This window comes from Macrotis lagotis, chromosome 7 (genome assembly GCF_037893015.1).
Source record: "Macrotis lagotis isolate mMagLag1 chromosome 7, bilby.v1.9.chrom.fasta, whole genome shotgun sequence".
Classification (NCBI taxonomy): Eukaryota; Metazoa; Chordata; class Mammalia; order Peramelemorphia; family Peramelidae; genus Macrotis; species Macrotis lagotis.
In genome coordinates this window covers 201,684,509-201,756,597 of record NC_133664.1, presented here as the reverse complement: position 1 = coordinate 201,756,597, position 72,089 = coordinate 201,684,509, and the positions used below count along the sequence as shown (strand labels likewise).

The 72,089-nt window shown below is 38.0% G+C and overlaps 1 protein-coding gene across 2 annotated transcripts; it reads left to right on the top strand.

The window, feature by feature from the left end:
* The first annotated feature begins 46,647 nt into the window (after positions 1 to 46,647).
* Positions 46,648 to 68,113, top strand: LOC141493332 (complement C1r subcomponent-like protein). Of its 2 annotated transcripts, XM_074194529.1 has the most exons (5): positions 46,648 to 46,792; positions 54,772 to 54,840; positions 55,616 to 55,771; positions 55,891 to 55,965; positions 63,155 to 68,113. In XM_074194529.1, the coding sequence occupies exons 2-5, from the start codon at positions 54,783 to 54,785 to the stop codon at positions 63,922 to 63,924; spliced, it is 1,059 nt and encodes a 352-aa protein (XP_074050630.1). In that variant the 5' UTR covers positions 46,648 to 46,792; positions 54,772 to 54,782; the 3' UTR covers positions 63,925 to 68,113. The 2 variants fall into 2 exon arrangements, with proteins under 2 accessions (XP_074050630.1, XP_074050631.1); XM_074194530.1 differs by lacking the exon at positions 55,891 to 55,965 and having other exon boundaries at positions 46,652 to 46,792; positions 63,155 to 68,111.
* The last annotated feature ends 3,976 nt before the right edge of the window (positions 68,114 to 72,089 follow it).

Sequence of the window (72,089 nt, the reverse complement as noted above, 5' to 3'; positions counted from 1 at the left end):
CCACAAAGAACACATATAGCAAATAAACTCATTTATCCAAACTGATAGCAAGCATAAACCAGAAAAGGTTTTCAAATCAGAAATACATACCAGACAATGAATAGAGTGAATAATTTTTTCATAAGGAACAAAATATCTCAGCTTTACCAAGAGTACCAAATCTCATCTAAGAGGAAATTCTCAGTCTCTAGTATAGTAAGCTTAGGATTAGGAGGCATAAGTGAAGTGAGGACTACTCTACATATCATTTTCTTCCTAGAATCTTTCTCTTTCTTCAGGGACCTAAAAAAGAAAATTCTCAAAGTTGGAAGCAGAAGACCAGAATTTCTCTTATAACAAACTTTCAGCAACTTTGACTCTCACTCAGATGTGGGACATGGAATAATCAATGACCACCAATCATAATAGTCTTGAAAGAATAGACTTTGAGACAAGGGTTATATATTTATTTTATAATGATGTTATGTTGTTTCTCCTCATGGAATATAAACTCCTTGAGAGCAGTGCTGTTTTATTTTCCTTTTTGTATCCAACCACATTGCCCAGCAGATAATAAATGCTTATTGACTAATTGGTTGAGTCACTAAAGTATCATGACTTGAAATGTTGTATCTTCAATATGTATATATTGTCAAAAACAGGTCCTCTATTAATAATCTATATGTTTCTCTATATCAGTCCCCTATTGCCTTTGTACCACCTCATTGGCATGTTCCAACAAGATTTTAAAGGTTTCTTTTTTTGTGGGCAGAGATTCACCCCTGAAAAGGACAGTAACTTTCCATATTGAGTCTCATGTAGCAAAGTAGTCTGACTAATAGTCTGCTATCTTATAATAACTATTACCAGAGCAGATCATTGGTTCCTGGGGAAAGATTCCTAAAGTCTCATACCTCTGTGTCATTCTTGACTTTTTATTCTTTTGGGGGGGGAGTGAATCATTTATTTATCTTTTGCATACAGAAAATTGGGAAGGCAACAGGAATGAAGTTAAATAAAGCCAGCTTAATACACTTTTTCCCTCTCAGGTCTGATTGGAGGCAAGCTGGTTGAGACAGGATGAAATCCCAAAATTTTATACATAAATCTTCTGACAGTAATCCACCATAGCATTTTATTAAGCACTATTTTCTCTAAATAATATCCCCAAGCTAAGCAGGTTGAAGGCTACATTTGGAAGTAACACTGTCTGAATTTTTGTTCCATTAAGAGCACAAAGATAGATGGACAACCATGCAGTGAGGCAGCAAGATGAGCACTGTTTGGCTGTGGCTAACACTAGGGGTTGTGAATCAATTCACAAAGAGAGAACGTTGACTTTTCATTCTTATTCATAACCAATCTCTTGTCAAATATTTGTTACTACCTTTCAGCATTTCTCATATATTTCCCCTTCTGCCTACTTACATAACTACTCATCCAGCAGAGACTCTCATCACCTGTGCCTAAACTATTGCTTTACCCTTCTGGTTTATCTCTCTGTCTCAATTATCTCCCCTTCCCAGTTCCTTCTCCCCTCAACTGCCATAGTTATTTCCCTGAGGCACTGGTCTAATCATCTCTCTGCTACTCAATAAACTCCAATGGATTCCTATTTCTTCCTGGATCAGCAACAACAACAATAAACAATTTTTAAGCACTATTTGCCAGATATGATGCTAAACACAGAGAATGAAAAGAAAGGCAAAAACATAGTGCCTGCCCTCAAGGAACTCACCTCCAAATGACTGTGAACATAGAATTTAGGAAGTCATGGCAGTCTAAGGAAGATGGAAAGATCTCTTGTGGAAGGTGGCATGTGAACTGAGATCTGAAGGAAGCCAGGGAAGTCTGGAGGCAGAGGTGAAATGGAAGAGCAATATCAGCAAAAAGACTAGTGTTTCTGGATGGTAGAGTACTATTATATACTTTCATGATCCCTGAATCCCTTTCCATTTTGTTGTTGTTTTTTAATCATGTCAGATTCTTTCCAGCCTATTTGGGGTTTTCTTGGTAAAGATCCTGGAGTAGTTTGCTATTTTCTTCTCCAGTTCATTTTTACAGATGAGTAAACTGAGGCAAATAGGGTTAAATGACTTATCCAGGGTCACACAGTCAGTAAATACTCTAAAACTGGATTTGAACCTAGGAAGAAGAGTCCTGGCTTGAAACTCTAAGCACTATGGCATCCCCCAGTTGCCCCATACTAACATCCAACTGACCCTTGCAAACACTCCAATTCCTAACTTGGTCTTTTCACAGACCAGTGACTCACTCAGATCCAATTCCTTCAGTCTCTGTTCAAATGTCCTCTCCTCCTTTAGGAGGCTTTTCTAGTTCCCCTCCACTGAAATGTCTTCCCTCTGAGATTCCTTCCCATCTATTCTGACATATCTTCTATAGTGGTTTGCATGTTATCTCTTTCATTAGACTATGGGATCCTTGAAGGAGAGAACCATGTTTTTACCTTTTTATCACCAATACCTACCAGAGAGCCTGGAACACAATAAGTGCTTGTTGATTGGCTGTTGAAGATGGTGCTACTTCTGAATCATTAACTGCAAGGAAAGTGTTATTCCTCCTAAAAGCACATCATCTTCAGTCATTTCTCTTACCAAGAATTCTTTAAACCATTTCATCTGCTTGTCAGGGTTGTTTAGTAATTCATGTCTCAAAGAGTCCTATTAACAGTTATCTCTTTGGGGATGCTAGCATGTATCACTGTTTCAAGTAGCTTACATAATACAGCTATGATATTATATATTCATGCATTTATTTCTTAACTCATATATTACATTCTTCCAAAGGGACCATACAAAATCTTCATCATTCAATAGTCTTTGAAGGGGATCAAATACTGTCAAAAAATTTTTAAAAATCAAAAGTTTTTCTTTTTCTTTTTTTTTTGCAAGGCAGTGGGGTTAAGTAACTTGCCAAGATCACACAACTAAGTAAGTATTAAGTGTCTGAGACCACATTTGAACTGACTCCAGGTTGGTACTCTATCCACTATGCCACCTAGCTGCCCCCAAAACAGGTTTTCAATAATTGCATAGCTACAGTGATTTAATCTTCAAATTCAAGTATGCAATATACAGTAGCAGTATAACCACACACACACACACACACACACACTTTAACATACAACAGCATACTGGCTATCAGAACTAATTAGTAGGGGAGGGAATAGTGAATAAGGATTTTTTAAATATCTACTAAGGGCTTAGTCACTGTGCTAAGCACTTTTACAAATATTATCTCATTATTTCTCATAACAACTTTAGAAGATGATAGTTTTTATGATCCCCACTTTACAGTTAAGGAAACTGAGGCAGACAAAGGTGAAGCAATACAGCTAGTCAGTTTCTGAAGCTGGATTTGAACTCAGTTCTTCCTGACTCAAAGACCAGTACTTTATTCACTACTCTGCCTATGTTCAGTGTACAACATAGCATCTATTCAAAACTTTTGGTTCAAGGACATTTGGATGTATTTTCTTACAGACCAGTCAGTCACATGAGAGAATGTGATGATGATAATGCTTGTCCTTCATTCTTGAAGAAGACCATGACATGGAATACTATTGTTCTATTAGAAACCAGGAGGGACAGGAATTCAGGGAAGCCTGCAGGGATTTGCATAAGCTGATGCTGAGTGAGATGAGCAGAACCAGAAAAACACTGTACACCCTAACAGTAACATGGGGGTGATTATCAATCTTGATGGACTCACTCGTTCCATCAGTGCAACAATCAGGGACAATTTTGGGCTGTCTGCAATGGAGAATACTGTCTGTATCCAGATAACAAGTCATGGAGTTTGAACAAAATTCAAGGACTATTCCCTTTAATTTAGGAAAAAAAACAGATAGCTTATTGTCTCATCTTGTTATCTCTTATACTTTTTGTTTCTTCCTTAAGGATATGATTTCTCTCTCATCACACTCAATTTGGATCAATGTACAACATGGAAACAAAACAAAGACTGACAGATTGCTTTCTGTGGGGGGGAAGTAAGATTGGGGGGAAAATTGTACAACTCAAATAAAATCTTTAATAAAAGGTTAAAAAAAGAAGAAGACCATGACATCAGGGAGGTGATGCCATTACAAGGTTATGAATTGGATTTGAGTGAGGGTGTGCGTGTTAAGTCACCAACCTCACTTTTTCCAATTATTGTGCTAATTGATGGGGATAAAAAATAAGGCAAAAGATAGGACCTACTCTTAAGGAGCTCACAATCAGATGGGGAGACAGCATGAATACAATTTTGTAAAACAAAATTACAAATAGGATAATGAAGATAATCAATAACGACACTAGCATGAAGGGAGATCAGGAAAGACTTCTCAGAAAAGGTGGGATTTTAGAAAGCAAAGGTAAAAATGAAATGGGAAGAGAATTCCAGTCATGGAGGACAATCAGTGAAAATAGTCAAAGTATCTTGTTTGAGGAATAGCAAGGAGGCCAGTGTCACTGGAGGGAAGGAATATAAAGTATAAGATGATCAGAAAGGTAGAAAGAGCAGGACAGAAAGATCTTTTGAATGCCAAACAAAGGGTTTTATATTTTATTCTAGAGTTGATAGGAAGCCACTAGAATTTATTGAATGAAAAGAAGTGATATGATTAACTTTTTGCTTTAGGAAGATTAACTTGATAGCTAAATGGAGCATAGCCTGGAATGGAGAGTAACTTGAGGCTTTCACATGGGTGATGGCAGTGTCAGAGAAGAAATGGGGACCTATATGACAGATGTCATCATAGAAGAAATGACAAGACTTGACCCCTATCTGAATATGGTGGGGTGAGAGTGATAAATCAGGATGATACCAAAGTTTCAAGTCTGGTTGTCTAGGAGGACATGGTATTCTGAACCTTCATAGGTGAGAGAAATGATTATTAATAACCAATTAATATGGGTTTCATTTCCTTCCTTTTTCCTCATTCTATTGTATGAAGAGTCAAAGGGGGCAGTAGGTGGCACAATGGATACAGCACTGGCCTTGGAGTCAGGAGGAGAGGAGATTAAATCCAGCCTCAGACATTTGACACAGTACATACACAGTCATGTTACATTGGACAGTCACTTAATCCTGATTGCCTCGCATCCAGGACCACCTTCAGTCATCCTGATTTCATATCTGAATCAGCTCTGAGGAAAAAGTGAGGTTGGTGACTTAACACGCACCCCCTCACTCAAATCCAGTTCATAAGCCTGACATGGCATCACTTCCCCTGATGTCATGGTCTTCTTCAAGAATGAAGGACAAACATCATCATCAGAAATCAGAAAAAAGAAATATGACCCTCTAGGTTATTCAGGCAGCCTCTAAAGGACATGGCTGATGATGAGATTGGGTTAACATTCTCCTCAATCTTGGACAGAACCTCACCTAACTAAGAAAGCTTAATCAAATCTAGGTAATGAGTCTGGGTAGAGGTGGATTCCTTTGCCTAGATTAGGCAGTGTGGTCTGTAACTCATCTGTAATCAGACCAGTCTCTTTGCTCAAGAGTTATATAATCATCATAGGGGCGATTAGGTGGAGCAGTGGATAGAACACCAGCCCCGGAGTCAGGAGTACCTGGCTTCAAATCCAGTCTCAGACATTTAATAATTATGTAGCTGTGTGGCCTTGGGCAAACCACTTAACCCCATTTCCTTGCAAAAACTAAATAAATAAATAAATAAGTTACATAATCAGAGTCTTGTCCCAGCCCCTCATTAAAATAAACCCACATCTTCTTATAATATTCATTCTCTCATTAGTTGCTAACCAATCAGAGTTTAGTTCTACCTGTTCCACCAATATTTAAGAATTCAAGTGTCTCCAGGTTTGTCTTTGGTTTCTGAGAGGGCTGCTGACTTCAATTTGTTGATTATTTGTTAACTATAATCAATAAATTGATTATTGATCACCTAGAAACTGTGTCTCAGACTTTTCATATGTAACACAGGGAAGTTAGGAAGAGGGGAGGATTTGGGGAAAAAGGTAATGAGTTTAGTTTTAGACATGTTGAATTTAAGATGTCTAAAGACCACCTAGTTGAAATGTCTAGTTGGGGACCTGAGAATGGAGGTCAGGAGACAAGTTAGGGCTAAGAGTCATCTGCATAAAGATAATCATTGAAACCATAGTTTAATGAGATCATCAAATAAAATAGAATGGTATGACACCAATGAAGAGCCAACCAAGAAGACAAAGAAAGAGCAGTTAAAAAGGTAAGAGGAGAATCTGGAGAAGACTTTCATGAAAACCTAGAAAGAAGAAAAGTATCAGGGAGAAGAAGGCTATTAAGAGCATCAAAGGCTGCAAAGAATTGTCAATAGTCAATAAGCATTTATTAAGTGCCTATTATATACCAGACACTATGATAAGACCTAGGGAATACAAATACAAATAAAAAGAAAGCCAAAGGAAGCTAGTTGTGCAGTAGATAGAGCACTGATCCTGGAGTCAGGAGAACCTGAGTTCAAATCTGATCTCAAGACATCTGATACTTAGGATGTGACCCTGGGAAAGTCACTTAATCTTGTTTGCCTGCCAAGAGGAAAAAGAAAAGAAAAGAAAGAAACCCAATCTATCCTCAAGTAGTTTGCATTCTAATATGAAAAACAATTCACAAAAAGAAACTGAGACAGGGAATGAGGGTAAAGAAAGTATACAATGTGGAGGCATAATGGGTAATCCTAAAAAACCCCAAAAGCAAAACAGCTAGTGGGAAATAGGGAAATGACTTTGCTGGAGCCCCTCCTTAAATAGAGATTTTGAAGCTCATAGCTCTGTTCTCCTGTCAGAGACAAGGATTGGAAAAGAGCCATTGGATTTAACACTAACAGTTGCATTAATAGTTTTGGAGAGAGCAGCTTCAGTTAGGGCTCCACAAAGTCTATCATGATCACAACTCAAAGGTGTGCAGAGACACTCATATAGGCACAGTAGGGCACACTTGGCCCACCATCTATCTTTGGCTATGTAACTAACCTGTGTTACTGACAGTAAGGAGATAAATATAACTGATAAAAATCGGGGACACAGAGGTGGAAAAATCAGTGGACAGAGATTTCAGAGGAAGACTTAGAAGATCATGACCTACATACAACAAATCTGTTCTATAGAAAACCCTCAGCATGCCAAGGTCAGCATTGGAGGTAGGGAAGGGGGAATAAACATTTATTAAACACCACCTATTTTCAGATACTGTGCTAAGTGCTTTGACAAATATTATTTTCACAACAACCCTGTTAGGTAGGTAATATTTTTAATCAACATTTCAACACTTTATAGTGGAGGAAACTGAGGCAGACAATGCTAAAGTGACTTGTCCAGGACTACACAGCTCAGAAGTATCTGAGGTGGGATCTGACCTCCGGTCTTCCTGACTCCAAGCCCAGTGCTCCAATAAATGAAAAACAGCTGCCTCTGTCTCTTGAGGATTTAGGACTCACTTGTGGCTGCCAAAAATAATGTAAAATGGGATTTTTGGCATCAAATGGGATTTGTTCAATTTCTGGCTCTACTACCTTTATGACCTTGGGTAAATCATGAGTTGTTTTCTGAGATTCCTTCTAACACTGATTCTACCATGATATGCTACATACATTGCTACCATATATGTTGCCACCAGGATAGTGTGAGTCTTCTACAATAATAGTTTATTTTCCAAAGATATGCAGTACCTGAAGCACCTGGGACCTCAGTTATGACAGCAATATGATCAACAGTCTATTGCTTACAATCAGGGATGGGGAGCCTCCAGCCAATGAACAATATTTTCTGGCATTACCAAGAGGTGGGACTCAAAATTCAATAAATCAGGGTGTTTTGGGGGGTGAATTAAATGTCTGATCAACGATAGCCAGCAAGTGATATTATAAATAGCCACATTTCTTTTTTTATTCCCATTTTTTATTCTCATTTATTTTTTTATTGTCATTTTGTACAAATGTTTTTTTATACATTAATAGAATATTCTTGTTTAAGAGTAAACAAAATACCCCCTCCCCCTCATGGATATAGACTTGCTTGAGTAATAAAGTAAAGGGGAGAGAAAAAAAATTAAATTAAAAAAATAATAGTAATAATTGTAGGTATGGCCAGGTGGCGCAATGGATGAAGCACCAGCCCTGAAGCCATGAGCACCTGAGCCCACATCCAGCCCCCTAGACCCAACAATCACCCAGCCATGTGACATGCAAGCCACCCGATCCCCACTGCCCTGGAAAAATCAAAAAGAAGGAGAAAAAAGACCCCAAATAAAATAAAATAGTAATAATAGTAGGGGTGGCTGGGTAGCAGACAGAGCACTGGCCCTTGAGCCAGGAGCACCCGGGTCCAAATCTGGCCTCAGACACCCAACAATCACCCTACTATGCAGCCTCAGGCAGGCCACCCAGCCCCATTTGCCCTGCACTCCCCCAAAAATAATAATAATAAAAAATGTGCTTCAGTCTTTGTTCCACACCAACAACTCTGTCATGGGTGGATTGTATTCTTTACGATAAGTCCATCACAAAAGTTACTTCCATATTTTTCCAACATTGCCATTGCTGATTGCAACGCCCTCCTTTCTTATTTCTCTACTACCATGTACTATATTTTCTCTCTCCTTTCACTCTGACTCTGCTGTAGGGTAGCTGAGTGGCGCAGCAGACAGATCCCTGGTCCTGGGACCAAGAAGCCCTGGGCCCCCACACCATCCCTTAGGCCCAGAATCCACCTGTCCCTATGGTCCTGGACAGGCCTTCCAATCCCAGCCCCTTACAAGAAGTAAAAAAGAAAATGTGTTATATCTGACCACTCTCCCTCCATGGTCCATCCTCTCCTCCTTTATTCACATCCCCACCCCTTCCCCCTGCTCCCCCCTCCTTCTTACTCCAGATGCCTATACCCCATTGAGTATATATGCTGTTTCCTCTCCTAGCCACCTCTGATGAGAGCAAAGGTTCCCTCATTCCTCCTTGCCTCTCCCCTTCCATATCATTACAATAGCTCATTGTAATAAAAAAATCTTATATGAAATATCTTGGCATATTCCCCCCTCTCCTTCTTCCTTCTCCCATTACATTTCCCTTTTTTTCTATTGACTCCATTTTTACACCATATTTTATCTTCGAATTCAGCTTTCTCCTGTGCTTCAACTATAAAAGCTCCCTCTACCTGCTCTGTTAACTGAGAAGGCTCATATGAGTATTGTCAGTGTCATTTTTCTATTCAGGAATACATGCAGTTCATCATCATTAAATCCTTCATATTTTCCCCCTCTCCTCCAATCTCCATGCTTCACCTGAGTCCTGTATCTGAGGATCAAACCTTCTGTTCAGCTCTGGCCATTCCAAAAGGAACATTTGAAATTCCCCTGGTTCATTGAAAGTCCATCTTTTTCCCTGGAAGAGGACATTCAGCCTTGCTGGGTAGTTCATGCTTGGCTTCATTCTAAGCTCTTTTGCCTTCTGCTATATCACATTTCAGGCCCTACAAGCTTCCAATGTAGTTGCTGCTAAGTCCTGTGTGATCCTGACTGCAGCTTCACGATATTTGAACTGTGTCCTTCTGGCTGCTTGTAATATTTTCTCTTTGACTTGGGAGTTCTGGAACTTGGCTATAATATTCCTAGGGGTTGGTTTTTGGGGATCTCTTTCTCGGGGGGATCAGTGGATTCCCTCCATTTCTATTTTGCCCTCTGCTTCTAGAATATCAGGGCAATTTTCCTGTAGTAATTCTTTGAAAATGATGTCAAGGCTCTTTTCCTGATCATGACTTTCAGGTATTCCAATAATTTTCAAATTATCTTTCCTAAGTCTGTTTTCCATATCAGTTGTTTTTCAATGAGATATTTCACATTTTCTTCTAATTTTTCATTTTTTTGTTTTGAAGTATTGATTCCTGATTTCTGTTAAATTCATCAATCTCCCTGAATTCTATTCTTTGTCTGAAGGATTTGCTCTCCTCAGAGAGTTTTCTTATCTCTTTTTCCATCTGGCCAATTTTGCTTTTTAAAGCATTCTTCTCCTCAATAACTTTTTGAACTGTTTTATCCATTTGACCTAAGCTGGTTTTTAGCATGCTATTTTCTTCAGCATTTTTTTGGATTTCCTTGACTAGGCTGCTGACTTCATTTTCATGTTTTTCCTGCATCTCTCTCCTTTCTTTTCCCAGTTTTTCTTTCAACTCCCTCATTTGATTTTCAAAGTCTTTTTTTGAGATCTGTCATAGCCTGAGCCCAATTTCTGTTTTTCTTGGAGTCTTTAGATGCAGGAGCTTGTGCTTCCTCATCTTCAGACTGAGTATTTTGATCCTTCTTGGGCTCATATGCAAAATATTTCTCAATGGTCTTCCTCTCGTTTCTCTGCTTGCTCATTTTCCCAGCCTGGGCCTGGTTTGGGGGTGCTTCCTGAGTTTTTGGGACACTCCCACAAGGGTCTCAGTGTGTGAGGTTCTGTCCTCCCTCTTGGCCTGTGAATGAGCATAAGCGCCCCCCTCTGCCACAGGGCTGAGGTGGGGGGGCCTAGACTGCCATCAGGATCTGAATGTGGTCAGAACCCCAGAGTCCTGTTCCAGAGGCAGAGGACAAAGCTCTGCAGTATGTCTTCACTCCCCTCCCTCAGCTCAATGGGCTCATGTCCTAGGGGCTCCTGCTTACGGCTCCACCTGCTTCTGTTTCTGGATCAGGGTTGTGCTGGCCAAGATGCTTGCTGTGTGCCCTGAGGGCCGGGCTCCACGTGCTCATTCTGGCAGAGGTTCCCCGCTGTTCCTCCACTTTGTGCCTGGTGCTCCCCAGGGTGCAGCTCAGGAGACTCCCCCACTGCTGTGAGCCACGGCTCCCAACGCCCTGGGGCTGCCTCTGGGAGGCTGAAGTTCTTTCTCTCTTTAGGGCCACCCCTCTGGTGGGCCGCCCCTCCAACCCCAGGGAGCAGAGCCTTTCTGCTCTTTTCCAGGTTACCTTGAGTAGGAGAACTGCCGCACTGGGCCCCTCTGTGGGTTCTGTCTCTCGAAAGTTTAGTTAGAGTCCTTAGTTTCAAAGTTTTATCAGAGAGCGCCTAAGACTGGATCCCTTCTTGTCACCATCTTGGCTCCACCCCCCCAATATCCACATTTCTTGGCAGAAAAGAAGATTCCCCACCCCTGGCTCACATAGAGCTATATAAGAAGCCAAGGAGAATAGAAAGAATGAAATGTCAATGGCCATGATTTTAATGATGTGACTTAGTCACATTGGACCACACCTATGACAGGCATGACAGACAACCATGTCAGTCAAGGTTGGGATGAGGAATTCAAGCACACACAAAATTCCATAGGTTTTTTTTTTTATTTTTTTAGGTTTTTGCAAGGCAAATGGGGTCAAGTGGCTTGCCCAAGGCCACACAGCTAGGTAATTATTAAGTGCCTGAGACCGGATTTGAATCCAGGTACTCCTGACTCCAAGGCCGGTGCTTTATACACTATGCCACCTAGCTGCCCACACCACCTAGCCACCCATAAAATTCCATAGTTGCAAAAATAATTTGAGTCAAATCAACAGTCAACTTTTTAAAGTACTTTAATATACTAAATATTTTGCCTCTTTTTCTAATATCCACCTTCCAGCCTCCTCACTCAACCCCTTAGATTTGGGTGCCCTTGTCCAACCTGACTTTTTGATTTAAACTTCCTGAGCTCCACATCCTCCTCTCCCCACCCCCTCAAAAAATTTCACTTTATCTATACTGAGTTTGCCTAATTATCACTATAAATTGTAAGACTGCCATGTCTACATTAATCTTAGTCCAAAGACTGGAAAGAGCACACTCTAAAACTGTATCTCCAGTGTTACATCTTCTGCCCTCTGAATAAGTGGGCTACCCTATAATCCCCTAGAATGTTCTTATGTTAATTCAGTCCCTCATCCACTCTTCTATTCAGACAATGATACTTCACTATACTTGTCAATACAATGTCTGAAGTCAGTACCCATTGCTACTAAGACACCCCTTAAGCAGCAAGAATTGATTATAGAGAGTGGGCTAATTGCCATTATACCCTAGGGGAGACAAGTACATGTATATACATGTATATACATACATACACACACACACACACACACACACACACACACACACCTATATGTGAATGCGTATCTTTTATAGCACTGTTCTATTATTCAATTTTCACAACAATCCTGTGAGGTAGTTGCTACTATTATCTCTATTTTACGTATGAGGCAACTGAGACACACAGAGATTAAATGACTTAGGCAAAAATCACATAGTTAGGAAGATTTGAATTCAACTCTTCCTTACTTTTGGTTCAGTTGTTCAGTGCCACCTAATTGCTCCTTATACATATATAAATGTGTACATAGACATAGTCAACTATTTGAAGTATTTAATACACTCAATCTTTTACCTCTTTGTCTTATTATCAACTTTCCAACCTCTTCACTCTCCCGTGATTTTATATCAGCCTCTTGGATTTGGATGCCAACAATATGCATATACATACAGATGTACATATATGTGTGTGTGTGTTTATGTGTCTGTGTGTGTATATGTCTCCAGGTTTTTGGAACCATACTCACCTAGGCTGATGTATGATCTTCAAGGTATGCTTCTGCTATTGTTTCTTCTGTCCTGATCTATTTCTTCTTCCTGTTCTTAAGTGAATGAATATCAGAAATAAAAATGGAAGCCATGAACTTATGACCTTTAAAAGATTGAGAACCACCAGAGATCTACCAATGAAGCCCAAGAAGGAGCCCAAGAAGGAGCCAGCCCTGATGAGTGACCTGATTGACTCAGATTAGTCAAGATGGAAAAAGTGCCCAATATAGTGTCTCAATTCAAGAGGATGTTTTTGTACTCCATTTATTGCTATACTTTTTCAATAAGTCTCCCTTTGTAGAAGCTAATTGATAGTAATTAGTTAATCAATGAAGAACAATTAACTTGCTAATCACTGGTACACTATATTAACTGACATTGGGTGATTGATATTGAGGGAACACATACTGAATGAGGAATTGGAGTAATATTGTTATTAGTAGAATGTTGCCCCTAGAAACTTGAGGGCTATATGTAGTTGCATTTTGCTGACATTGTCATGGAAGATGGGATGAATAACACCCAGAATTCATGTGTCACTTGAACACATGTGTACACATGTATATATTCAAGTGTATGTGTATATGCATATCTATGTGTAATATAAGTAATCGAATCTAAAGTTGTTTTAGAGAGAGGACACTCACTTGCAGAGAAGATCAGAAAAGGCATCTTGAAGATGATACTTGAGCAGCTGGGTGCTGCAGTGGACAAAGGGAGATCTGAGTTTGAATCCTGTCTAAGACTTTTACAGTCTCATTTAACCTCTGTCTTTGCTACTCACTTTTCTCATCTATAAAATGGAGATAATAAAAGCCCCTACCCCATAGGGTTGTTGTGGTGCTCAAATGAATTAACATATGCAAAGTCCATTGCAAACTTTAAAATGCTACCTAAGTACTAGTTTATTGAGCTATCTCTTTTTCCCCAATTAATGAACATTTACTTTCTGTCCCTCTCAATGTTCCTCCAATGGGGAGAAAATGCTTGCCACAAATATGCATAGTAAAGCAAAACAAATTTCACGCAATGACCAGGTCTAAAAAAACGTATGTTACAATTTACATCAATCATATCAGGAGGTAGATACCATGGTTCCTCATCTGTCCTCTGGAATATTGACAAAGTTCTTAAATCCTTTAAATTTGGTTATTTAATGATGCCATTATTGTATATATTTATCACCTGGGTCTTCTAACTTGACTCTGCATCAATTCACATGTCTTCTTTGGTTTCTCTAAAACCATCTCTTCTGTCATAAAAATTGTATCTTGGGGGCAGCTAGGTGGCGCAGTGGATAGAGCACGGGCCCTGGAGTCAGGAGTACCTGGGTTCTCAGACACTTGATAATTGCCTAGCTGTGTGGCCTTGGGCAAGCCACTTAACCCCATTTGCCTTGCAAAAACCTTTAAAAAAAAGAAAGAATTGTATCTTAGGGTTGCATTTCATTTATAGACCACAATTTTCTCATTCTCCAATTAATAGTGTTTTCAAGTGCCTCTTTTCCCTCAGCCTTTCCAATTTTTGTCATTTTCTTTTTTTGTCAACTTTGTTAATCTGATGAATGTGAAGTGGAACTTCAGAGTTGTTTTAATTTGCATTTCTCTAATTATTAGAGATTTGAAGCATTTTTTTCATGTTGCCTTTGATAGCTTGGATTTCTTCTGTGAAAACTGACTGTTGATCAGTTAGTTAATAGCTTTTTATAAATCTGAAATTATCCCATATATATTTAGAAATGAGACCTTTACTCTGTATAGAAAAGGATGGAGTCAGAAAGACTTGGGTTCAAATCCTGACTTAGAGAATTACTAGGTATATGATATGGGTAAATCACTTGATCTCTCTCAGTTTCTTCATCTGTAAAATGACAATAAATACCTATCATAATATTGTTTTAAGGATCAAAAGAGATTAACACATGTAAAACACTTTGCCCATCTTAAAGCAGTATAATAATGCTGTAATAATTATCAAGGAAATTTGCTGCAAATATTTTTTCCCAATTAACTGTTTTCCTTCCAATTTTAGCTGCATTAGTTTTATTGATTCAGAAATTTGTCCATTTTATCTCTTGTGATACCCTTCTGTCCTTTGATCATGAATTCTTCTCTTATCCATAGATCTGAAGAGTAAGTTCTTCCTTGATTCTCTAATTTGTTTATGATGTAACCTTTTATATCTAAGTCATTTGCCCATTATCTTGTTATGTGGTATAAGTTGGTGGTTTAAACCTAATTTCCTCCAGACTGCTTTACATTTTTTCCTCGACAGTTTTTGCCAAATACAGGATCCTTAAACAAGTAGCTGCAGTCTTTAGATTTATCAAACATTAAGCTATTAGGTTTTTTTCTTCTGTATGTTGTATATGCAATCTGTTTCACTGATTATTTTTTAACCAATACCATATAATTTTGATGATTTGTGTTTTTGTTGTATAGTTTGAAGTCTGATACTACTAGATCCCCTTTCTTGTCATGTTTCATCATATTCCTTGTGATTCTTGATCTTTTATTCCTCCAGATGAATTCCATTATAATTTTTCAAGCTCTAAAAAGTAATTCAAAGTCTAAGTGATACCTGCTCCTCCCAGCCCTTCTACTTGTAGAACTTAAGTATTCGAAATAATAAATTCCCTTTCTTTATAATGTATTCAGGGGTACTTCTATAGGTGGATGGCATTAGAAGCTAGGAAGCTCCCATAGATTTTCCCAAAATAACTTAAACGAAGCTTCTACACAGAACCTAAAGGGATATAACTCAAAAAACAAACAGTGAAACAATTTCTCAACTCAAGATATTGTGGAGGAGCTTCAGTAAAGGTTTGTCTCATATGGGTAAAAGGGGATGATAGTCCAGCATAGGTGAGAGAGCTGGAAAACCAGAGTAGGCTTTTAGCCACAGCACAGCTCAGATCAAGGCTCAGCAAAACAGTGGTGCAGTAGGCCAACAGAAAGGATCCCAACCCCAGCTCAGAAGACAAAGTTTGAGCCCCATGAATGCTGGTGCAACAGTCAGGACTGGGTTGGACTACCCTAACTCACAGAACTGCTAGCACCTGAAACACCATAGGCAAGAGGTAAACCAGGGACCAGAATCCCCAACAAAAAAGCTTGGAAATGCTTCACTTTTGCCACAGGAGCAGACCTTAACTATCAACATGAGCAAAAAAAAAAACAAAAACAAAAAAAAAACAAAGAAAGCAGTAACTGTAAACAGATATTATTCTAATAGGGATGATAAAAAATGCCATCTCAGATGAGGAAAGCAGTGATAAAGTACCTATATGTGAGACCTCAAAGGGGTCTTTGAATTGGTCTCAAATCCAAAAAGATCTCTTGGAAGAACTCAAAAAGTATTTTAAAAACCAAAGAAGAGAAAGAAAGAAGGAAAATGGAGAAAAGAAATGAGAGTCATGTAGGAGGATTAGGGAAAATTGACTGAAGAAAACAGTAACTTTAAAAGTATCAAATAGAAAAAGATATCAACTTCTTTAAAAGTAAAATTAATCAATTGGAAAAGGAAACATAAAAACAAAACCCTAAAAATCAGAATTGAATAAATGGAAACTATGAGACTCCAAGATTCCATCACACAAAATAAAAAGAGTGAAAAAAATAGAATGGGAAAACAATCAACCTGAAAAATAAACTGAAGAGAGAGAATTTATGAATTATTGGTGTATCTGAAAGCCACAATTAGAAAAAGAGCATGGACAATATCATGTAGGAAATTATCATGGAAAACTGCCCTAATATCCAAGAATAAGAAGATAAAAATCATCTTTGAAAGAATCCAGGACTTCTGGTCAAGATGGCAGAGAGAAGACAGGCACTGTAATAAGTGATCTTCTTTCCCCTCAAAAACAACATGAAAGAAACCTCTTTACAGAAATTCAATCAACAAAACCCAAAAAGAGAAGCTAGGAGAAGAACAACTACCAAGAAGGTCTGTCTCAGGGGACCATGGGTGAACTGGGAGTCTAGAGCAGGGGTTCAGCATGGGACAGCACCTGGGGGTAGCTAGAGAGCCAACCTCAGCTGTGGAGACTTCAGTGAGTGGTGAGTGCAAGATCCAACTTTAGCTGTGGAGTCTTTGGGGGAGGTGGCAGCTATAGGAGGGTGAGTTCCAGCACAGAGTTTCAGAGCACTCCTGCAGAACAACCAGCTGGGCCAGGGACCTGAGCTCCATACTTTCAGCAGAGCCCTTTGCCCAGAACAAAGAATAAACAACCTCCACCCCCACCCCCTCAGGACAACAGAGTTCACTCAATGGAAAGATATTAACTCCCTCCTCCAGGGCCCAGCCCTGGTTCAAGGTCAACTCAGACCCTGCTGCTGAGGACCTCAAACACTACAGAGAAAGCAACAAGCACCCCCCTACTGGCTGGCCCTTGGAGTTACAAAACGAAGTGAACAAAGCCTCTGGATCTTCAAAAGCAAACCCCTGAGGGCCAGCTTCCACCCCGCCCAACAGAAGATCCTAGAAAGATGTAAAAAGGCCAGAGAAAAGGGAGTCCCATGGAAAAATACTTAGAAGAAACAGATTTTAACCCAGAGAGAGATCTAGCACTGCTGAGGAGAATATGAATTGTTCTCCAGTCCAGAAAGACTTCCTTGAAGAAATCAGGAAGGGGTTTAAAAATCAATTGGGAAAATTGGGAAAAGAAACTCAAGAGAAAATTAACACATTGCAAGAGAAAATTAACATCTCGCAACAAGAAAACAAATCCTTAGAAAATACAATTGGACAAATACAAAATGAGACTAGCTCTCTCAGATCTTCAATTGGGCAAATGCAAAAAAGAAAATGATTCTCTCAAAACTACACTTGGGCAAATGGAAAACTCCTTCAAAAATAGAATTGACCAACTGGAAAAGGAGTTACAAAAGATAAATGAAGAAAAATCTTCTAAAAAAAAAGGATGGAATCAGCAGAAACTAATGATTTCATAAGACAACAAAATTGTGTTAAAAAAAAACCCAAAAGATCGAAAAAATAGAAGAAAATGTAAAATATCTCATCAGCAAAACCACTGACATTAAGAACAGATCAAGATGGGAGAACCTGAGAATTATAGGCCTTCCTGAAAGCATTGAAGAGAAAAAAAGCCTGGACTTAATATTACAGGATTTAGTGATGGAAAATTGTCCTGACATCATGGAACCAGAAGGCAAAATAATTATTGGAAGAACATATCATCCCCTCCGGAAAGAGATCCTAAAGTGAAAAAACCAAGGAATGTTGTGACCACATTCTAGAACTATCAGATAAAAGAAAAAATCCCAAGCAGCCAAAAAGAAAAAATTTAAATACCAAGGAGCCACAGTAAGGATTACAAAGGACCTGGCTGCAGCAACATTAAGGGATCAAAGGGCCTGGAATGAGATATTCCAGAGCAAGGGAACTTGGAATGCAGCCAAGGATCCACTACCTGGCAAAGCTGAGCCTTCTCTTCCAGGGGAAAAGATGAACATTTAATGAAATAGGAGACTTCCAACATTTCCTGATTAAAAGACCAGAGCTAAATAGAAAATTTGGACATCAAACAGGAGCCTCAAAAGACACATGAAAAGGTAAAAAAAAAACCCTGCTATCCAATAAAATGAAACTGGCTATATACCCACTTGGGAGAGTCTTATAACTCTTGAGAATTGTAATTCTATTAGAGAGAATATCCAAAGCCAGAATTATGGACACTCATAACTTTTCTGAGACTCAGATAGAATGATTTAAAAACAATACCTCCTTAAAAGGGGGGGACAGGTAAAAGAGAAGGGAAGATGGAGGGAGACTGAATGGGATAAATCTCATTACATCAAGAGGTATCAAAGACCTATTGTAATTGAGGGGAAGAACAGAGGAGGCAAGAACCACCTGTATCTTCATCTCATCAGACTTGGCTTAAAGTTAACTTAGACACCCTTAGTTTAGTTAAGAAACTTATCTTACCTTCCAAGCATTAAAAGGGGGAAAGGGGATGGGGGATGGGGAGAGGAAGAAAAAGGGGAACTAACAGAAGGAAGGGAAGAAGGGGGAAAAGGAAAGGGGAAAGAAAGGGGAGGGGATTGATATAAGAGGGCAAACACACTGAAGGTGCTGGTATTCAGAAACAAAATAATGGGGAATATGGATAAAGGGAAAAAAGGGGAAAAATACAAACAGAAGGAAGATTGCATGGAGGGCAATAAAGAGTTAGTAATTATTACTTTGAATGTGAATGGGATGAACTCTCCCTTAAAATGTAAATGAATAACAGAGTAGATTAAAAACAAGAATCCTACAATATGCTGCTTACAAGAAACTCATTTGAAACAGAGAGGTAAAAGTTTGGAGCAAAATATATTTTGCTTCAGCTGAAGTGAAAAAAGCAGGGGTAGAAATCCTTATTTCAGACAAAGCAGCTGCAAAAATAGATAGCGTTAAAAGAGATAAGGAAGGAAACTATATACTCCTAAAATGTAGAACAGACAATAAAGTAATTTCAATACTATGCATGCACCCAATGGTACAGCATCCAAATTCTTAGAGAAGTTGAAAAAACTACAGAAAGACATAGACAGCAAAACTCTACTAGTGGGAGACCTCAAATTCCCACTCAGATTTAGATAAATCTAATCATAAAATAAAGAAGAAGTTAAGTTAAGGAGTTAGATTGTTAGAAAACCTAGATATAGATATAGAAGAAACTTATAGAAGAAACTGAATGGGGATAGAAAGCAATATTCTTTCTTTTCTGCAGTACATGGCACTTACACAAAAATTGACCATGTAGTAGGACATAAAAACCTAATGATCAATTGCAGAAAGGCAGCAGTTGTGAATACATCTTTCTCAGATCACAATGCAATAAAAGTCATATGCAATACTGGGCTAGGGAAATACAGATCCAGAACTAATTGGAAAATAAATAACCTCATTTTAAAGAATGAGTGGATCAAGCAACAAATTATAGAAAGCATTAGTTATTTCATCCTAGATAATGACAATAATGAAACAACATACCAAAACCTATGGGATACACTCAAGGTGGCTGTCAGGGGATATATTATATCTTTAAATGCTTACATGAATAAATTAGAGAAAGAAGAAATCAACAAACTAAATATGCAACTGAAAAAAATAGAGAAAGAACAAATTAGAAACCCCCAATTAAATACCAAGTAGGAAATTCTAAAAATTAAAGGAGAAATTAATAAAATCAAAAGCAAGAAAACTATTGAACTAATAAATAAAAGCAAGAGCCGGTTTTATGAAAAAAACAATAAAATTGCTAAACCTCTGGTCAATTTGATTAAAAAAAGAAATAAAACCAAGTTGCTAGTATCACATAAATGAAAAAGGTAAACTCACCACCAATGAGGAGGAAATTAAAGTAATAATTCAGAATTATTTTGCCCAACGATATGCCAATAAATTTGACATTCTAAGTGAAATGGGAATATTTGCAAAAAAATAAGTTGCCTAGATTAAATAAAGAGAAAAATTAAAAAGCTAAATAACCCTATCTCAGAAAAAGAAATTCAATGAGTATTATTGAACTCCCTAAGAAAAGATCTCCAGGGCCAGATGGATTCACAAGTGAATTCTATCAAACATTTAAATAACAATTGGTTCCAATTCTATATAAACTCTTTGGAAAAATATGTGAAGAAGGAACTCTGCCTAACTCTTTCCATGACACCAATATAGTGCTGATACCTAAATCAGGAAGAGTTAAAACAGAGGAAAAAAATTATAGACCTACCTCCCTGATTAATATAGATGCAAAAATCTTAAATAAAATCTTAGCAAAATGATTATAAGTTATCGCTGGGATAATACATTATGACCAAACGATTACAAGTTTTTGCTAGATTAATATACTATGACCAAGTAGGATTTATCCCAGGAATGCAGGGTTGATTCAATATTAAGAACACTGTTAGTATAATTAATTATATCAATAACATACCTATCAGAAATCATATGATCATATCAATAGATGCTGAAAAAGCTTTTGACAAAATACAGCACCCATTCCTAATAAAAACACTGGAATAAATGGTTTGTTCCTTAGAATAATAAGCAGTATCTATCTGAAATCATCAATAAGCATTATAAGCAATGGGGACAGGCTAGAGGCATTCCCAATAATATCAGGGTTGTGAAACAAGGATGCCCATTATCATCACTACTATTCATTTAAAGTAACCTCAGACAACATAAAATACTTGGGAGTCTACCTGCCAAGGCAGACTCAAAAACTTTTTGAAAGCAATTACAAAACTCTTCTCACACAAATATGATCAGATTTAAATACCTGGGCAAACATCAACTATTCATGGATAGGGTAAGCTAAAATAATAAAAATGACAGCTCTACCAAAACTAAACTACTTGTTTAATGCCCTACCAATCAAAATTCCGAAAAATTACTTTAATGAGTGAGAAAAAGTTGTAAGTAAATTTATATGGAGAAATAAAAAAATCAAGAATTTCCAGGAATTCAATGGAAAGAAAGGTGGTTTAGCCTTACCAAATCTAAAAGTATATAAAAGTCTATAAAGTATATAAAAGTATATAAAGCATCAGTCATCAAAACTGTCTGGTATTGGCTAAGAAATAGAGTCATGGATCAGTGGAATAGACTAGGTGCAATAGCAGGAAATGATTATAGTAATCTTCTGTTTGATAAATCCAAAGAGTCCAACTATTGGGATAAAAACTCTCTTTGATAAAAAAACTGTTGGGAAAATTGGAAGTTAGTATGGAAAAACCTTAGATTAGGCCAACACCTTACACCCTATGCCAAGATAAGATCCAAATGGATACAGGATTTGGACATAAAAACAAGATTATAAGCAAACTAGAAGATCAAGGAGTAGTTTACCTGTCAGATCTATAGAAAGGGAAGCAGTTTATGACCAAGGAAGAGATCAAGAACACTATTAAAAACAAACTAAATAATTTTGATTACATTAAATTAAAAAGCTTTTGCACTATAAAACCACTGTAACCAAGATTAAAAGAAATGTAGTAAACTAGGAAACAATTTTTGCAACTAGTATTTCTGACATAAGACACATTTCTAAAATATACATAGAACTGAGTCAAATTTAAAAAAAGAAAGCCATTCCCCAATTGACAAATGGTCAAAGGTTATGCAAAGGCAATTTACATCTGAGGAAATCAAAGCAATCCATAGTCATATGAAAAATTGCTCCAAATCATTACTTATTAGGGAAATGCAAATTAAAGCATCTCTGAGATACCACCTCACACCTCTCAGACTGAACAATATGACCAGAAAGGACAATGATCAATGTTGGAAGGGATGCGGGAAATATGGGACACTAATACATTGTTGGAGAGCTGTGAACTCATCCAACCTTTCTGGAGAGCAATTTAGAATTATGCCCAAAGGGCAACAAAAATGTGCATACCCTTTGATCCAGCAATACCACTACTGGATCTATACCCTGAAGAATTATGAAAAGGGGTAAAACTATCACTTATACAAAAATATATAGCAGCCCTGTTTGTGGTGGCAAAGAATTGGAAATTAAGTGAATGTCCTTCAGGTGGGGAATGGCTTAATAAACTGTGGTATATGTATGTCATGGAACACTATTGTTCTATTAGAAACCAGGAGGGATGGGAATTCAGGGAAGTCTGGAAGGATTTGCATAAACTGATGCTGAGCCAGATGAGCAGAACCAGAAAAACCTTGTATACCCTAACAGCAACATGAGGGTAATGACCAACCTTGATGGACTTGCTCATTCCATCAGTGCAACAACCAGGGACAATTTTTGGCTATCTGCAATGGAAAATATCATCTATATCCAGAGAAAGAATTGTGTAGTTTGAACAAAGACCAAGGACTATTACCTTCAAATTAGAAAAATAAAAAACCATTATCTTATTATATAATTTTACTATCTCATACTTCGTTTTTCTTCCTTAAGGATATGATTTCTCTTTCATCACATTCAACTAAGATCAATATATACCATGGAAACAATGTAAAGACTAACAGAGGGGCGGCTAGGTGGCACAGTGGATAAAGCACCAGCCCTGGAGTCAGGAGTACCTGAGTTCAAATCTGGCCTCAGACACTTAATAATTACCTAGCTTTGTGGCCTTGAGCAAGCCACTTAACCCCATTTGCCTTGAAAAAACCTAAAAAAAAAGACTAATAGAATGCCTTCTGGGGGGGGGGTAGCAAGAATGGGGGGAAAATTGTAAAACTCAAAATAAATAAAATTTTTCTAAAAAAAGAATCCAACAATAACCACCATAAAGATATATCAAAATACAAATACCAAGAAATATTATAGCCATATTTCAGAATTCTCAGCTAAAGGGGAAAATACTGCAAGTCACCAAAAAGAAGCAATTTAAACACAAGGAAGGCACAGTCGGGATCACACAGGATTTATCAGCTTCAGAAACAAAGGATCAGAAGACCTGGAATATGATATTCCAGAGGGCAAAGGAACTTGGGTTACAACCAAAAATCACTTCCACTGACAGTATTTTAAAGTGCCTCTTTTTCCCTTGGCCTCTTCAATATTTGTCATTTTCTTTTTTGTTAACTTTGACAATATGATGAATGTGAAGTGGAATTTCAGAGTTGCTTTAATTTGCATTTCTCTATTTATTAGTGACTTGCAGCATTTTTTAATTCATTTTGCTATTGATCACTTGGAATTCTTCTGTGAAAACTGTTGATAATTAGGGAATGGTTTTTATTTTTATAAATCTGAAACCATTCTTTATATACTTAGAAATTATACCTTTAAATACTATCTGGATAGAATGGAAAGGGTCAGGGCAACAAGTTCAAAGAAGGAAAGGCATTCCTTCCTGTTACTACTCTAGCCTGGTCTTTAGATTTATAGGTGTTAAACTCTCAATTTAGACCCCAGTCCTCTCCCTGGTAGAGAATACCCTTCTATTTCCCATTCCCACTCTCCCAGGCAAGTACAGTACCAGCGTAAGTACCCCATTAAGAACCTGGAAAAATACCATGAATGGTTATAATTATTTAAAATCTCCTCTATTGGGGGGTCCCCCCTCAGAGGGCATTCTGGGGTTCATAAGTAAACTGCACTATCATAAAAATCACAGAATCTCAGAATCAGAGCTATCTCAGACACCCAGTCCAACCTGCACCAACTTATGTCATTCTCCATCCCTCTTATTTCCCATTCTCTCCTCCAATCTGGAATCCTCTCTACAAGGATTTAGTCATGTCTCATTCCAAAAGACTTGTGATGGAAAATGCCATGCACACCTAGGGAAAGGAATATGGCATCTAAATGTAGATTAATGCATACTAGTTTCTTTTTTCTTGTTTTTCCTTTCTTGTGGTTGTCCCTTTTGTTCTGATTCTTCTTTCACAACATCACTAATGTAGAAATGTGTTTAACATGCTGTGGTATATGTATTTGATGGAACACTATATTTCTATTAGAAATCAGAAGGGATGGGAATTCAGGGAAGCCTGGAAGGATTTGCATGAACTGATGCTGAGAGAGATGAGCAGAACCAGAAAAACATTGTATACCCTAACAGCAATATGGGGGCAATGATCAATCTTGATGGACTTGCTCATTCCATCAGTGCAAAAATCAGGCAAAATTTGGGGGTATCTATGATGGAGAATACCATCTGTATTCAGAGAAAGAATTGTGAACTTTTAAACAAAGACCAAAGACTATTTCCTTTAATTTAAAAAAAAACTGTTATTATGTTATTTTACTATCATTTATACTTTTTCTTCCTTAAGGATATGATTTCTCGGGGCAGCTAGGTGGCGCAGTGGATAGAGCACTGGCCCTGGAATCAGGAGTACCTGAGTTCAAATCCAACCTCAGACGCTTAATAATTACCTAGCTGTGTGGCCTTGGGCAAGCCACTTAACCCCATTTGCCTTGCAAAAACCTTAAAAAAAAAAAGGATATGATTTCTCTCTCATCAATGTATAGCATGGAAACAATGTAAAGACTAACACTGCTTTCTGTGTGGGGTGGGGGGAAGGAAGTGAGATTAGGGGAAAAATTGTAAAACTCAAAATAAATAAATAAATTTTTAAAAAAAGAAATATGTTTAACATGATTGTACATGCATAACCAATATCAGATTTCTTGCTGTCTCAGGGAGCAAGAAGGAAGGGAGAAAAATTTGGAACTCAAAATCTTACAAAAATGAATATTGAAAACTATTTTTACATATAATTGGAAAAAATAAAATACTAATAAATAAAAAAATATTCATGTCTCATGTCTATATACATTCTGTCTTCAGAACAAACCAATTAATTGTATTCATCTGCCTTGTGTCAGAGACTGGGAATCAATCTGGGGATAAGAGGGTAGGATCCAAAAAGACAGGGATATGGAAACAGTGTGATGAACTCCTCTCTAAAAGCTTTTCCAAACAGTGGAAAATATATCAGTCCTAAATCCTGTTGGGAAAATACAGAAAAAGTCACAATGAGTCATTTGTCCAGCCCAGCTCAGCACAGGGAGATAGAAAAGGAAGTTTACAGGCAATGGAGGTGGGGTTGGCCTAGAAATACACTGAGGAATACACTTTAGCACCCAATGAGAGACTGTATATCAAAGTGAGCTGAGGCTTAGACAATACCAGGATTCTACTAGCTCTATAATGGGATTCTGCTACATGTTCTCTATTCTATGTTCTAGCTATAGGTATGGACTCATAGCTTTTCACACAGTACTCAGGTCTGGGTCACCAATCTAGGTCAGAATGGGAAAGGTAGTGGTATTCCTAGGGAGGAGATCTGAGAAAAGAGGAAGTTCAGAAACCTGGTAACAGCAGTGGTGCATCTCAGACCCAAGCTGAAATCAGGGTTTCATTTTTGAGCAGCTAACCCAGCCTGCAAAGAAGCAACCAAGGTGGGGATCCAGACCAAAGAGAAGCCTACAGTTCTGTCACTCTGAACTAACAGAGCCAAGAAGCTGAGAACTTGCAGAGCTCAGACTATGGGGATAGCAATCAGATGTCCCTCTATAACTGCCACTTAAGAGAGCACTGAAAGCTTGTAGATTCCAGTCTGTCCCTAAGATCCTGTAATAATGCTTAACATGCTGTGGTATATTTATTTGATGGAACACTATAGTTCTATTAATGTTTCAAGAAACAGGACCTGTTCAGGTCATCATCCAGAATCAAGAAATGACCTGAAAGAATGGGCAAAACAAAAAAAAAAAAAAGACTGTAATGTTATAGTTGAGCTGTTATGGTCAATACATATGAAGAGAATGACCCCAAAATATCCACATGATACCCCAGAGAAAAACATAGATAGGGTACAAACTCAACTAAAATTCTTGTTAGAGATAAAATTAATGGAGGCAGCTAGATGGCACAGTGGATAGAATACTGACTCTGGAGTCAGAAGGACTTGAGTTCAAATTTGTCTTCAGATAGTTAATATTTGCTCAGCTGTGTGATCTTGAGCAAGTCATTTAATCCTATTGCCTTATCAAAAAAAAAAAACCTAGCTGAATGCTATGACCAAAAACAAACAAAAAAGTCTGATCATATTCCAAGAATTTTTTTTAATTACCATCATTTCTTAGAACCAGAAGAGAAAGTAGAAATGGAAAGAATGTCTCAGTCACCTCCTGAAAGAACCGAAAAATGAAAGCTCCTAGGAACATCATAGCCAAAACTAAGGGCTTCCAAGTCAAAGGAACCATCCAGTATATGGAGGTACAAAGGTACCATGTAGAGGCATTGCCCTAGTTTACAGGTTTCAACCGCCTCTCGAGCATGGGAATTGCTGTCCTGTTATGAAGGAGACAATACCTCAGTCATCTCCCATGTATATTAGGATTGATGGACCTGGTGAATCTGGGTGCACCATGATCAAAGTACAGGCTCTCCACAGGATTATTGTTGAACCCCCTTTATCTTCCTGTCATTATAACAAAGACCTAGCAACTGCCCAGGTTGTATCTTTCTCTTTTGTCTCTGCCCCTAATGTTTCCACCCTGTGTTCCCCACCCCTCCCTTCTCCTCCCCACTCAAGGGAGATGTGTATCAAGTTCTAAGCCTTCTCTTGTGTGAATTAAAATGTGCCAAATAACGACCTATTGGTTTCAACATTAACTTGCCAAGTCTGAGTCTTTGTAAATCCTCCTTTATATTCCAAAGTTCCTGCAATGAATTGAGACAATGATTTAAGTTTGTTTCAAACTAACTCAGTAACCTGAGAATTTACCTGTTCTGCATGGGTTTGTAAGGCTAAATCCCTTCAACCTCTAATATAACCCCAATACAAATAGACCCTCTCGCACTTTTGTTACTGATACCATATCTCTGAGAGGGAATAGGATTGTCTGTAGCCCTTCTCATGATTCTGTTCTGTCTTAAAGGTACAGTATCATTAATCAAAGTCTCTAAGAGGAGCTATTAAACTAAGGTTACAATAGTATCATTGTTGTACATTTTAAAATGTCCAGTTGTTAATGTACTGAAATGATATAGTTGGGGAGAGCTATTAGAAATCAAGTGAAAGGGCTTGTTTTTGCAAAGTAAGAGTGGGGAGAGATAATAGAATGTCAGCTAGGAAGCTAGGAGAATCTGCTGTGTGGGGGTGCTCTTTTCTAGGCATCAATAGAATTTTAGGACCACTAGAAAGAAGGGAAGGAGGCATCAGGTTGAAATTTGTGGTTGTTTTGAGCTATAGTCAGTCCACTTATATTCACTAAGTGCCTATTATGAGCCAGACAGTGCTGAGGGCTGGGAATAGAAAGAAAAAAGACAGTCTCTGCTCTCAAAAGTCATGAGTATATAAAATAATGGAGACAACATGTAAACAACTATGCACAAGCAGGACATGTGGAGGATAAATTGGAAATAATCAACAGAGGGAAGGCACTAACATTGAGGGAGATAGGAAAGAGAGACTTCTCACTAAAAGTGAATTTTAACTGAACCAGGGAAGCTAAGAGGTGGTAATGAAGAGGGATTTTCAGGCATGGAGGAGAGCCAGAGAAATTGCTTTGAGTTGAGAAACTTCATACAGGGGAAAGATGAAGAGAATTGTGAATGTAGAAATTGGGTGGAGATGTAAATTGACTACCACCTACTCTTGAGATGTAAATTGCCTAGAAGCAGAGAATTATGAATGTAACAGAAACAATTTGCAATCTTAAAGGCTGCTTGGGTGGAGGCCCCCCATTCTTGATGTACCATCGATTGTTTAATGTAAAATTTGGCTTCACCTTTTACCTGTGGCCTAGCCAAAGCTGCTTGACTGTCTCTCTCTCTCTCTCTCTCTCTCTCTCTCTCTCTCTCTCTCTCTCTCTCTCTCTCCTATACCTATGTCTTGTAACCTTTTTAATAAATTTTTGTTTTATTTCCACCCTTGCTTTGCCCAAGTCTGAATGATTCCTCATAGGCAGAACCGAACTCAAGTAGCCAGTGGCTACACATATACTAAAGCTTAAGAGAAAATTTGGAGTTTGAAATAGGATAAAGAAGGATATATTTAAAAGGCATCTTGGGATTGTAGGAAGAAGATATAGGTAGCTGGAATAATTAGGAGGGTATATGTGTAATAGAGAAGAGGATCACAAGTGGGGTGACCCTGAGATTTACCAGTATCTTCTGACATGAAACTGGCCAAGGAGGAAGAGTTGGTTAGGATACTATTCTCTTTAGACTTATTTTGCCCAGGCTCTAATTTGACTCAAGAGTAGATAGATAGATAGATAGAGAGAGAGAGAGAGAGAGAGAGAGAGAGAGAGAGAGAGAGAGAGAGATAGAGATAGAGATAGAGATAGAGATAGATAGATAGATAGATAGATAGATAGATAGATAGATAGATAGCTATGTTCAGATAAAGCATGGTTTATGTTTATAAACCTTTCTATTTATGGGGAAAAACAGTTAGGTGGAGCAAAGTATAGAGCCCTGAACCTATAGTCATGAGCTGGAAATGGCCAGTATAGTATCTCTGCCAAAAATACTGCATATGGAGTCACAGAGAGTCAGAAAGAAGTGAAATGAATGAATAACAGAGTAATGCAAGTATTAAATTGTGGCTCAGTATTTTAAAATGCTGACAATCCAGGCCTCCATTGAGGAAACTTAAATGAAGAGAGAACATAGTGATGAAAAGGAGAATCTGAGCCCTCCAAATCAGTAATGGTTTGGGGAAAAGTTCATCTTTAGAGTCTCTCTCCATTGCCTGAAAAATAGAAGGATCCACAATAAAGAAGTTAATAAGAGGAGGTAAGATAAATTCACTGATGAGGAAGATAAAAATATGTTCAAGTACTGGCCCAAATGACCTAACTCAATGACTAAATTTTATTAGAATAGTCTCCAAAAGATACTGTCTCAAAAATGGAGAATGATGCATTTAGAACTAAAAAGGACTTTGGAAATCTCATTTTAGAGATAAAGAAACTAGGAGAATTAAAGTGACTTGTCCAAGATCACACAGGTACTAATTACCAGAGTTGAAACTGGAATCCAAGCTGTCTGTCTCCAAATCCATCATTCTTTCCACCATACCATTTTGTCTTTCACTGCCCTTGTGTTAATCAACCTCATGCCACAATCCTAAAGTCCATAGTTTGCATCCCCTAGAGTGATGAGCCAAGAAAAGACTATGGAAATTAGAAGTATAGAATAGAAGATTTTAAATAAGAAAATTAAAATGAATCAATTGTCAAGAGTTCAAGTTGCCTTGAACTGTGTGCTGTCATCCCTTTTCAACAATGTGTGACTTTCCTGGTAGGTTCTATTAAAATCTCATTCCAGAAAAAGATAAGAAGGTGATAGCACTCATTGGTCCAACTGTATTCTACCAATTTTTGAAAACATTCACCATTTTCTGTGGGCCCTATAACTTTTTAGTAACTCAAGAAAAAAGTGGTTAGGGATTAGCTTCTTGGAGGCGTTCATTTAACTTAAAAAGACCATATTGTAGGAAAGATATCAGAAGAGCATAAAGGAAAGACAGCTAGGAGTCAATGCTCCAAAGATGTCAGTTTACAAAGCCAGTTCTCCAGAGCCTCTGTCAAGTATATGGGTTTCATTGTATTTCAGAAAGGAGTAAGGACCTATTTTGAGAATGTTGAAGTATTCATACCAAGACCACATCTGAAGAATTATCAAGATTTCAACTGTAGTTAAGAGGACATATCACAAACAATGACTGGAGGAAGTAGCCTAAACAGTACCTGGGATGCATATTCAAAAGGAAAGAGGAGTTAACATGACCTTAATGGACATAGGGGTGACAAAAGCTTAACAACACAGACCCTCTTAGGCAGAGACCCCAGGAAATGAACAATGTTGCTGTTAAGGAGGCTACTTACAAGAAGCTGCTCATTTGTCTGCTTTTTTAAAACTTAATAAATGCTATGGCCAATTGTTTCTTCATAATTGTTATTCAAGAATCCTATGTGCTAGGGAAGGGGTGGAATGGGGAGCAATAACCCTGAGAAATGAACATCAATAACTAATATCTTGGGGAGATTCGGAACTCTTCCCTTCTTCTAAAATATTGATTTTAAGTTCAGTCTCTTGAAAAACATTACTAATAAAATTGAATTAATGCTTCTCAATCTTGATCAGACCCCACCCAATCAAACAAGGAATTTAGTCTGAGACAGGGAGACTTATTGTGTTCTACTCATGCTTAGGTGGAGATAGAACCTTTTTACTAGATTGCCTAAGACTGAGGGGCAGTTGCTCAGTCACCCAGGGAGCTGCTGAGTCCCACTGCTGCTTTCAATGGAGAAACAACTCTATGACCTTGGGCTGCCTGTGTGCAGGGTTGTGACTACAGCTCCTAGTGTATCCACACCTGCTGCTTCATCACTTGCCTGTTGCCACAGGACTTTGAGGAATGATTATGAGCGATGTCTTTTGTTGTATGTGTAAATTGGATTTAAGTGAGGTAGAGCTGCAGGAAATCAACCACCTCACTCTCTCTTCCAAAGCCATCATGATTCAGCATAGCAAGACAGAGTCAAGACAACTGGTGATGGCATTAGATGCAGTGGATGACCTTGGCATCTTCGATGTCCATCCAAGCTCTAAGTGCTCTACAGCACCTGCTTCAGCTGGCTTCATGGCCATTGGAATGAATTATTCTCCTCCTCCCATTCCACCAGTGGAAGACTTTACATGATTGGAGTAGACACCCCCACTACTCATGAGTTTGAGACTTTTTCAGTTAACCCTCAATTGGGTTTAGCCCGCCTACCGAAATGTTTTACCAGGGTATGGTTGCTATGCATGCTACAGTTTCTTGGAGCCACAAGTGAGAAAGTTAGGTGGCTCAGGTGGACATCAAAGATGGAAAGCAGTCCTCACACCAAGATACTAGTCTTACTTGAGTATATCCTACACTCCTACACCCAGAAAAGATTTTGTATGCCATTATGCTTCTTTCAAGTGTCAAAGCACCTGGTATTGATTCTATTCCAGCTTGCTCATTCAAAAACTGAATGAAAATATGGAATGAAGAAGTTATCCCCCCAAAAATTCAAGTATATCTCCTTTGTCCATCTCTATAAAGGTAAATGGAATACATTGTCCTGTGGCAATCACAGGGGTAGTTCTCTTTTAGTCATTGCTGGTAAGATTCTTGCCAGAGTCTTTCTTAATAGACTGATAGTTTACTTGGAAGTTGGTCACCTCCCTGAGAGTCAGTGGGGCTTCAGAAAGGATAGAGGAACAGTGGAAATAGTTTGGGAAAATACCAGGATCAGAACAGAGGTCTACATACAATATCTGTAGATCTGATCAAGGCCTTGGATACTGTCAGTCATGAGGGTTTATGGAAAATTATGTCAAAATTTCATTGCCCAGAGAAGTTCATCAGTATTTTATGTTAATTTCATGATGGCATGGTTTCCCATGTTCTGGATAGTGGCTGAGGCTTTCAAGATTTCCTAGTCATCAATGGAGTAAAACAAAAATGTGTCCTTGCCCCCATACATTTTAGCATGATGTTTTCAACCATATTATCAAACAGCTACAATGAAACTGAACATGGTCTCAAAGTCAGCTAACACACTGATGGCAAATTCTTCAACTTGAAAAGGCTACAAGCCAAGATCAAAGTGGAGGGATTATTGGTACATGACCTTCTTGATCTAACAATCAACACCAAGAAAACACAGGTGCTCCATCAGCCAGCACCATGTAGGTGGAGCCATCTATTATATCAAATGGAGAAGTTTTGAATACTATGGACAATTTCACTTACCTTGGCAGTGTCCTTTCCAGGGAAGTACACATTTGCAATGAGGTTGACACTCACATTGCCAGAACTAACTCAGTATTTGGGAGACTTCAAAAGAAAGTATGGGAGAAAAGAAATGTTAGACTTACTACCTGAAGGTCTACAGAGCTGCTGTGTTGACTTCATTGCTACATGCCTGTGAAATTTGAACAGTCTACCAGAGCTATGTCAGGAAACTGAATTGCTTCCATTTAAATTGTCTTAGGAAGATTCTGAAGATCACTGGGCAGGAGACAATACCAGACACTGAGGTCCTTTCTCAAGTTAAACTACCTAACATTCCAACATTACTACAGCAAGTGCAACTATGATGAATTGGACACATTGTTAGAATGCCAGACATACATTTGCCAAAAAAAACTCAAACTATTTTATGAAAAATTCACCTAGGACAAACACTCACAAGGAGGTCAGAAGCAATACCAAGACACCCTGAAGGTCTCGTTGAAGAACTTTAGAATTGATTGTACAGCTTAGGAGACACTGGCACAGGACTGCCCAGCACAGTGGGCCCTCATTAGTGAGGGTGCTGTATTCTATGAGGAAGGCAGAATTGAAGCAGCTCAAAAGAAATATTACATACATAAGTTTAGAGTACCTACCCCAGGTGTGCACATGAATTATTTGTGCCCAACCTTTGGTAGAACATTCCAAGTTCATATTGGTCTGATCAGCCACAGTTGGACACACTGTAATTTGTATCAAACATAGTGATATCATTTTGGTCTTCTTTGATAATTAAGGACAAGAACCAACCCATATATCTATATAGAGAGAGATAGATATAAGGATGTGTATATCTATTGCTCCCTCTTTAACTCATTCCTGATGACAGTATGTTTCCAGAACTACCAGTTCTCCTTTCCCATCTAATTCCTCTATATTAATTCTTCTTCTCATACTTCATTTGTATAAGATGGTAACTTTTTAAAAAGACATTTTTATGGGGTGGCTAGGTGGTACAGTGGATAGAACACCGGCCTTGGAGTCAGGAGTACCTGGGTTCAAATCCAACCTCAGACACTTAATAATTACCTAGCTGTGTGGCCTTGGGCAAGCCACTTAACCACATTGCCTTAAAAAGCTATGCCTAAAGGGCAATAAAATTGATCATCCCTTTGACCAGTACTAGTCAGGCTAGCTAGGTAGTGTAATGGATAGGGCACTGGACTTGGAATGAGAAGAACAGGAATTCAAATCCAGCCTCAGACACATAACACTAATTGTGTGATCTTGGGCAAGTCACTTAACCCTGATTGCCTGGCAACCATGGCCATCTCCAGTCATCTTGAGGTTGGTGATTTAGCACAGCACCTCCTCCTAAAATCTAAATCACATACTTATAAATGGCATCATCTCCCTTAATGTCATGGTCTTTTTCGAGAAGGAAGGACCAAGGAAAAAAACCCATCACTAATACTAGGTCTATATCCAAAAGAAATATTAAAAGTGGGAAAAGTTTCACATGTTCAAAAATATTTATAGCAATTGAAAAAATATTTATAGCTCCTTTTGTATTGGCAAAAAATTAGAAGTTGAGAGGATGCCCATCAATCAGAGAATGGCTGAACAAACAATGGTATGTGAATGTTGTGGAGTACTATTGTTCTATAAGAAATCATGAGAAGCAAGGAATTACATGACTTGATGCTGAGCAAATAGAGCCAAACCAAGATAACGTTATAGACATTAACAACATTGCGAGTTGATCAATCTTGATGGATGCAACTCCTCTTGGTAGTTCAGATATCAAAGACAAAAAGAGGGAAGATCTGTTATGGACAATGCTATTTGCATCCAGAGATAAAAAAAAAAAACCAACCATGGAATCTGAATACATTCACTTTTTTAAAACTTCTCATATGTTTCCTTCCTATAGCATGGGATTTTTTTCTTTTTCCTTTGTTCTAATTCCTCTTCCACTAATATGTAAATATGTTAAAGACAAATGTACATTTACAACTCTTATCAAACCGTTCATTGCTAATGTAATTGGACAAATAAAATAAAGTACCAATTAAAAAATTAATCCCATCCTACTCAGCTCTATCCCCCATCTTGCCTTCTAACTTTCCAATTATTTATAACAATTTTGGATATATTGTTTACATTTCTACATATAAGATAGTATACAATTTGTGCTTATTGAGTCCCTTGTAATTAATCTTTGATGTTCACCTTATATTTCTCTTAGTTCTTGTATATCAAATTTTTCTATTAAGTCCAGATCTTTTTGCAACAAAATCCTGAAATTCTGACAAATTGTTGAATGTCCATTTTTTTCCCATTCAGGATTATACTTAACTTCTTTGGGTGTGATATTTTTGGTGGCAACCCCAATTTTTGGCAATTCAATTTGTTGTGTTCCAAAATCTTTGGTTTTTTGTGTAATTCACATTGTGGTTCTGCCATATTTAAATTTTTTTCTTATTACTCTTAATATTTGCTCCTTAATCTGGGAGTTTTGGAATTCAATTATGATATTTCTGTCAGTTTTCCTCCTAGAATGCCTTTCAGGTGGCTATCAGTGAATTTTTTTCTGTTTCTACTTTACCCTCTTATAACACTTCAGGAAATTTCTTTAATTGTTTCTTGTATTCTTGTATAAAAATTCTTTTTTGATCAAACCTTTTCAGGTCTGATTATTCTTTTGTTGTCTTTTCTTGTTGTAGTATACAAATCTATTGTTTTTCTTGTGAGGTATTTTACCTTCTATTTTTTCATTCTTTATATTTTTTTTATTATTTCTTGGTCTCTTCACTGATTTCCTGTTTGCCCCCATTTTAATTTTCAAAGAGACATATTGGAACTCCTTTTCCAGTTGGTTTACTTTCTTTTCATAATTTTCTTGTTTTTCTTGAATTGTTCTTATTTTCTTTTTGGTTTTCCTCAGTCTCTCTTATTTGGTTTTTAAAAGTCTTTTTTTTTGAGTTCCTTTATGGATTCTTTTTGAATAGATAGCCTTTGATGTTAGTGTTCTTTGGGATAGGAGAGTTTTGGGGTTTTTTTGGGTTTTTTTTGCTTCAGCATCTTCCTCTGAAGACAAACCCCAGTCTTCTCAATTCCCATCGTAACTGTCTATGATTGGATCCTTTCTTCTTTGCCTGCTCATTTAAAAAAAAAACAAAACTTTTTTTTGGCAACCTTTTCTTATATTCACCCCTTTGTCCTAGGTCCAACTTCTGCATTCCTTCCCTCTTCCAAGTACAGCTGGGGCCTCTCAGCAAACTGTGCTGGAAATGATCTTACTCTCCGAGAAACCTCCAGCAGCAATATCCTTCAATTCTCCCTTCTGGCCTAGAATCAAGACTGAGAACTCAATTCTATTGTAAGTGTCCACAACCAGCAGCATCCTAATGTTACTGCTTGCACCTTATCTGCACAGGTGAGTTGAGTTGATTGAAAGAGCTGGAGTCCGGAGTAAGGAGATTTGGGTTCTAGACATGTTTTCAGCACTCTTCTTGGATCTCTCTAACATGAGAGGATTGACAAGGCAGTCTCTGAAGTCCCTACAAGTTCTAATAGTCTGGGAATCTGTGATCCCTTTGATTCCAGAGGCTCCCTCTCTTCTCCTGCTTAGACACTTGACTCCCTGCATTGTTCAGGAGGTAAAAATTCCTATGACTGAACCCCCTCAGCCCAGCTGGCCCAGAGTTCACCTTTTGCTGTATCAAGGGAGCTAGCCTGGAGGTGTTTCCTTAAAACCTTGACTCTGAAGATTGTTCTTCCAATCTTCTTCAGTTGTTCCAGAAGGAATACTGAAACTTCTCAGGTTGTCTCTGAAGGAACACGGTTCTGCCACTATGTTTCTTTGTTTTTACTGCTCTACTTTCACCCCTGAGAGGATTTTTTGACTTGTTAGTGGAGGAAATCTGAAGAATTTAGAATTTTCTAACTTACTCCCCCATCTTCCCAGAATCCCTTCCCAATAAACTAACTCTTACTAAAGTAGAATTTGAGCTGAGGAGTCAAAGGGATCACAGATTCACAGACTATTAGAACTTGTAGGGACTTCAGAGACTGCCTTGTCAATCCTCTCATGTTAGAGAGATCCAAGAAGAGTATTGAAAACATGTCTAGAACCCAAATCTCCTTACTCCATACTAAGGCTCTTTCAATCAGCTTGGGGGGATTTGGCTTCAACTGGAACACTGATCCTTCTGGTACATCAGCCCCTGATCTCATAACTTAGGACAAGCAGTTAAACTATCTGGAGAGGAGAAGAGGAATGGGAAGAGACTGAGGGAAAGGAATCTGGACTGGGGAAAGGGAAAAGGAGAAGGGAGAAGAGCATCCTTCCAGGCATGATCTGGCACTAAATTCACTCTCCTCACAGAAATCTCAAATTGTCAGGAAAGTTTAGGGTCAAAAATGTCAAACTTGGAAGGAAAGTAAAGGTTTTAATGGCTGAAGAATAAACTTTTTCCTATACTTTGCCTGATTTCAACTCTCCTGCCATTGCTATCACCATCTTTCCTGGAGCAAGCCAGTAGACTGTGTTGAAAAATGACTGAGAATTCCTTACCCAGAGAAAGTATTTTTCCTCTCCTAAACAGTCAGTTATCTATAGGCTTAAGAGTCATAAAAACCATTTCTTTCTCTGCCCTTTGGTTCACAGGGCATGAAATCCAACAAATATATACAGCATCAGATACATTTGAGCCAAGGCAATTCACTCCAGATCCAGAGGTGCTTTCAAACTGTTCCTCATCTAGACATGCAAATAAGGACCATTCACTGCAGCAAATGAAATAAGGGTTCCTTAAATTCATGGAACTTAAAAATGAGAAGACTCAATTGATTTATCCTACCTATTTCTATTCCTTTACTTAGTGGCAAATACCTCTCTAAATGACTGATTATGACTATTCAAATTTCCACATTGAGGAGGGGAATAGCAAACCAAAAAAACAGGATTTAACAAATCCAAAAGAGATTATTAAAGGATACTTTTTACAGCCTGTTGGAGACAAGAATGGGCTATTGTGAGACTCTAAACCTGGGTTCTGGTGGTACAACAGCTCCAAAGATTCCTTCCAAGCTTTTTTTCCCACTTTGATATAGAAAAGAGATGTTCATTCCTTTTTTTTTTATAGGCTCCAGAATGGTGATGGTGATTGGTGCAGCAAGGTATTTCTTTGCTAGCTCTACTTCCGAATTTATTCTTTGAAATTCTTGAGCAGGGTAATTAGTGGAGATGAGAGTGGAATATTCCCTGATTTATTCAAGGTTGGATAATATGGGAGATATAGAAGATATCTACAGGGTTGACTGAGTTCAGATAGATGCTGATCTATGAAGTTGTTATTGGGTAAAGAAGGGGAAAGCAGCTCAGTGGTGTAGTGAATAAAGAACTGGGTCTGGAGTCAGATACATTCTGACTGAGTCAACCTGGACAAGTCATTTAACCTCTGTTTTCCTCAACTGTAAAATGGGGATAAAACAAAATCTCTCAGTTTTGTTGTGAGGGATCAAATGAAATATTAGAAAAGCACATAGTAAGACTCATGTAATTGCTTATTCCCTTCTCCCCTTGGATAATTTTAGGGGGGTAATAGCAAAAAAAGGGGAAATTAATATGAGATACATATCAATTATCAAGTGATAACTAAGCACCCTAGGCTGTTCTCTCAAAAGGGAAATCAAAAGTTCCATAGAGGTAGTTTTGGATTTTTATCCATCCTCTGGGATTCTACATGTGAAATGCTAACTCTGATTCCAAAGGGAAAGTGAATAAACTTCCAAGTCACAAATTAATAACAAGAGAATAATAACCTTACATATGAAACAAGACTGGACAATAAGCTCAGCACATATAAGCAAGTGTGTAGTGTTCTGCTGATGCAACCCCCAGGTGGACTTGGGAGCATGCAGAGACATTCTGTTAACTGGTTCAGATCTGCTAGCCCAGGAGGCCTGCGAATAATGTTATAAATATCCACAAATCCATTGGCAGAGAAAAAGGTTCCCCACCCCTGTGCTAAATCCTATCCAACTGGCTACATAGCCAGAAACAGAGTACATTTCCAAAGCAGTAACTGACCAGACTGCACTTCATTTGCTTTGACTTCTTGTCTAGCAGCATTCTGGTCAGAGAAGAAAGATAATGCTGTAATAAGAGAAACATTAGGCCATCTCCATTCCATCAGATTGTGAGCTCCTTGTGGATAGGAACTATCTTATTCCCTTTTTTGTATCCCTTGGCACATATGGGGTACTTAATTAATGTTGATTGGTTGATTGATGTGGCCTATGAATTGATTAGTTGTATGGTCTTAGTTCTTTGCCATATTGATTATTCTTTCATTTAGGTGAGGGGTAGGGAACATTTTTTTTTCTGTCAAGGGTCATTTGGATATTTATAACATTGGTTGCAGGAGGGCAGCTAGATGGCACAGTGATTAGAGCCTTGGATTCAGGACAAGAGTTTGAATGTGGCCTTAGGTATTTGACCTTGGGTAAGTCATTTAACCCTGATTGCCTCACATTCAGGGCCTTCTCCAGTCATCCCAACTCTTATCTGGTCACTGGTTCTGGAGGAGAAAGTGAGGCTGGTGACCAGCAACCCCTCTCTCAAATCTAATTCATGTGCTTGTCATAGCATCACCTCCCTGGTGTCATGATCTTCTTTAAAAAAAAATGAACATCATTCACAAGCTATATTTAGTCAAACATTTAATTAATTCATCCCTAAAAAGTTTCTAGATTTATTGAATTTTGAGTACCCAGTCTGAGGTTGCCTTGGCAAAGCCAGACCCATACAGCCCATGGGTTGGAGGTTCCCCAATCCTGATTTAGATGAAGGAGAATGGAAATGGAAGTCTGGGCATAGAGACAAAATTAAGTTTTGCAGCCAGTTCAGCATCAGTGTCTCAAGGAAGCCTAACCCATGATTAGATGAAACCATCTATCAGTGATGCCGCATTTAGACATGACTTGGAAGAAATAATGATGTGAGCTTATATTAGATTGCTTTTGTCAGGGGGGAGGAGGGAAGGGGGAGGGGGAGAAAATTGTAAAACTCAAAATCTGCCCAAAAATAATTGCTGAAAACTATCATTGCCTGTGATTGGAAAAAAATAAAGAAATAAAATATTTAATAAAGAAATAATGCTGTGAAGAAATTTCATTAATTTTGAGCCTATTATCCCCATAGATTGAGGAACAGAGGAGAGCATGCCTCCCTGATGTTTGGACAGGGAAGATGTTTGTACTTCTGTTCTTATTATATATTCATTCCATCAGTACAATGATCAGGGACAATTTTAGGGGATTTATGATGGGAAAATACCATTTCTTTCCAGAAAGGAACTGTGGAGTTTAAATGAAGACCAAAGATTATATCTTCAATTTTTTAAAGTTTCTCATGTATTATGTAATTTTGCTATCTCCATTGTTTTCCTTCTCCCTTTTGGATCTGATTCTTCTCTCATAACACTCAATTTCGATTTATGCTTATCATGGATGTAAATGTAAAGACTATATCAGATTGCCTTTGTTGAGGGGTAGGGGGCAGGGAAGGTAGGGAGGGAAAAAACTGTAAAACTCAAAACTTTGCAAAAAAAAAATGAATGGTGGAAACTACCGCTGGATGTAATTGGAAAACAAATAAAATATTTATATAATAAAATAAAAAAAATCTATGTATATATATATATATGTATGCATATCTATTGTAGAGCACACTATTAATTAATTTGCATTCCTCAGGATAAGGAAAGCTATCACTTGTAGTTACAAAATTCTAAGAAGAAAAATCATACATTATACAAATTATAAGTTATACAGAAGAAAGTGATATAGAACTACAGAAACCAGACATCATAAAAAGCCTTGCAGAAGTATTGGCCCTGCTACCACACATTTATAGGTGATGAGAAAGGAATCAGTAGATAAGGAAAGGTTGGAGATGAGATAAAAAGAGGGAATGATTGAAAAATCAGGCTCCCAGAGGAGACAGGCAGAGATGGCATCAAGAGTCTCATTATAATAAGGAGCACATTATCTCAGGTTTCCTGGGAGGCTGCCACTAGCCAAGAAAGCAAACAGACATGAAACCAGGCTCTGAAATACAGTGCTTACATTTTGAGGCTCGTTCATATGTATCTGTTAAACCATTTATTTTCTTCATCTATGGAAAATGAACTAAATTAGCATGATATCTTTGGAAACAAACTTCTGGAGCAGGTATCAAAGGGCCACAATAGATAAGCTATCTTGTTGGGAGGAGACAGGACAGAAATGCCACTCCCTGTCACCCACCAGCAGCCAAGGTGCTGGAAGGACACTTGGAAAAGCAGGACATAAAGAAAGGCATGCCCTAGTACTTGGGTGATTCAGCTAAATACCTTTCCCTACACATTCAGATTTAATTGGTTCAGGACTTTTCTGTTACTAAGTCAATTCTGCTCAAAGGTACCAGTCTTACATCTGTGACTGTAATGTATGCTTGTCTGTACATTTGGTGGGTTTCTCAGGGATGGTGCAAGGAGTCCACTCCAGGTTTACCTTCCACTTTCTGCAAGCCTACAAAAAAGCAGGCAGTGTGACATTGATTAAATTAACCAGCGAAAGAGTGTAATTTGTAATTTGGGCGGTGGGTGGCACTATATTCAAACCACCAGACAGGCTTTATCAGAGATTGCCAGTGCGCCTGCCCAGGCTTCCAGTAGCTGCAGTTTCACAACTGCTTGTCACCTTTCACTCTTAGATATTCCCCAGGCTTATATCATGTTCTCGCTCCAACTGAATATTGTTCTAGCTGTATTGAAATAAAATATAGATACATGATATAGATATAGATGTAGATATAGAGATAGAGATGATAGAGATAGAGATAGATAGAGAGAGAGAGAGAGAGAGAGATGATATAGATAGATTTTACTCTATTTCCCATCCCCACTTGTCTAGGAAGTTTTTATATTTTTGTTTTGTTTTTGTTTTTACAAGGCAATGGGGTTAAGTGAATTGTCCAGGGTCATACAGCTAGGTAATTATTAAGCATCTGAGGCCAAATTTGAACTCAATTCCTCCTAACTCCAGGGTCACCTGGCTGCCTCTATTCAGCAAGTTTTGTTTTGGTTTTTTTTTTTTTGGCAAGGCAATGGGGTTAAGTGGCTTGCCCAAAGTCACACAGCTAGGTATTATTAAGTGTTTGAGGCCAGATCTGAACTCAGGTACTCCTGACTCCAGGGCCAGTGCTCTATCCAATGCTCCACCTAGTTGCCCCAATCCAGCAAGTTAAGAAAATGACCAACCTCATTTGTAAAATTTAGACATTTGACCTTTCAGGGTTCATAGAGCTTATAAAAGTATAATAAAGTAAAATATAGATTATAGATTTTGGGGGAAAGAATAAGTGAAGAAATTACAAGTTTGGAACTTTCTAGAATAGACTCTGTAAACAAATGGAGAAAATGGGAAACCCCTTCATGGGGAAAGTAAAGCCAAGGAGTTGGAATTAGACTCCAGCTACTGTATATTATTAATGATCAGACCAGAATAGCTCATCTCTGTCTTAGTCTTTGATCTGCCTCTCAGTTGCTATACAATGGTCCCATCTCTATCCCAGGGTCTCCACCTTGGCCACTGGTTTTGGTTTTTGTTGTTGATGTTCTTGTTTGCTTTGTTTTTAATTTATTTATTTTCATCCATATGTACATGTATATTTTTAAGTTACAAAATTTCCTTCCACCCTCCCTTCCTACCCCCCTCCCCTCAGAGGCAAACAATCTGGTTAGTATTGTACATACATATTTTTATACACAAGTTTATAGATTAGTAATTTTCAGTATGAGGAATTGGGATTAAAGGAAAGAGATATATAAGAGATAAATTTTATAAAGTGTTCATCAGATTCTGAAGGGTCGTTTCTGTGTGTGTGTGTGTGTGTGTGTGTGTGTGTGTGTGTGTGTGTGTGTGTGTTTTGTTGTGTTTTGCTTTTCTTCCTCTAGGTGGGGATAACATGGTCCATAGCCAGTCTCATATGATTGTCCTAGCTCTTTGGACTGCTAAGAGGGGCTGCTTCCATCAAGGTTGATCATCTCACAATGTGTACATTGTTCTCTTGGTTCTACTCCCTTTCTTCAGCATCAGATCCTGCAGGTCATTCCATGCTTCTCTAGAGTCTGACCATCTCTGGTTTCTTATAGAACAATAATATTCTATAATATTCATGTACCATAACTTGTTTAACCATTCCCCAATGGATGGACAAACCCTCAATGTCCACTTCTTTACCACTACAAAAAGAGCTGCTATGAATATTTTGGAACATGTAGGACTTTTCCCTTTTTCTATAATTTTTCTAGATATAGATCTAGAATTGGAATTGCTGGGTCAAAAGGAATGAACATTTTTATTGTTCTTTGGGCATAGTTCCATATTGCTCTCCAGAAAGGTTGGATCCATTCACAACTCCACCAGCAATGTGTCAGTATCCCAATCCTCCCACAACCTCTCCAAAATTGATGATTTTCCCTTTTAATCATCTTGGCTGATTCCTCATTGTTGTTTTCATTTGCATTTCTCTATTCAATAGTGATTTGAAGGTCACTGTTTTTCTCAAGGATCTGGCCCATTCGGTAGTGTGTCCTCCACCCTGGAAGCAGAGCACCACCTTAACACAGAGTGAAATCAAGTCATAGGCTGGGGGAACTGAGCAAACAACAGAAAGAAAAAAAAAAATCCAACCAAGTATCTATCCCAAATGGCTTCACTGGTCAGTGGTGATTCAGCAGTAAGCAGCCAGTGGTGGCCAGCTGTACATCTATCCTGTCCTGTGTCTTATGTCCAGGGGAGTGGGGGGGGGGGGTGTAGAAGGGCCAAGATGACCCCAAGCAAGAGCTCACCCTGCCTTCTCATCAGCTTTATTCCTGTACCAAATCTACTCTCAAGCAAGTCTACTTTTAAAATCCATAGAAAGGAATTTTCCTAATGCATAAAATGCCCTCAAGCCCATTCTAGTTCTGTAGAGATAAAACATGCTTCAGGCACCTTTACAGGACTATAAGGTTATATTAGTAGCCCTTCCTCCTCTTTCTACCACTGCTTCAGGCACCTGTATAGCTCCAGCCTTTAGGAATCAGGTCACTACCATCAGAGCATGTGTGAATCAACTCTACAGCTCCCAGTCTTCTCCAGTGATCTGAATTTTGTGTTTAAAATCCAGTAAAATCAATTCAACCTTACTTATGTATGCTCACTCATTTGGACTGCCAATTGTGCTTCCTTTCTCACTATAGTACCAAAGAATTCACTTTGCAGAGAGATTAAATGCATAGACTGATGCAAGATTTGAAGTAAAAATATATTAGTCTTTTGTTTCAGTCTTTGACTTCCTTGAGGTATAATGCTGGTATTAAGATTGCTGGGTCAAACACATCAACAGATTAGTCATTTTTCGGTATAATTTCAAATTTGCATATAAAGGACAATTAGATCATTTCATAACCACACTCAGGATATATTGGTGTGACTGACTTTCCATTATTCCCTCTAAATTTAACTGTTCCCTTTCATTGTGATCTTCATCAACTTGAATAGTATGAAATACAACTTCAGAGTTGTTTCAGTTTTCATTTCTCTTACTGATAGTGATTTGGAACATATATCTATGTGGCCATTTACATTTTGTAATTCTTTCAAAAATCTACTGATTATATTCTTTGACCACTTATTTATTAAAGAATGATTCTTGTTAATTACATTTCTATGTCAATGCCTATATGTTGTGAGTATCATACTTTTACTGGAAATAGTTACTGGAAGTGTTTTTTTCCCACACTACTATTTCTCATCTAATGATGTCTTTATTGATTTTTGTGCAAGTAAAAGCTTTTAAAACTTAACCAACTCTAGTGAATATTACCTCTAGGATCAAATATAAAACCCTCTCTGGCTTTTAAAGCCTTTAACAACTCAACCCCTTTCTTCCTTTCTAATCTTTTTACATTTTACCACACACTCCACAGTCTAACCCATTGACCTTTTTACTGTTTCTCAAGCTCAATTGTATCTCTCAATTTTCCTTTTTACTGGCTGTTTCCCATATCTAGAATACTCTCCTTTTTGCTTTCCTCTCTTCCTTTTAGACTGTTCAAATCAGACTTTTTACAAGCAACCTTTATTGGTTCCTTCTCCTGACAGTGGAGAGATTGTCTAATACATATCATTAGCCCCAACTGAGTTTACTTCCTTTTCTATAGTATTTATGTGTGTTTATATATCCACATGTGTATACATACATGTTTGTATTTAAACACATAGAATGTACATTGTTCATTATAGGTCATCTCCCCCATAAGAATATAAGCTTTGAAGGATTTTCACCTTTCTTTTATCTCCAGTTTATGGTGTCTGACACATTATAAGCCCTTCATAAATGTTTGTTGATGGATTATCTATTTTATCTTTTCTAATTATCTTCATTTCTTGCTTAATTAGAAAATCTTCCCCTATCCATACTTGTGAGAAGTTCTTGATCTAGTTTCTCCTGTTTCATGGTGCAGCTTTTTTTATTTAGGTCATGTACATATTTTGGGCCTGTTGAACTATATATAAGATCTTGGTGTGTCTAATTTCTGGCAAAATGCTCTTTAGTTTTCCCAATAGTTCTCATCAAAAAGAGAGTCCTTCCCCTAGTAATTTATGTTCTTGAGATTGGAAGACACTGGTTCTACTATTTTTGATTGTCCTATTTCTTATTTAGTCTCTTCCTTTAATGTATTCTTCTATTGCTTCTATTTTTTTAAACAGTGCCAATGTATTGGGTTTTTAGCTTGTTTTGTTGTTATTGCTATTGTTTTTTATGGCTGCCATTTTATACTATATTTATACTATATACTAAACCATATTTCAGATCTGGTATTTTTTCTCCTTTGTGTATATGTTTTCTCATTAGTTCCCTTGAGATTTTAAACCTTTCATTTTTTCAAGTGAATTTTATGTTATTTTGTGCAGTTCTATAAAGTATCCTCTTGTTAACGTCTATTGCCATTTATTCACAGCAGTCTTCATTGTGGTAGCAAAGATTTATAAACAAGAAGAATGATCATTAATTGAGAAATGACTGAAAAAATTATGGTATATGAATATAATCTCCAGATAGCTATAAAAATATATAGATTTGATGATTTCACTATCCTACTGACAAATTCCAATAGCGACCTGTTGCCTTCAAGTTAAAATATATTGTCCTCTGGCATTTAAAGCCTTTCACAGCCTGACCTTACCTACCTCTCTCATTTTATTATACATTACTCCCTTTTCTATACTCTATAGTTCAACTACATTAACATTTCTGTTGCTAGGTAATGACATAGATAAAGAGTACTGAAGTCAGAAAGACTGGAGTTCAAATTAGTAGCTATGTGACCTTGTACAAGTCACTTAATGTCTGTTTGCCTCAGTTTTTTCAACTGTAAAATGGAGATAATAAAAATATCTCTCTCTACCTTTCAGTGTTGTTGAGAAGTCTAAATGAGATAATATTTGTAAAACACTTGGCACAGTAAGTACCTTCCAAATGCTGGCAAAAATAGTCTACTATCTAATTAAACCTTACACATCATCATGTCCTTGAGGGCAGGGATTTTTTTTTCAATTTTTGTTTTTTATTTCGTGGCTGGAAGAATTTTATCCACCAGAGTCTTTCTTTTTCCAAAATCCTCTACTCCTGTTGCAGGTATAAGTATCGATTGAGTCAATCAATCAATATATTCCATCTCATTTAAAATGAGTGAAAAGATGTTATGTTCAGATAGCTTTAAGTTGAAAAAACAGCCACATTATTCGCAAAATGTGAACAAGCCTGTACATCAACAGGATCATACCCTGTGGAGCTTGTATGAAATCAGGAGGTTATTTTGGAATTTGAGTTTTGAGTGTTGGGAAGGTCACAGACCCATCTAAATTCTTTTTGACTGATTACATCAAAGCAATTTTGGATCTCAAAGTCAGTGGGACAGTAAGTATGTATTTAAGTGTCTGGTGACATAGCTCAGCATCCCCCCACACTCAAATCTAATTCATATGTATTTCATGGCATCACCTCCTTAATGTCATGGTCTTCTTCGAAAAAAGGAAGGACAAAAATCAGCATCATTAAGTGTGCCAGCACTGTGGGGGCTTGAATTGATGGTAGTAATTTCTCCCTCTTTTCTTTCCAAACCCTTAGAAAAAAATACCTTAGGGTACCCCTAGAGGGCAGTGAGGAGATGCAATTTACCTGGCTCTGAAAGAATGAGGTCAGAAATATTCATCACATTTGTTGAAGTAAAGAACAATCCCCCTACTCTCATTTTTCAAATAGATCCCTGAAGGAAGGGAATAAGAGAACCACTCATAGAAGAAAAGCAAGCCAGTAGAGACAAAAAAGACAAAAGCTGAAAGAAACTCAAAAGAGACAGAGGAGGGATCAGTCAGATGTGAGTCACTTAAATTTTCCTCTGTCTTCTCCCTTAGCATCGTAGCTCAGCTTCAAGTTTGATAATATTGACAAAATAAGGAAGAAAAAAAGAAATTTACATGCCGACCATATAATATATTTAAAAGAAATACAAATTGTACAGATTTGCAGTTTCGGGTGCAATGATATTTTTATTACTATAATATAGAAATGTTTCTTTTATTCCATAAATTAAAAACAAAATGAACGCAAATTTAAAAGAGAAGATTGACCATTTCTTAGATTGCTCTATGCCCAAAATGAAATAAAAAATACTAATCCAAGTCTTGTTATTTCATTTATTCCAACAGCAGGTGTCGCCTTTTGCAGATATTTGGAAAAAGAGAACTTGACCTAGCACGGAACTCATTTCCAGTAATTCTCCAGTCCTAGCCTGGTCCCATCTCCTCTTCTATTGCCAGAGGCGAACAAATTCACTTGCTGCAGCCTACGGAGCAATCCAGCGAAGACTACCTTATAACTTGGATATACGAGATGTGAGTGAGCTGGGAGAAGTGGTAGGGGAGGTGAGCTGGAGGTAATCCCATGGAAAAGAAATGGAAAAACCCAGAGAGGACTATTAGACTTTCTTGGTGATCTCTGGAGTAGAAAGCCCTGAACTGAGGACTCAGGCAGGGGTAGTAAAGACCTATCCCAGAAACTCCATCTCCCAACCTGATTCTTAAGTGATATCTGCTCCTTTGGGAACACTTTACAAGTCTATACAGTGTATCTCCCTCCCCTCTGCACCATCCAGTGACTTTGCCTGAAGCTGAGGCCCCTGGATTTTCCTAGCTATATCTTGATGTCCAGGAAAAAGCATGGTGGGCAGTTTTTAGGACTTGGCAGGAAAGGTTCCTCCTTTAGAATTATTGCCTGGTTAGTGACACTTTCACTGTACCAGAAGGAGTCCTAGCAACCTGGGTTCCTTTTCTGGTATTTGCCTTCAAATTTAAGATAGGGGAAAGGGATACATAGGATCCAAGATTTAAAGCTAGGAAATGATCTGACAAATTGAGTTAGTTTTACAGAAGAAAAAACTAAGACACAGTGAGAAAAAATAATTTGCCCAACATCATCAATCAACAAGCATTAAGTATTTACTGGTCAGCTGCTGTGCTAAGGGCTAGAGAATAAACAAACAAACAAATAAATAAATAAATAAATAAATGAGTATATTTCCCTGGTCTCAAGGAGCTTATAGTCCATCAAGGGAAGCAACATGTATATATGGAAGCATATGCAGAGAAAATACAAAGCAAATATGTGTTTGAAAAAATGCAAGATACTTGGAGGGAGGGAGAACCACTAGGAGAGGTGTGAAAGGAGTGAGGAATCCTCAGAGGTAGGTTGAGGAGGGGGTGTAGAAAGGGCATTCTAATCATGGGCTAATTAAAAAGGCATAAGGATAGGACATGGAGTGGTTTGTGAGAGAAAAAGAAAGAAAGCCAGTTTGACTGGACCATAGAATATGAAAGGAGTTTTTTTATAATAAGGCTGGGAAGATCATTTGAAATAAGACTGTAAGAACTTTAAATGCCATCTGGAGGAATTTATTTATTTTACTCTAGACTCAATAGGGAGTTGATTAATTTAGAACAAGGAGCTCTCAAACTTTTTGGAGATCTGATGAAGTTTATAACCCTCTTTTCAGGATAATGTTCCCCCTCCCAAGCTTTTAAATCTTTGTTTTTGTTACATTTTGAGTTCCATATTGTCTCCTTCCCAACCCTACACTAGAGAAGGCTAATATTTAACATAGATATATATGGGAAACCATACAGTACATACTTCCATATATATCCTTTCTCTAGAGGCAGAAAGCATCTTTTTTCTTAGGTCCTTTGTAGTTGATTTGAATATTCATATTCCTCAGAATAGCTTAATCATTCACAGTTACTCTTTGAATAATATTGCTGTTACTTTATACAATATTCTCTTGATTCTGCTCATTTTGTTCTGCATTATTTCAAGCAAGTCTTTCTGTGTTTTTCTAAAAACTAATTAAGTCATAGTGGCATTTTATCACAATCATACAACACAATTTATTCAACCATTGATAGGCATCTGCTCAATTTCTAGTTCTTTGCCAATATAGAGAGCTGCTATATGTTAGAACCTGTATGTTCCTTTTTCCCTGATTACCTAGGGAAATAAACCTAATAGTGGAATAGCTGGGTCAAAAGGTAAACACAATTTTATAACTCTTTGGGCATAATTTCAGATTGAATCAGTTCACAGTTCCAACAATAGTATATTAATGTGGGTGCAGGTAGGTGGTACAATGGATAGAGCACCAGCCCTAGAGTCAGGAGTACCTGAGTTCAAATCAAATCTGGCCTTGGACACTTAATAATTGCCTAGCTGTGTGGCCTTGGGCAAGTCTCTTAACCCCATTGTCTTGCAAAAACCAAACAAGCCAAAAAAAAAAAAGAATAGTGTATTAATGTCCCAATTTTTCCAGAGAATAATTTTTAAATCCATAAAATATTCATAGGATTACAAAGGAAACCAATTATATTGAACTAGCTATTAAAACATTTTATTTAGAAATTTATGGAAGCCAGGTCAAGACCCCCTGATTTAGAGATATTTGACCACATCTATACTTAAGGAAAATCATACTGACATCTGTGTGGAGGACAGATTATCATGGGGAGAGACTTGAGGCAGGGAGATCAATTAGGTGGCCATTACAATAGTCCAGGCAAGTAGTAATGGGACCTTGAAATAAGGTGGTAGAGAAGGGGTCAAATGAGGCATATATTGTGAAGGTAGAAAGGGTAAAATTTGGCAATTGAGTGTCTGTTATCAGGTGACAGAAAGTGAGGAATGGAGGATAACCTGGTTAAAAACCTAGAAGACCAATGCCAGAATGATGATGCCTTCAATAGGGAAAGAGAATAAGTACTTTATAAACATTATCTCATTTGATCCTCACAACAACTTTGTGAGATGGGCGCTGTTATTATCACCTTTTTATAGCTGAGGAATGAGTCTTCTTTTTTTTTTTTTTGGTTTGTGCAAGGGGTTAAGTGATTTGCCCCAGGCCACACAGCTAAGCAAGTATTAAGTGTATGAGGCTAAATTTGAACTCAGATCCTCCTGAGTCGGTACTCTATCCTCTGCACCACCTAGCTGCCCCCTAGTTGAGGAAAGATTCAGAAAAGACAGGAAATCTCAGTAGAGGGGAAGGTTTGGGAGAACAAATAACAGAACTAATCATATGACAGTCTGCCTCTAAATAATCCACAATTACCTTTTCCATTAAATCATCTGTCTCTCCTGAATCTACAGCCTCATGGTCATACCCATCTGAAGATTGGAAGGAGACTCAGAGAAGAACAGCTGGAAGAGATCTTAGTGTTTCTTAAGTCCAGCCCCTTAGTTTACAGATGAGGAAACTGAGGCATAGATGAGGTTTAGTGAATGTTTGAGGCACTACCCACTATGTACTCAGCTGCCTCAGGGATAGCCAGACAGAATCCTGACATCAGAATTGGTGGAAACATAGAAACTAGATGGAAACATAGTAAGATTGCTGAAAGAAACCCACTTGTTGCAAAAATAACTCCTGAGTGTTGCATTAGGAACTGCCTGATCACCTCTATTAAGAAAGAGTGAGGAGGTTTTGGTCAGGATGTTGTTTCTTCACATCGATACCCAGGAGCAGAAGAAATAGAGGATCTATGTGGGGTATTGGTATCTCCATTACCCTGTCAAGGAAGGAATTACTTCACTGGAGTCAGATTTACCAAGAAAGAGCTATATTCCAATGTTCACCTTACCTTTAAATTCTTCTTATTTCTTTATTCTTCCTAACTATAATCTGAAAGAATTTAATTTCTTTTATAGGGCAGGGACATTTTTGGTTTTGTCTTTATACACCCAGTGCCAAGAACAATTCCTGGAATGTAGGAGGTACTTAATAAATGTTTGATACAATAGATAAGATGGTAAGGATTCAAAGCCATCTTCCTAAATGAGAGGCTAGAAAAAAATTATTTACTAATTTTAACTTTGGAGTCTAAGACAGATCCCTTCACAAGGTTAAAAGGCACATATACTTCAGCTATGATTTGGTGATGGCCATTATGTGAAATATTATAGTTATATGTGCAAGCTTTAGCCTTAATATAGTGTCCTGGTAGGAGTCCTGGGTACTATGATGCCTGTAACTTTGGAGAGAGAAATGGAGCTATGTTAAATAGAACTCTTATTTACAGTAAGGTGATGCATGGAGCCAGATCTAGAGTGAAGAAAATCAGTTGGGTTGGGATGTGATGAAAAGACAACTCACTACAAAGGATCTGAAGCATGATCCCTTATGTTACATATGTCTTGGTCTAGCTCTTATACTGGACTTGGGGGGAAATAGAAAAAAATTTGCAGTCTTAGAAAGATTTTATTTATTTTGAGTTTTTACAATTTTTTCCCTAATCTTGTTTCCCTCCCCCCACCCCCCACAAAAGGGAGTCTGTTAGTTTTTACATTGTTTCCATGGTATACACTGATCTAAGTTGAATATGATGAGAGAGAAATCATATCCTTCAGGAAGAAAAATAAAGTATAAGAGATAGCAAAATTACATAATAAGATAATGGGATTTTTTTCCTAAATTAAAGGTAATAGTCCTTGGTCTTTGTTCAAACTCCACAGTTCTTTCTCTGGATACAGATGGTATTCTCCATTGCAGACAGCCCCAAATTATCCCTGATGGTTGCACTAATGGAATGAGTGAGTCCATTAAGGTTGATCATCGCTCCGATGTTGCTGTTAGGGTGTACAGTGTTTTTCTGGTTCTGCCTATCTCACTCAGCATCAGTTCATGCAAATCACTCCAGGCTTCCCTGAATTCCCAAACTCCTGGTTTCTAAAGAACAATAGTGTTCCATGATACATATATACCAATTTGTTAAGCCATTTCCCAATGGAAGGACATTTACTTGATTTCCAATTCTTTGCCACCACAAACAGGGCTGCTATGAATATTTTTGTACAAATGATGTTTTTACCCTTTTTCATAATCTCGTCAGGGTATAGACCCAGCAGTGGTATTATAGCAAAAATATTTTGAAAACATGGTTCAGAGATAGGAAATGAGAGACCAAAGATTTGTAGATTCTCCTAAATAGTTAACCTATCATGAATATTTTATTTGAGAAAAAAATTGAGAAGTACTAGACAAACATCATAAGCACTTAAACATCAATATGAAAAATGAAACTGATTCTATTCTAAGAGTCAAGAAATGACAGGTTACAGATTAGGAAGCTGTTTCTGAATCAACTATTTGTATACAGTTATACCCTAAACTTGTTAGAACAAAAATCAAAAGCAATACTAAATTTAAAAAAAGAACAAAAATAAAAAGATGTGACATTCAGTTAAGGCAGCTCAAACTGACATATTTAAAGCAACCTTTTGGTACCAAAAAAAATAGGAAATGGATTTAAAAAACAGACATCAGTATAGAATTTCAACACTTCCTAAGGAAGTTTTAACTAATATATAGTAATTACCACAACACAGATACCAAAAGAGACTAGAAACAACCTTAGTAAATAAAAACTTGTTCTTATTAAGTTGAGAAATATTCTTGCTAAGAGTTGAATGTTGAACTTGGAGTCAGGAAAACCTGCTAGTTATCTGTGTGACCAAGGTAAATCACGGAACTTTTTAGAGCCTCAGTTCTAATTGCTTTATGAGGTTGTTATAAGAATCAAATAAGATATTGCATGTTTGTAAAAGTTTTACAGACCTTTAAATTCAATATTGTTATAAGGAGCAGATATTATTAAACCATAAACTTGTCATCAAAATCTTCCAGAGAAAAAGAGTGGGAAATTATAAGTAGCATTACTTTGTAAAATAATAAGAAGTTGTAGAAGAATAAACAAGTTTGAAGGAAGCTTGGCAAGAGACCTAGTTAAGCCATATCATCTCAATTGTATTTAAGAGAGTAATTGTAAAGAAAACAAGAACAGGAGCAGCTAGATGGTGCAATAGACAGAGCACTAGCCCTAGAGTCAGGAGGACCTGAGTTTGAATCTAGCCTCAGACACTTAATAATTAACCTAGCGTGTGACCTTGGGCAAGTCCCTATTGCCTTAAATAAATTTTAAAAAACTGAATGCATTGAAAAGTTATTGGGTTTATTGTAGAGATTTTTGTTCAGGTACAATTTTTATCTGAAATACCTTTCAACTTTTGGTATCTGTGATTCTGAGAAGAGAGATTCTTGGAACATTGGGTGACCTTCTAAAGAGAAATAAGGACAAGATTATAATAATAACTATAATATTAAATTATTAAATAATTTAACAATATAAATAAAATTATATTAAATGATAATATTAAATAGGTAAAGCACTTACTATTTTTCAAACTCACATTTGGTCCTCATAGCAATCCAGGGAGGCAGGGGCAATTATCATACCCATTTTACAGATGAGAAAACTGAAGGAAATAAAAATTAAGTGACTTGCCCAGGATCACACAGCTATTAAGTATCTGAGACTAGATTTGAACTTGGGTCTTCCTGGTTCTAGTGCTCTACCTACCATGCCATCCACTTAACTGTCTAGTGACAAAGTGTGGATGGGAAAACTCCCACTGATGAGATATGACAGATCCATTGGGGGGTTACTAAGGACATTGAAATCTATTGGGAGGAGAATGCCCACAGATGAAATTATGAATCCCTGAACTTGGAGTCAGAAGACCTGCTAGTTAGGAATTAATTTCAAAATGAATCTTCACTATAAAATTTTACCTGAGACTGACTTCTCCAAACCTAGTAATTTGTAGGCTGAAGGAAAAAAAAAATCACTGACTATAAATCTAAGATTACATACTTAAGAAGGCAAGCCCACTGCTAAAGCTATCATAATGATACATTTCAAATATAACTAAATGATCATTGAATTAATTATATGTTTTTAAAACATCCTGTTGTTTTGAGAACTAATGCTCCCCTCTATTACAACAAATAATAAAAAGCTGGCATAATCTCATAAGGCATCAGCTCAAGAAGGGACTTTAAATATAATCCAATGCAAGGTTTTATTTTACAGTTGTGGAAACTGAGACCTTGAAAGGTACCTAAGGTCACAGAGTTATTACTATGACTTGGATGCTTTAACTCTTTTTTGTTTTGAGGGGTTTTTTCCCACTGCACCTCAGTAACTCATATATAGACTAATATTATGTTCACAGAGTAGATTAAAATGATCACAGGATCATAGATTAGAAGGAATCAGAAAATCCAACCCCCTCATTTTACAGACAAGGAAAATGCATGCCATAGAGCTTAAGTGGTTTTCCCAAGATCAAGTGGCAAGAGACTGAATTTAAATCTATGTCCTCTGACTCTAAATAACATGCTGCAGGAGATATATAGGTAATCAGGCTTTAGCTGATGGGAAAATTTCCTAGCATTTAAGTCATATTAATATTTCATAAGGAAAACTTAATGTTTGAACCTCATAAACCCATATATGTAGATTTATTTTCTTTATGAGATGGAGTATCTTGTTGATGTAACCCATGGGAGTGTGTCTATGTGTCTGGGTGTGTCTGGGTGTTGGGATGGGAGGAAGATAGAGGAGTTATAAAGGCATTTGTTCTTGCTTTTAGAAGAAAAGCAATTGTTGGGGAAACCAACAATACACTAATTGGTATTGGAAACTTATTTCTAGATTTTTTTTTTTGCAAGGCAATGGGGTTAAGTGGCTTGCCCAAGGCCACACAGCTAGGTAATTATTAAGTGTCTGAGGCAGCATTTGAACTCAGGAACTCCTGACTCCATGGTTGGTGCTCTATCCACTGCGCCACCTAGCTGCTCCTGGAAACTTATTTCTTAATATATTTCTGATTAAAATATGCTGTGTGCTCTATACTCCAGGGTGGAAATTTCTGAAATTAGTTAAACAGGATGGTGAGGAAAGAAAGTTACTGGTAGAGTCTTCTATTTTGAGTTGTTGTTGGATACTTATTTTTGATATTGGAGGAATTCAGGAGCAGGCTGAAAAGAGAAAAGTTATCAATACAGCTCAAGTGGCATTCTGAGCACCTGATGATGGTCAGATGATTTTGGAATCAGAAGTAGGTCAGACAGATAAAAGAGTGTATGGAAAGTATACAATTATTGGTCTAATATTGAGCCTTCATACCACTCCAAATAATTTCCAGGTAGATGAAGTAGCTGAGCCTAAGGGAATGCTGATCAACTGAAGAGAGAGACCTATGTAGTGAAGTGTACCATGTCATCCAGAAAGTGTCTTGTAACCAACATGAAACTAAGATTTTCCTCTTAGGCTTAAACCATCCCCCCTTTTTCTTCTTTCCTCTTCCTCTTTTCATTTTTCAATAAGTTGAATCTATATGATCCAGTTTGGTGGGGAACTGGGATTTGTAGGAAGCCAGAGGGATTTTATATCCTAGCGGAAGAGAATAAAGTTGCCTTTCTCCACAGTCTTCTCCAGTATGGAAAACTGGTCTGCCATTTTCTTCAAGAGCTTCCTGGTCTACTATCAAATTATGGGTAAGCATCTATCACATGAGGGTTGTAAAGAAAGTATACCCTTTACCACAAAACAGTCTGAATGTAACTAGTTATATCTGAACCTGGAGCAAAATTAGTCAAGGAAGGCAACAATTCAAAGAATATAAACTGAAGGCAGATGCTATCTCTTAGGGAGAAGGGATGGTCTGTCTTATGAGAGATCAACTTTTTTTTTGGTTTGTTTTTACAAGGCATTGATGTTAAGTGACTTGAACAAGGTCACACAGCTAAGTATTAAGTATCTGAGACCGAATTTGAACTCAGGTCCTCCTGACTCCAGGGCCAGTACTCTATCCACAGTGCTATCTAGCTGCCCCTGAGAAATCAACCTCTGTCCCTGAAGAGTTTAGGAAGAAGATAAAACTGGGAGAGAGAGAGGCACCATGGCAACGGGATACTGGAAATAATAAGTAGATCCATTATGCTATTTTAGTCAGGCGACCCAGAAGTGAAGCACAGAGACTAGTCACCTTGAAGAGGAAATTCAACCCCTTTCTCCAAATGTTGGTAGACTGAAGCAAAATCCTGTTCATTTGGGGCTCTACTGGAATTAGGATACCTGGTCTAAGTAATGTGCAGTTATAACTAACTCTCAAAAGAGAGCTCAGTAGCTAGAGATCTGGTATAAGTTCAAAAGTCAAGGAGATCTTAACAGAGGAATGTTGGTGGAAGATCCTCAGTGTGACTTAAAAAGGAAATTCTTTGTGAGAGGGGCTAAAGTAAGAGCTTATGAGTCCTTTTTTTTTTCCTATAGTCATGATCTGCAGTCTTCCCCCAAATCTGTCCTATGGTGATTTTGAATCTGGTACCAGACCTGAAGAAGATATTGAACAAGATAAGATCTCTTACCCATGTCATGAGCTGTATTACAAGACAGTGTCTGCCAAGGACAGTAAACAGTCTTTATCTGGTAAGGAATCAGTCACAGATTTATCCAGACCCCCCAAGAAAAGTACCTTCTGTGTATGAGTCTCTCCCACCCTCCAAATTATAAACACCTTAGTTTATCTCTTTATGTTGTCCCCTAAGGAACATTCAGTGGCTTAACCCAGAGCATATGTAAAGATAGAAAAGGAAATGGGAAGATTCCTCAACATTCACCTGGTAAGCAGAGCCCACAACAGCCTTGTCTTCAATGCTCTCCACATCCCCTTCACCCCATATTAACCCTCAAACACTGAGTCAGCATGCAATAATTAAAGAAAAAATATTTAAGGTCTCCACTTAGCTTAATGTCTGACACATAATAAGCCCTTAAATGCTTGTTATTTTGACTAAGAAGGGATTGACAACTTCAGATGACCACTTTATGTAACCCCAAGCAAATCCCTTTACTTTACAGAACTTTGGTTTATGAGATTTACCTGTAAAATGAGAGATTGGGCTAGAATACAGTTGCTAATATGATCTCTTAAAATCCTCTTCCCTACCCTCTGGTTCTTATATTCTTTGTATCTGTAAAAGAAAAGAAATAAACAAAGGAAAAAGGAATGAAATAGGAAACAATATAACAAGAATTAGAGCTAAAAAGGGTGACTAAACCATTCTTACCCATGGTGTAGTAGATAAAGCACCGGCCTTGGAGTCAGGAGTACCTGGGTTCAAATCCGGTCTCAGACACTTAATAATTACCTAGCTGTGTGGCCTTGGGCAAGCCACTTAACCCCATTGCCTTGCAAAAAAAAAACCCTAAAAGAAATTATTCTTTTTACATATATAGAAATTGTACTATCTCCAATTTGCAAATGATGAGGCTGAGAGTCAGGGAGGTAAGTTTATTTTCCCCAATTAACATATGTGGGTGGGGAATGAAATTCAGGTATTTTTCACTCTTACATAGAAAGTAACCAACAGGGGCGACTAGGTGGTGTAGTGGATAAAGCACCGGCCTTGGAGTCAGGAGTACCTGGGTTCAAATCCGGTCTCAGACACTTAATAATTACCTAGCTGTGTGGCCTTGGACAAGACACTTAACCCTATTTGCCTTGCAAAAACCTAAAAAAAAAAAAAAAATACCAACCCACACCTGAAAGGGGATCCCCAAGTCATGTCCAACTTTTCATAATCCCATTTGCAACTTTCTTGACAAAGACACTGGAGTAGTGTGCCATTTGCTTCTCCAGTTCATTTTACAGATGAGGAAACTGAGGCAAGCAGGATGAAATGATTTGCCCAGGATCAAATAGCTACTAAGTGTGTAAAACTGAATTTGAGCTTACATCTTACTGACTTCAGGGCCCATACTCTGTCCACTGTGCCACTTGGCTGCTCCAGATCCCCACTATAACAAATCTGATATGTAGTGATATATATAGTACCTTAGTCTCTACTTGAAGACCAGCAATCAGGTGTATGCTGAACCAAATCAGAAAAACTGGTGGGGGGTGGCATCAATTAAAGTTTTCCTGTAAACAATTAAACTTCAGAAATTAGCAAATGCTGCAAATCAGGGCTTGATTTATTGTTTTGTTGATTATTTGGAGAGAAAGTTAATGGTGCAGATTAACCTTTAAAATGTGCCCTACTTGTAATTAAACATTAAACCAGCAAATTTCTGACTCCTATGCACCAGAGAAAGGAAAAACAAGGTCTTGCTGACAAAAAGAAGAAAGGGGGGGGGGGGCGGCTAGGTGGCTAGGTGGCTAGGTGGCTAGGTGGCGTAGTGGATAAAGCACCGGCCTTGGAGTCAGGAGCACCTGGGTTCAAATCCAGTCTCAGACACTTACTAATTACCTAGCTGTGTGGCCTTGGACAAACCACTTAACCCCATTTGCCTTGCAAAAACCTTAAAAAAAAAAGATGAAAGGGAGTCCTGTCTTTAGATTAACCTTAAAACCAGGTGAGGGAGAAAAGGTCTCCTAGAAAGAGAAGGCCAATGGTGCAATTAGATGCCAGGACCTTACTGGAGTCAAGAGGACCCAAGTTCGAATCCAGCCTCTGATACTTACTTAGCTGTTTGACCTTGGGCAAGTCACTTAACCCCATTGCTTTGAGAGAGGGGGGAGTCTAAGAGAAAGAGACAGGAGCAGATTGTGTAATATATAAATAATTATAGATAATTTTAGGACCTAAGACATCATTTAGTAGGACTTTAACAGATGAGTAAACTTGTGACAGCTCACTTCAATTAGTGACATCACAGCCCTAACTGGCATTTCTAAACCTGTAACTATTGCAAACCCTAAGTAGCAAGGAAGTATCAAAGTCAGGAGGGGAATAGAAACATTATCTTGTGGCAGGAGGCAGAGACATCTATTTTACTGAGCAAGCTGCCCTTCTACTTATCCTAGGAATCAAGCTTTTTGTCAACTTCCTCACTATTTCTCATGGACTAGTGCAGGAATCAGCAAATGTGACCCTTGGACTTTGACCTGCAACATGTTGATTGCATTTTAAATGTTAAAAAAAACCTTTTCCAAAAATAGGCAAAAGGCCTCTCCTATCATTTGCCACCCCCACCCCACCCCCACCCCCAGTGAGTGGATAGAGAGCTAACCCTGGACTTGGGGTGACCTGGCTGTTTTACCCTGGGCAATTTCTCTTTACCACTTGGCAACCAGAAGTTGCTGATCTACACTGGAAGTTTTCTCATTTGGAGCTTTCTATTCCAATGAAATTACAGATCTGGATTCTTCTTTCCCTCCCCAAGCCACTTTGCAATTCTTGATAACTAAGGGCTAAATTCAGTTGTCTGGTCTTGGATTTGTTGTCCCAGAAACCTGACTTGGGAAGTAAAGGGGAGGTGGGGAGTATCAATCTTTACATCACACAGATACATGATTTGGGCAAGGGGGCTGAAAAGGGACTTGAAGTCAATCCCACCAAGACATTCAAAGTATCATGTAAGAACTAAAAGAGTCCTCGGGGATCATCAATTTTATAGGAACTGAGACACCAGAGTTGGGAGTGACTTGTCCTAAAGGAATGGATTTTCATTCAGCTCTTACTGAAATGGAATGGAATCAAATAGAAGCCAACTAGCATGGTATACAATGTCGTGGAGCCAGCTGATCAGGGAACTAACTGTTAAATTTTCAGTATGAATATTTACACATAGAAAATCAACAAATGCCATCATTCAGAACTTAATATATTGTTTTGATGATTGTTTAGACTTAAGAAAGTGATAGAGGAAAATGTTAATCATACAAATTAAACTTAAAAAATGCATTCTAAGTAATGATTACCCTATGTCATTAGAAAGAGCACTGGCATTGGTGGACTCTCGTTCAAATCCTGCCTCTGACATTCTTTTGGAACCTGAAGCAAGTCACTTAATCACCCTGGGCCTCATCTTCTTCCCCTGTAAAATGAGTGGGCTGTTTTAGATGGCAGGTCCCTAATAAGAATTTAGGATCCCTAAAAGAGTTGCTAACTTTCTCTCACCTTTGCTGCCAACTACACTTTCAACCTTGGCTCTAAACATCAAGAAAGTTGGAGAAAATGGGGTTGAAAGAGAAGGTGACAGATAAAGAATTGTGGAGTTTGAACAAAGTTCAAGGACTATTTCCTTTAATTTAGGGAAAAAACTGCTATCTTACTGTCTGATCTTGTTATCTCTTATATTTTATGTTTCTTCTTTAAGGATATGATTTCTCCCTCATCACAGTCAATTTGGATCAATGTACAACATCAAAACAATGTAAAGACTGACAAATTACTTTCTGTGGGGGGTAGGGGAGGGAAGTAAGATTGGGGGAAAAATTGTAAAACTCAAAATAAATAAAATTTTTAATTAAAGAAAACAATGCTAAAAAAAGGAAAGAGAAGGTGAAAATTCAGGGAAGTGACAAAGGTTCTGGCAATAGGGAGGCGGGGATATTACAAAGGCACATACACCCCCTACTGCAGAAGAAGAGGTGCTAGTTCCATCATCCAACAACAACCTTCTCCCCTCTGGGATAATCATCATCCCTGGATTGCCCTATCCCAAGAAAATAATTATACTTCAAGGGGCCTTTGGATCAATGCTTATGACTCATTAAACAAAAGATCCCATCCCTAGACTGGTCCAGAGCTTGAGTCATACCAACTCTGATAGCCTTGGCCTCTGTACAATAATCTCATGGGGAAAAAAGAATCTAGCTACTTCCCACCAGACACAGCTTCCTACTCCCATCCCCACCAATTCTTCCCTAATTCTACCCTATGAAACCAAACAGATCTTTCTTCTCTATAATCGTCCTTTTCATACTGAAGATAGCTATAATTTCCTTCTGAATTTTTCTTTTCTCCCAGCTGCCCTTACCTTCTTGTTTGTGTCCTCTACTCTACCCTCTGCTTTAGGCAATTGTCTCATCTTCTACACTCATTCCATTAATTCTGCTATGGAAGTAAGGGAGTCAGCATTTGAAACCAGGTCTTCTCTATGATTCTGTACACAGAGGCCTCTTGATGCATTGCTTCCTGTCCTCATATATACACAAAATGCCCTTTAGAATGTGTTGGTTCAATGTCATTGTGACTTTGGTATAAATACTTAAGATATCAGGAACAATATCTAACAATTTATGTAGGGTTTACAAAGCATTTTACAGATCTCATTTGATGTTCACAACTAACTGCCTTGTAAATTAAGTGTTATCCCCACTTTACAGATAAAGAAAATAAGCCTGAAAAGGGATTAAGCATTTATATAGTTCCTACTGTGAATCTGTCACTGTGCTAAATGCTTTACAAATATGATTGAATTCGATCTATTATTATTCATGTTTACAGATAAAGAAACTAAAGCAGACAGAAATTAAGTGACTTGCCAAGTCTTGAGGGATAGATGAGATGGAATCATCTCTAACATCTTCTCAACCTTGCTGCCTTGTTCTCAACTCAGCACACTATCTACTGAGCCACCAGCTGCCTCTGAGTAGATTTAAGAAACTTGCCTGGTGTTCAAGACAGGATTGGAACTTGGGTCTCCTTGACACTATGCCAACTAGCTGCTAGGAGGAAAGGCAAATCTTTAGGCAGACATGTAAAACTTGATGTTCAAGTGGGCATGCAGTCCACTAAACTTCAAGGTGAAGGCCAGAACCAAATAAAATGCAAATGAAAAATATTTAACAGAAGAAATAAAAATTCAGTACACCACAGATGATGTTTTCTAAGTAAATATAAATACCTTCAAGGTCTTCTCTCTATCTCATTTTTGATACCACTGAATAAGGTACAATAAGATTTATTCTCTCCCTAACCTTTGCTCCCAGAGTAGAGCAGTTGACTGTACCTCTGTCTGCTACTAACCCTACTAACCAGAAATATGTTATGCCTTAGTCACTTCTTCCGAAAGAGGCACAAGTTTTTATTAGCATAACATTTACATATTAAGTAGTTAATCAAATTTTACTTCTAGGGTTGTTAATACAGAGAATTCCATGAGAGTTGTTCCACAAATTTTGCAGAACTTAAATAGTAATTGGTCAACTAGACTGATATTTTCCAACCAAAACATAACCCATGTCTCAAAACTTTCAGTGAATTGACCTATTCCACCACTTATAGGAAATCTCACCCAAGGAAATTCTCTCCCCTTGATCAGCCTCTACTCTGAAACTTTGAAGGTTGTTTGGGTCACCCAACCTGTATGTATCACAGAAAAGATTAGAAACCAAGTTTCTATCCATTAGGCCATGGCTACCTTTCAAAACTACAGTATAATTCATCTTAAAATATTGTTGCTGTTTTGTTTTTAATATTACCTCAGTTTTCCCCTTTATACTTCCCCCTACCCAAGGAGCCATCCTTTATATATTTTTTAAAATTTTTTCATTGAGAAAAGTTTTAAAAAGTCATTAACTACATAGATGCATAGTACAGCAAAAAAAAAAATCTCACATTGCCTATTTCTGAAAATTCTGTCTCTCATGGAGTTCAATTTCTAAATTTTCTATTTCAGATTGTTCCAACCCTCAGGTTCTCAGGGACTCAAAGGACAAGAACCAAGAGGAGGGAGACAAGGGTGGGAGAAATAGGATGCAGGAGGAAAATGCAGTTGATTTTTTAGGTTTATAGATTTTGAAGAAGATCCTTTGTAGTAAAAGATTTTAAAAAACATTAAAAATAAGATTTGATTCAATAATGGTTGACAGAATGACAATTAGGAAGCACTGAACCAGACTGTGATCCCAGATTGGGGTGGGGTTGAAAGATCTGAGATAGGACCTTTGGAAGAGTTTTCCTTTCAAGATTTAAAAAATTCTACTGAGGATGAAAACAGTGACAGAGGGACATAGCAGGGGAATGTCAAGTAGGGTGAAGGAGAAGAAATTCATACAAAACTCTGACTAAGCAGTCCTACATAATTCAAGAATCGCCCCTGGGCGGCTAGGTGGTACAGTGGATAGAGCACCAGCCCTGGAGTCAGGAGTAGCAGAGTTCAAATCCAGCCTCAGACACTTAATAATTACCTAGCTGTGTGGCCTTTGGCAAGCCACTTAACTCCATTGCCTTGCAAAAAGTAAAAAAAAAAAAAAAAAAAAAAAAAAAAAAAATCACCCTTCCCAACCCTAAAAAAGTCACTTCTACTCAGATGCCTAAAATCTCTTCATTATATTTCAATTCCTCTGATTTAAGGTCCTTTCTTTTAAAATGCCAATATTCACTGAGAGGGGAACCCAACTTATCACTAATACCTCTAAACAAATGAATTGCTAATCACTTTCCTTTGAAACTGGAGAGACTCCCAAGGTAATATGAGCCAGGTAGAGAGGATGGATGAATACATACTGAAAAGGAGGGGAAAAGACCACATAGGAGACAAATCAATATTCTTCATCCTTCATCATTTTGCTCAAAATGCCAAAAGGCAAGATCCCAATGATCCCAAGAAAGAAGGAAGCATTAAGAGAAAAATAGGCACAGTTATTAGAGCTTTCATTTCATTAGTATAGGAAACTAATGGATTTGTTGTTAGGTTGGAACCTCTTTTCAATTCATAATCTCAGAAAGTTGCCTCAAGAATTGAGAGAATAAATGCCAGATTATCTGGAGGCAGCAGGACAGTTTTCTGTCTTCCTTGCCCTGCTTCTTCTTATAACATGTGATTAATTCCAAAATAAGGACTCAATTCACTTATCTGTAACAAAAAGATTTTTGTCTACAATTTTTTATTATTTGCCTTGTTACCTGTTGTAGACTCAAGATTTACACCTGTCTCAAACAGTTATTTTCATGAACCTCAGCCTTAGCAGTATAGCTGTGTAACCCTCCTTACATGGTGGACAATTCACCATGGAAATAAACCATTGATTATGATGATATAAATGATATTCTCCTCCTTCTCTCTCTCGACTTCCAGTGTGTGGACAATCATCCACTCCTATTGACCAGGACCAAGGGACTCTTGGTGTATCCAAAGCAAAGCTGGGAAATTTCCCATGGCAGGCACTTACCTTCAACTACGGACGTGGAGGAGGAGCCCTTCTTGGTGATCGTTGGATCCTTACAGCTGCTCATACCATCTACCCAAAGGACAGCTTCTTTCAGAAGAACAAGAATGTGAATGTTTTCCTAGGACATACAGACATAGAGGAGATCATAAAACTGGGGTCTCATTCTGTCCGGAGGGTCATTGTGCACCCAGACTACCACCAAGAAGAGTCAAACAACTTTGAGGGTGATATTGCACTATTGGAATTAGAGAACAGTGTCCCCCTGAGCCCCAATGTCCTCCCCATCTGTTTGCCAGACAATGAGACACTCTATGGTAGTGGCTTAATGGGTTTTGTCAGTGGCTTTGGTATGGAACAGGGTCTGCTGGTTAATCAACTGAAATATGTGCATCTGCCCATTGCCAAGCGAGAGGCTTGTGAGACCTGGCTTCTGGAGAAAAATAGAACTGAGGTGTTTTCTTCTAATATGTTCTGTGCTGGAGACAGTACTCTAAAGCAAGATGCCTGCCAAGGGGACAGTGGAGGAGTCTTTGCAGTATGGGACAACACTACAGAACGCTGGGTGGCCACCGGAATTGTATCCTGGGGCATTGACTGCCACAAAGGTTATGGCTTCTACACCAAGGTCCTCAATTATGTGGGCTGGCTCAAGGGCATAATGGAAGGTGTGGCCTGAGCCCCTGAAGTTGCACCAGTGTTGGTTCAGAAATCACCATAGGGCTGAGGTGCTCAAAGGATGGTTTCAGTGAGTCTTCAGAGTAAAAACTACTTTCATATTAACACCAAGTCATTTTAATTCTAATATGATAAATAGCGATGGATATAACTCACATAAACAAAAGTTATTTGAGGTCCTCAATAATTTTGAAGAGTGTAAAAGATGCTGAAACCAAAAACTTTGAGAACCACTACTATAGGGAAAGAAAATCTCTTTGATAGATTACAATTGCTTCTCAAGCAGCACACATATTAACATGACTGATCCAGAACCCAAAGGTGTAAAATGAATTATCTTCTCCCCTGTTTCCATCTACCTCCAGTAACTAACACATATCTGAGAAGTGAATAGTATTTTGTAGCCTCTTTCCTCCCATTACCCTGCCTCCCTCCATCAATGTCCTCTCCCATTCGTTATTTTTTCTTTTTTTAATTTAATTTTTTGCTACATTTCAAGTTCTAAACAATCTCCCTCCCCTCCCTACATTAGAGAAGGCCACCACATAATACAGATTTATAAACATATGTAAAACTATACTATGCATTCATCAATTTATCTGTTCATTCTCTGGAAGTGGATAGCATCTTCCTTCATAGGTCCTTTATTGTTTCATTTGTTCTTGACCTCTTTTTAATTCCTGTTTCATGTTAACACTGTAGAAACCAAACAATTCCCAATGACCCAGGCTCCTAGTTTCCATTGAGAATTGCTGGTGCAAGCACTATTACTTTTAACTTAGGAGAAAAAACTGATATCTTATACTTTATTTTTTCTTCCTTAAGGATATGATTTCTCTCATACCTTTCAATTTGGATCATTGTATACCATGTAAACAATATAAAAACCAGCAAATTGCCTTCTGGGGGGGGGGGCGGGGAGGTAAGCAAGATTAGGGGGAAAATTGTAAAACTCAAAATAAATAAAATTTTTTTTTAGATTTTTTTTTTCAAGGCAGTGGGTTTAAGTGGCTTGCCCAAGGCCACATGGCTAGGTAATTAGTAAGTGTCTGAGGTCGGATTTGAACCCAGGTACAACTGATTCCAAGGCTGGTGCTCTATTCACTGCACCACCTAGCTGCCCCCTACGCCACCTAGCCACCCCAATAAAATCTTTAAAATGAAAAAAACTTTTCATAAATCAAAAGAAAAGAAAAAAAGAATTGCTGGTGCCATCCATATCCAAAGAAAAAACTATGGAGCCTGAATGCAGAGCAAAACATACTATATTCACTTTTGTAAATTTATTTTATATTTTTCTTTCTTTCTCATGGTTTCCCTCCTTTAGTTCTAATTCTTCTTTCACACCATGACTAATATGGAAATAGGTTAAAAATAACTGTACATGTACAACTTACATCAGATTGTTCTCATGGGAATGGAGGAAGGAAGAGAGGGTGGTAGAACAATGTGGAACTCAAAAGTTTCCAAAAAGATAAATGTTGAAAACTATCTTTATATGTAATTGGAAAAATAAAAATTCTAAAAAGTAAATTGAATTCAATATATTCACCCCTCCCCACAAAAAAAAAAGAATTAGAGACTCCCCCCCTCCCCCCGCCCCAACTCAGACAAGAGAAGGGTAGGTCAATCTTTTCCTTATTCTCCAATAACATTTAAAAAAAAACTCACATTAAAAGCTCATAATACTTTCCCCTACTACTTAATGCTACTCTCATTCTACCATAGACCCCAATTCTTCTTTCCTGGTCACTCCCTACCCCTCTCTTTCTTTGAGGATTTCAGCATTAACTGAACCATATTCATAAAATCATAAATTTAGAGTTACAAGCTACTAAGCCTCCTTCTTTTACAAATAGAAAAACTAAGATCCAGAGAAGGCGAATGATTCCAAGAGCAGGCAGGTAGCAGCTGGGATTCACCCCAAAATTATCTGTTTCCAAATCAAAATTTATTTCCACTCTGTTATGCTGTATATATGAGACTTATAAATACATTCTCTTGTCTCTGAGAATTTATCAGGTAAAAGAAGAATTTATGATTGGAGACAGAGAGGATCAAGGGAGGTAAAAATAGATTATTTTGAATACATGAAGTTAAAAAAACTTTTGTACAAATAAAATTAATGCAGCCAAAAGTAAAAGGAAAACAAGATATGGTGGGGGGGAAACTTTATAATAAATTTCTCTGATAAAGGTCTCATTTATCAATTATGTAGAGAACTGAGTCAAATTTATAAAAAGAGCCATTCCTCAGTTGATAAAGTCAAAGGAAATGAAGAAGCAGTTCTCAGAAGAAAAAAATCAAAGCTATCAAGAGTCACACAAAAATGCTCTAGATCACTCCTGATTAGAGAAATGCAAATTAAATCAATTCTTGGGGAAGGGAGTATCCAGGGAAGAAGAATTGGGTTCTGGTACCACTTCATGCCTATCACATTGATGACAAAAAAGAAAATGACAAATGATGGAGAGAATGTGGGAAAATTGGAACATTATACAAACTAATTTAACCATTCTGGAGAAGAATTTGGAATTATGCTCAAGGGGTTATAAAACTGCAAATGGTACCACTACTCAGTCTATAGTCACAAGAAATCTAAAAAATAGGGGAAAGATCCTATTGTACAAAAATATTTATAGCAACTCTTTTTTGTGGTTGCAAAGAATTAGAAGGGGAATAGAGGAGTAGCTGAACACATTATGATATATTATTGTGATAAGATACTATTGTGCTATAAGAAATGATAAGCAGAACAGTTTCAGAAAAACCTGGGAAGACATAAACTCATGCAAGATGAAGTGAGTAGAACTCATAGAACATTATTTATGCACAGGAACAGTAATATTATAAAAATGATCAACTGTAAAGACTTGGTTACTCTAATTAAAACATTGATCCAAAACAATTCCAAAGGAGGCATGAGATGAAAAATGCTATCCACTTCCAGAGAGTGAACTGATGAATTCTAAATGTAGATTGATGCATGTTTTCTTCATTTTTCAATTTTTATTTTGTTTTTTTGCAACATGACTAATCTGAAAATGTTGCATGATGTCACATGTATGAGCCCAACCAATTGTTTACCTTCAAGAAGGAAGGAGTAAAAGGGAGGAAGATAATTTGGCACTTGAACTGTTAAAAAAAAAAAGTAATGTAAAACATTTTTACATGTAATTCAGAAATATTTAACAAAAGTAATAAAAGTATTTTCTAAAAAAGAACATCAGTATGTTATACAGAAATTCTGGATAATGGTTAAACTGAACTGTGGTTAAATAGCATAGCATTTTTTGTACTTTTACATGAGGATGGGAGTTTTGACTCCAATGCACCTAATCTCTGAAAATTAATAAATGAGCATACCCAACCATTCTGAAGAACAATTTGGAACTATGCCAAGTCTATAAAACTGTGTGCCCCCTTTGACTCAATGGTACCACTATCATTGGTCTGGATCCAGAAGAGATAAAAGAAAAGGTGTTTTTCTTTCCATATAACATAACAGAAAAAACACTGACTCTGGATTCAAATCTCACCTCTACCTGTATACTGGGGAAGTCCTTTAACTTCCCTGGACCTCCGTGTCATCATCTATAGAATTAAGGGATTGGATTTTGGACTTAGAAATCATCTCTGAGATCCCTTCTAGCCCTATGATCATTTCTTTTAACCCAGTAAATGATTTATGCAGTTATGTTACCCACATCAACTTTTGAATACCTACGTAGAATAAAAGCAAAGACTTTGCTTTTTTACATTAATCATCCTGTTCTCTAAGTCAGCAAAATAAATTAAAAAGACCTGAGTTCTTCCTCTTTATGCTATTTGCTGTAATCCTTAGACATTCATCCAGAAGACCCTACAGATCTCAGTTTCATGATTCCTTTCAGGAAAAAATAACCTCAGTTCACCAGTAAGGAAATAACCTTGCACTTGCAATCACAAAGCATTGCCCCACTTCTGAGATCTCCAGCAAGGTAATCCTTCTCTCAGATCCCAAACTGAGTCCAGTTATCCCAAGGATAATGACTGAAGTTTAGGGACAATAGCTCTTTCTTCTCCATTCCCAGGCCCTCATTTCCCCCATTGCCTCCCTTCACCAACCATCCTAGTCTTCAAATTTCTCCACTTTTATCCCTTCCTCCTATAGAGTTTCTAGTGACCTTTTTAAAAAAAAAATACTCCTGGTTCCAGGGCCAGCACTCTATACACTGCACCACCTAGCCACCCTCTAGTGACCTTCTTAAGACTTATTTTTCAAAGATGGCGACAAGAGCAGATCATGTCTTAGGCGCTCTCTCATAAATCTTCGAAACTAAGGACTTTAACTAACTTTTTGAGAGACAGAAGCCACAGAGGGACCTAGTGAGGCAGTTCTCCTACTCAAGGTAACCTGGAAAAGAACAGAAAGTATCTGCTCCCCGGAGGTGGAGGGGCGGCCTGCAAGAGGGGTGGCCCACCAGAGTGAAAGAACTTCAGCCTCCTGGGGACAGCCCCAGGGTGCTGGGAGCCGCAGCTCCCAGCAGCAGGGGAGTCTCCTGAGCTATGCCCGGGGGAGCACCAGACACAAATTGGGGAAACCTCTGCCAAAGTGAGCACGTGAAGCCCAGCCCTCAGGGCACATGGCAAGGAGTATGGCCACTGCATTCCAGATCCAGGAAACATAAGCAGTCAGAGCCTGTAAGCAGGGGCCCACAGGGCATGAGCCCATTGAGCTGAGGGAGGGGAGTGAAGAGAGACTGCCCAGCTCTGTCATCTGCCCCTGGAACAGGACTCTGGGGCACTGACCACATTCAAATCCTGATCACAGTCTAGGCCCCCCCCATAGAACAGCAGGGGCCCCCTCCACCTCAGCCCTGTAGCACAGGGGGCGCACATATGGTCATTCACAGACCAGGAGGGAGGACAGAGCCTCACACACTGAGACCCTTGGGGAGTGTCCCAAAAACCCAGGAAGCACCCCAAAAACAGGCTTAGGCTGGGAAAATGAGCAAGCAGAGAAAAAAGAGGAACACCATTGAGAAATACATTATCTATGATCCCAAGAAGGATCAATATACTCAATCTGAATATGAGGAAACATAAGCTTCTACATCTAAAGACTCCAAGAAAAACAGAAATTGGGCTCAGGCTATGACAGAGCTCAAAAAAGACTTTGAAAATCAAATGAGGGAGTTAAAAGAAAAACTGGGAAAAGAAATGAGAGAGATGCAGGAAAAACATGAAAATGAAGTCAGCAGCCAAGTCAAGGAAATCCAAAAAAAAATGCTGAAGAAAATAGCATACTAAAAACCAGCTTAGGTCAAATGGATAAAACAGTCCAAAAAGTTACTGATAAGAAGAATGGTTCAAAAAGCAAAATTGGCCAGATGTAAAAAGAGATAAGAAAACTCTCTGAGGAAAAGAAATCCTTCAGACAAAGAATAGAACTCAGGGAGATTGATGAATTTACCAGAAATCAGAACTCATTACTTCAAAACCAAAATAATGAAAAATTAGAAGAAAATGTGAAACATCTCATTGAAAAAACAACTGATATAGAAAACAGATTTAGGAAAGATAAATGAAAAATTATTGGAATAGGGGCGTCTAAGTGGCGTAGTGGATAAAGCACTGGCCCTGGAGTCAGGAGTAGCTGGATTCAAATCCAGTTTCAGACACTTAATAATTACCTAGCTGTGTGGCCTTGGGCAAGCCACTTAAACCCATTTGCCTTGGAAAAAACTAAAAAAAAAAATTATTGGAATACCTGAAAGTCATGATCAGGAAAAGAGCCTTGACATCATTTTCAAAGAATTACTACAGGAAAATTGCCCTGATATTCTAGAAGCAGAGGGAAAAATAGAAATGGAGAGAATCCACCGATCCCCCTGAGAAAGAGATCCCAAAAAACCAACCCCTAGGAATATTATAGCCAAGTTCCAGAACTCCCAAGTCAAAGAGAAAATATTACAAGCAGCCAGAAGGACACAGTTCAAATATCGTGGAGCTGCAGTCAGGATCACACAGGACTTAGCAGCAACTACATTGGAAGCTCATAGGGCTTGGAATACAATATACTGGAAGGCAAAAAAGCTTAGAATGCAGCCAAGAATGAACTACTCAGCAAGGGTGAATGTCCTCTTCTAGGGAAAAAGATGGACTTTCAATGAACCAAGGGAATTTCAAATGTTCCTTTTGGAATGGCCAGAGCTGAACAGAAGGTTTGATCTTCAGATACAGGACTCAGGTGAAGCATAGAGATTGGAGGAGAAGGGGAAAATATGAGGGACTTAATGATGATGAACTGCATGTATTCCTGCATAGAAAAATGACACTGATAATACTCATATGAACCTTCTCAGTTAACAGAGCAGGTAGAGGGAGCTTTTATAGTTGAAGCACAGGAGAAAGCTGAATTCGAAGATAAAATATGGTGTAAAAATGGAGTCAATAGAAAAAAAGGGGAAATGTAATGGGAGAAAGAAAAAGGAGGGAATAGGCCAAGATATTTCATATAATAAGATTTTTCTTTATTACAATGAGCTATTGCAATGATATGGAAGGGGGGAGTCAAGGAGGAATGAAGGAAACTTTGCTCTCATCAGAGGTGGCTAGGAGAGGAAGCAGCATATATGCTCAATGGGGTATAGACATCTGGAGTAAGAAGGAGAGAAGGGGGACAGGGGGAAGGGGGGAATGTGAGTGATGGAGGAGAGGTTGGACCATGGGGGGAGAGTGGTCAGATATAACACATTTTCTTTTTTACTTTTTGCAAGGGGTTGGGATTGAAAGGCCTGTCCAGGACCATAGGACCAGGTGGAGGCTAGGCCTAAGGGGTGGTATGGGGAGGGGCCTCAGGGCCTCTTGGCCCCAGGACCAAGGATCTGTCTGCTGTGCCACTCAGCTACCCTACAGCAGAGTCAGAGTGAAAGGAGAGAGAAAATATAGTACATGGTAGTGGAGAAATAAGAAAGGAGGGAGTTGCGATCAGCAATGGCAACGTTGGAAAAATATGGAAGTAACTTTTGCAATGGACTTACCATAAAGAATGTGATCCACCCATGACAGAGTTGTTGGTGTTGGAACAAAGACTGAAGCAAATTTTTTTATTATTATTATTATTATTATTATTATTATGGGGGAGGGTGCAGGGCAAATGGGGCTGGGTGGCCTGCCTGGAGAAGCATAGCAGGGTGATCGTTGGTTTTCTGAGGACGGATTTGGACCCAGGTGCTCCTGGCTTAAGGGCCAATGCTCTGTCTGCCCCCCCCAGCCACCCCTACTATTATTACTATTTTATTTTATTTTGGGTCTTTTCTCATTTTGGGTTTTTGCAGGGCAGTGGGGTTGGGGTGGCTTACATGTCACATGGCTGGGTGATTGTTGGGTCTACGGGGCTGGATGTGGGCTTGGGTGCTCGTGGCTCCAGGTCTGGTGCTTTGTCCATTGTGCCACCTGGCCATACCTGCAATTATTAATATTATTTTTTTAATTTTAATTTTTTTCTCTCCCCTTTATTTTATTGCTCAAGCAAATCTATATTTATGGGGGAGGGGTATTTCATTTACTCTTAAACAAGAATATTTTATTAATGTAAAAAAAATTTGTACAAAATGAGAATAAAAAAATAAAAATAAATAAAATAAAAAATAAAAAATAAAAAAAATGTAGCAGTCCCTAAAGTATAAATTGATTTTAAGAAAACTTTCCTGGAAATGCATAGCATGACTATCATGACTAATTCTAAACTGATTTAACTCTACCTTACATATCACTAGAAACAACAAAATCAACAAGTAGAAAAATATTAGCCTCAATATACACCTAATAGGCAGTTTTTGTGTGTTTAGCTTTTTGGTTGTCTGACTCTTCATAACCCTTTGGAGTTTTCCATGAGGCTTTCTTGCAAAGATCTGGAGCAGTTAGACAATTTCTTCTTTAGTATATTCCTATTTTATAGATGAAGAATGAGTTAAATAGATAAATGACTTGCCCAAGGTCACACAGCTTTATGACTGGATTTGAACTCAGATCTTTCTGACTCCAGATCTTTCTGCTCTATGCACTGCACCACCCAGCTACTCCTTTCCCCTTTTAGAAAAATTTTTCAAATGCCAATCACAATGCTTGACAAAGCACTGGAGAGAGTAAATCAACAAAGCAAGGACCTACAATGTCCAG

Bases quoted from the DNA above. Each gene is read 5' to 3' on its own strand.
- LOC141493332 (XM_074194529.1), top strand. From the start codon at position 54,783: ATGGAAAACTGGTCTGCCATTTTCTTCAAGAGCTTCCTGGTCTACTAT. The intron at 55,772-55,890 runs GTAAGGAATCAG...TTGTCCCCTAAG, and splicing joins CAGTAAACAGTCTTTATCTG to GAACATTCAGTGGCTTAACC. The intron at 55,966-63,154 runs GTAAGCAGAGCC...CTCGACTTCCAG, and splicing joins GATTCCTCAACATTCACCTG to TGTGTGGACAATCATCCACT.